The 70162-nt window shown below is 51.8% G+C and overlaps 3 protein-coding genes and 2 pseudogenes across 5 annotated transcripts; 4 read left to right on the top strand and 1 right to left on the bottom strand.

Annotated features, from left to right (window-relative positions):
* Positions 1–1831: 1831 nt before the first annotated feature.
* LOC308487262 (small ribosomal subunit protein eS19-like) lies at positions 1832–2204 on the top strand (annotated as a pseudogene). The gene has a single exon. The product of its transcript is annotated as a small ribosomal subunit protein eS19-like (transcript).
* Positions 2205–11839: 9635 nt separating this feature from the next.
* PROK1 (prokineticin 1) lies at positions 11840–15490 on the top strand (the record flags this gene model as incomplete). Its single annotated transcript, XM_081025753.1, has 3 exons — positions 11840–11911; positions 14524–14649; positions 15371–15490. 3 exons carry the CDS (start codon positions 11840–11842, stop codon positions 15488–15490), a joined length of 318 nt encoding a protein of 105 aa, XP_080881879.1.
* A 14312-nt stretch (positions 15491–29802) lies between these two features.
* LOC308487444 (chymosin-like) lies at positions 29803–41672 on the top strand (the record flags this gene model as incomplete). Its single annotated transcript, XM_081025683.1, has 9 exons — positions 29803–29864; positions 32644–32794; positions 33692–33809; positions 34845–34963; positions 37057–37256; positions 38505–38618; positions 39398–39542; positions 40673–40771; positions 41535–41672. 9 exons carry the CDS (start codon positions 29803–29805, stop codon positions 41670–41672), a joined length of 1146 nt encoding a protein of 381 aa, XP_080881809.1.
* Positions 41673–49820: 8148 nt separating this feature from the next.
* LOC308487261 (small ribosomal subunit protein eS27-like) lies at positions 49821–50803 on the top strand (annotated as a pseudogene). The gene is made up of 2 exons: positions 49821–50043; positions 50768–50803. The product of its transcript is annotated as a small ribosomal subunit protein eS27-like (transcript).
* A 4827-nt stretch (positions 50804–55630) lies between these two features.
* KCNA10 (potassium voltage-gated channel subfamily A member 10) lies at positions 55631–57166 on the bottom strand (the record flags this gene model as incomplete). Its single annotated transcript, XM_081025689.1, has 1 exon — positions 55631–57166. One exon carries the CDS (start codon positions 57164–57166, stop codon positions 55631–55633), a length of 1536 nt encoding a protein of 511 aa, XP_080881815.1.
* Between the last annotated feature and the right edge of the window lie 12996 nt (positions 57167–70162).

Raw genomic sequence — 70162 nt, 5'->3', positions numbered from 1 at the left:
ACGTGACAATATAATGTTAACATTTCCCCACCTCAACAAATGATCTTCAGTCCCATGCTTGTTAACCCTCTCATCCAAGGCAAGTTCCACCCAACTTTGTTTTCTTCTGTGTCCAGTCACATGCCTCCTTTCTGGGCTGCACCCCAGTGGACACAGAAGCCCGTTCTAGCAAATTGACCTGGTTTGTACCCAAGGGACTGCTTTGCAAGGGTCACATACCCCCTTTGTCTGTGAATTTGGCAAACTCTATTCAGGGTGGGCCTGTTATCTTGTTCAAAGAAAGGACGAGTGGCAGGGAGGACAGAGAGACCGTGCAGCCATGACAGCGTGCCCTTCCCAGGAGCACGCTCCCAAAGTCAGTGTGGCCCCCTTTACCTCCATAGTTGACTTAGACCCAGAAGGCTGTGTGGCGGGGATGAAGCACGTTCCAGTTAGGATGGTGACCCCTTGCAACCATTCCAGTCCCTGTTTCCTGAAAGGAATCAGTTACTGGCTGTTGGGCAACAATTCTCAAAGTGGTGTTGCAAGGGCATGATGGGAACCACTGACCTTGAGACCTTGCGGCCTGCAGGTGCTAAGTCTTATTTTGCTCAGAGCTGAGAAGAACCACTTTGAGAGGGTAAACATTAGCAGGAAAAATGAAGAGTATTTCATTGGGAGAAATCCTCTGAGTCTATAGGAATCATCTTGGCCCATGTGTATATGTCACTTACCTCTGCCCAGCACGGCCAGGGTGAGGTCACCTCCCTAGAAACGACTACATCCCTGGAGGTGGGGTCTCCAGGGCTCAGCCCTGACCTCTTTTCCAAAAGTTAAAAAAAAAAAAAAAAAGAAGCAGTTTATTCCAAGAACCACCAGAGAGGGGAAAAGCACTGATGAGTCATCACCCTATTCCCATCAGCAACAATCCATAGCTCGCAAAGGAAAGACTGTGGTTCCAACTCCGTGATGTGACCCAGGAGGTGGAAGGTATTGCTAAAATTCATTCCTGTGATAGAGGCAAAAACACAACCGGGGCCTCTCACTGGGAGCTGAAAACTCCCTTGATCCTGAGTCTGTACTTGTTATCTCTGATACTTTTCTGTATAAATGGATTATGTCTGAGTAGAGCTCCTAGTTGGAAAATACATGGCCTGAATTCTAACATGTTCCCATCCTGTACTTGGGACAGACATCAACAGTCAGCGTTGGTACCCTTTTCCATGGAGCCCAGAGGTGGCTTCAGACTCCGTCTCAACACATCTCTAGGCAGTCATTACGATCAGTCAGCATCGGCCTTTCACTTCCTGATTTAAGACTGGATGTGTCTCTACTCACGTTGCCACCAGCAGCCTCCTCGACTGCCTGTTTCCAATCTAGCCTGGGACTCTTCCCTTCGCTAGACAGGGCAGCTAGAAGTGGGGGCCTGGGGTTCCCGTCCTCCTGAGGACAGGCAAAGGGCAGAGCTCTGTCCGTGGTGTCACATAGCTGGCCCATGCCCTCAGGTCTTGGGACCCGTGGCCACCCCGCTTCCCAAGACACCCCTAGCTTAAAGAATCCAGCTGTGCTGCTCCGAACCCTCTTGATCTTGCTCGGCAAGAAAAGACATGTTTAGTCATTAAACCCTACGTGGGGAACAAAAGAGGGAAGTCGTAAATGTCCCTATGATGGAGAAGGTCCCTAATCTGCCATCAAGAGTATTATTTGTTTTTAATTTAATTACTTTTATTTTTTTAGTGAAATGTTTCAAATGTATAAAAGTGCATGGATTGACCCTCGCGAGACCCCGAATTGTGCTCCCGGGAAACCCCGTTGCTCCTTTTCTCCTGGCTGGCAGTGCGGAGGCCACTGGATGCCTGGAGTGACTGTAAAAGACGTGCACCACCAGGAGTTCGTCAGAGCTCTGGCAGCCTTCCTCAGAAAGTCCGGGAAGCCGAAAGTCCCTGAATGGGTGGACACTGTCAAGCTGGCCAAGCATGAAGCGCTCGCTCCCTACCATGAGAACTGGTTCTACACACAAGCTGCTTCCATAGCCCGCTCCTGCACCTCCCCGGGGGCTCTAGGGTGGGCTCCAAGACCAAGATCTCCACGCCCTGGAGGGACTGACTGCAAATGATGGAAAAAGACCAGGTTGGGGGCTGCAAACTAACACCTCTGGGACAGAGAGCGATCTGGACAGAATTTCCGGACAGGTGGCCGCTGCCAACAAGAAGCAGAACAAATGATGCTGGGTTAATAAACTGCCTCATTCGTTTAAAAAAAAAAAAAGTGCACGGATTAAAGAATCCTATTAAAACAATCACCCACCTACTCTCTGCAGCTTCAGAAATGGAAGGATTATTCTTTAATGAGAAGACAAGAGCGATGTAGCTCATGAAGTGGGCTGGGGCTCCCGGGGGCTCTCTAGGAGGATGTGGCTGACATATTTTAGTGGGAAATTGGTCAGTGCACATTTATCACACAATATGAAGCTTCAGCTGTCCGTATTCCCACAGCAGCTTCCGTTTATTGCCTTGTTCAATCAACACTGGGTGGAAAAAACTACCCCTTCCTGTTGGTGAGCTCCTGGCTCCACGTCCTGACCAGCCGTGTGGACGGGTGGCCCCCACATCTGTCTGCTCTGACTCTCTAGTCAACGCTATGTTCAGACCATCCTGAGTTTGTTTTTCCGCAAGTGTTTCCATGGCTCATCCTGTGTAAAGGATTGTGGAGCTCGGTGGCTCTGCTGTTCTTTTCCTGGCAGACAACCATTTTCTTCCTTGTGACAACTCAGACCACAATCCCCTGGTAATTCTTTTGCGTTTGTAATAGCAGAGCACACAGGGTAAAGGAAGACTGGGTCAGGTCTTGTGCTTCTATTAGCTTTTCCAGGTGGACAGGCTCCTAGTATGAGAAAATGGACTGGCTGTGTTTCCGAGAGACAAATAAGGCTGGGCGAGTTTTCTGAGGTTTCGCTCACGGAGTGATCTGCCGTCCCCAGGGACCTGAGCTTTGCTCCACAGCTTGGTGGGCTGGACCTTGCTCCTGTTTGCAAGTGCGAAGGCTGCACTTAAAGATAAAACCTTGTCACAGTAATTATTATTATAGCGACCATCCAGATGCTGCGTACTAGACGTTCCTGGCAGTAGTCTACTCCAAAGCACACTTGACTGTGCTCGTCTGCTCAAAACCCCTCGGGCATCCACGTCACCTTGAATTTGGTTAAAGGTCCAAGTTCAGGCCCTAAGATGCTTATTGACCCAGTTTGGTCTCTTACTCCTTGAATTACATTTTTGCTCTAAACGCTGAACTGGATTTATCCCCACATATCCACCCCTCTTCCTTCTCTCGCCCCAGTCAAAGTCTGCTCATGCCTAGGATGCTCTTTAACTTCCGCATCTCCCAACCTGCCTCACCTCCCACCCGCTAACAATGTTCTATGCTCGGAGAGGCCGTGAGCAGCTCTGTTATGGGAGAACTGTCACGCTTGTCCAAGTGGCCGTCTCTCAAGCCCAGAGACTGAGCGTCTGGGCTTGAGCACGGTGCCCATCACATGGTAACCCCTAGTAAGTGTCCCAAGTGGACACAAGGTCGTGCGGCCATCCCTCAGCCTGAGGTCCTGCCTCCACCCCTGGGCTGTCTTCCACGCTTGGTGGGAGCCGCTCACCGATCCCCCAGTTCTCAGGGGCAGGTTGCTCAGTGTTGTGGATTCAGTCACCCGACCAATAAGGACTGAGCAGAGTTAGCCTCGACTGCTGGGGACAAAGGCGCTCACACTTTGATGGAGGCACCTGGACACAATGACAAGCAGATGCTGTGAGAGGAGTTGAAGAACAAGTTCCAGAGGGGCCCAGAGGAGCCAGCCTCTCTGGTGGCTCCTTCCCAGACTCCTTCCTCAACCTTCTCCAGGTCCCCCAGTCCCGCTGTCTCTGCTTCAGTCTCTAGGAAACGGCAGCCACACCGAGGTGTCTACCTTTCCACCAATGACTCTTAACTACTCAGCCCCACCTCCCTCTGAGGCTCCGAGAGGTGAAGTAAATGGACCACGGCCACACGGTGAGGAGCACAGAGGAGCAATCTCTGGCACTGTCTGTACGTCTCCAAGCCTGCTCTTTGCTCTGAGCATCCATTTGTTCCTCAAGTCCACTCCCCACCTTCTTGTCCCTGCTCTGTGTCCTGGAGGCTGACCCCTGGGGTGGCATCAATGGGCTCCTCAGCTGGCTGGGCCCTAGTTGGGCTTGGCTAGTGGGGAGCTTTCAGAAGACTGGCGGAAAGAAGGAAAGTGAAACTAGGCATTTATTCCTCTGGCGTACTCTGGATGAGGTCTCCTGGATTGGCTGTCCTTTGCCCAAAGGGTCACAGATCCTCTCAAGAGACCTTCTCTACAAGACTCTCTTCTTTTGGTCCCGGTGACTGTACTCTCTCTTGTCTTCTGGCCTGGATGGTAGAAGCTCTTCCACTCTGCTGTTATCAGCCCCAGGTTCCTGCCGTTAGCCCCTGTGTTTAGCTTACGCCATGTCCCCAACTTTGTGGAAACACCCTCCATGCATTATCCTATTTGAGTGGGACTTCTGACCCTCCAATTCTGGGGCACCTTCCCACTTAGCTGGGAGTAATTAGACTGCAAGGAGGCTGAATGTCGGATTGTCTCTGAAAGCTCCCTGCCCAGACATTAGCAAAGCAGCACCAGCCTGTTTATGGCCTCTGCCACTTCAAAGACATTGCTGGGCTACCAAAGAGGGGATGGCTTTGACATTTACAGGGGAGTCAACAAGTTAATGAGCCAGAGAGATTTTTGTTGCCTGGGGGGATCCTCTTATGGGAAGGAGAAATCCATCTCAGACAGGAATGTCCAGAAATTTGTTGGCAATATCCAGCCAAGGGCACATACTAATCCCATGCTTCTTTTTGATGCTGCCTCATGACCAGAGAGACAGAGGGCTCTAAATGTGTCCTTGGAGAGGAGACCCCAGTCATACTGCCTCCAATGAGGGGCTCCACCTCAGCAGGAGAGCCTGGGGGGCTGGCTCTCCTTTCTGTAACTGCCTCCATGGCTTGGAGGGAACATTCATGACCTATTTCCCAGTGGTCTTCCAACAAGTCAAAGTACAAGTTCTATGAAAAAGTGAACTCAAGTGAAATGCCAACATATGACAGCTGAAGGAGGAGCTGCTCTATGAGACAAGGTGGGGAGCTCTTTGCCGGGCCTCACTAGCCCTGGGAGGGGCCCTTTCCTCCCAGGACAGGCCCCGAGGCACAGTATCAGAAAACCCCTTATTTGTAGAGGAGGAGAATGAAGTCCTAAGATGCTGAGTGACATCTTGACTTGGGTTCCCCAGGAAACAGAGTCTGAGGCCAAGGCTTGGTTGATGGTAGTTTATTTGGGAGGTGATTCCATGAACCAGGAAGGAGGAGTGGGGAGAGGGAGATAGGGAAGGAGGGAATGCGAATAAAGAACATCTTCTCTCTTTGTGGCTGGATTCTTCCAGGGCCTTCCAGGTTGAAGCATTTATCTACTGGCTCCCTTCCTCCTGGTTGAGGGGTCTGGGGGATGGGGGTGGGGATTAACTCCCAGTACTAGCAGACTGAGTTCCTGCAGTGCAGAGAAGGCCTTGGGTTCTCAAGTTGGAAGAAAAGTGGCCTTCTGCAGGTAGACCCTGTCAGCACAGGTAAATCTGAGCTCATGTGGAACTTTTTACCTCAGCGACCCTGAAATCAGAGATGGGCCCAGAGCCCAGGTGATGGCCCCAGTGTAGCCTGCTCCAAGAGACTTATCCAAGGTTCAGTAAGTCAATGAGCTGGGTCTACGAGCCCGGGACTCCATAAGCAAGAAAAATATAGGAGGTTTATAGATATGTACGTGGATATACAAGATCTGACACAGGCTTACAATCACAGCACATTTTTTTCTCTCTCTCTCTCTTTCTTTCTCTCTCTCTCTCTCTCTCTCTCACACACACACACACACACACACACACACACACACACACTCACTCATTCATTTGACTCTTGACATTTGAAAGGATTATGGAAATAAAGACCACATAGAAAAGCAAAGGCTATTTATTCCGAGTTTGCTGTAGCAAGGGAGTCAGCCACCGTCACTCGAGTGTTAGCTGAGACCCAGAGGAGGGCAGAGGAAAGGGAAAGCTCTACAGCAGGAAACAGGGAGGCCTCAGGGGGCCCTGACTGGAGGCTGTGGGCCTGGGGGAACTGTGGGGGGCTAACTGGAAGGGGGCATCCTGTGGGATTGCTTAGGGGGGCATATTTGGCTTCCTCTGGTTGGTCCCAAGATGGAAGCAGGGCAGAATGAGGGAAGCTGTTAGTTAGTCACCAAGTCCTGGCCATTTGGGGCTGATTGCTTACAGGGGTTATTGTTTGGTGTTCTGGACTGCTGCTGGAGACGGTGGTATGACTTCTAGCAGGCCGGCTTCCTGGGCCTGTAGATAAGGGGGTTACTGTAGATAAGGGGCTGGCTTCCTGGGCTGGTTATGGGCCAAAGTACTATTTTCACACATGGTCTGGCCATTGTTCATTTGCATATCCAGTCTCTTAGGATCTTATAAGCAAGACCCACCTCTACGGCCTCCCTGTCAGATGGGTAAGCCATAAGGCCTCTTTGAACACATCTAGCGACAAGAAGCTCACTGCCTCCATGGCAGCCCATTTCCTTCTCTGCTGGAACAGTCTTCCTTGCACTGGGCTAAAATCTTTTTCCCTGTCACTTCCATTCTTTAAGGCGACTTTTGTGTTCTGAAGCCACACAGAGCAAGCTTGCTCCACTTTCCTTCTGACAGCCTTTCCCGTATGTACGAGGCAGTGTGGCATGCCGGTTAGGCTCAGGTATTTAAAGTCAGATTTGAGGTCAGGTTCCAGCGTCTGTCACTTACCATCTATTTGACCTTCAGTAATTATAGAGCTTCCATTTCCTCAGCTGTAAAATGGGGTAATGATATTTCCTCAGGACTGCTATAAGAATTAAATCAGATAATGCAGGTAGACCGTCCAATAGTGGTTCATGACAACTGAAGATTGTTATCATGTCTGCTTTTTCAGGCTAAGTATCAGCAGCTCCTGCACCTTTTCCTCACGACCTGCCTAAAACAGCCCACACACTCCCCGGCCTGCAGTGGGGCAGGGAGATAATACGGGTCCCCAGATTCTACCGTCTAGAGCTTGAGGGTCTAGAAGCTGACGGGTGACAGTGATGGCAGGAGGACAAGTCATGGGCTATCTGGGGAGGAAGGTGGTCAGGAGATTAGCGTGCTGGACTTTTGGCTGGGACAGGGGCTAGTGGGGCAGGTGGCACAGTGGTAGTGAAGACAGAAAGGAAGGATGAATCTGTGTTCTAGGGGAAGTCCAAGTGACAGGATTAAATGACTAACGAAAGCAGAGAGACTCAGGAATTGAGGAAAATCCCAGATTGGGCTACCACGTGCGTTGTGATGTCACTAACTGAGCAGGAAACATAGCAAGAAGAATGGGGCAGTGGGTAACCATGCTTTGCAGCTGCCCGAGAGTTTTGGACAGTATGAGTCAGTTACTTCTCAGTGCCCTTGCAGATGGGTGTAATATGCTGGGTCTGCAATCAGACAGCTCCCGTGAGCCTGCCGTGGAATTCTGTGCTGGGGCTCTGGGCACTGTTCTTGGACCTCGGCTCCGTCCTGTTTCTCAAGATTCCAAAGAATTCAATGAGCTACTTAATAGTCATATTCAATTCCCTTTTGGCTTAGGCTGGCCAGACCGGGTTCTGTTATTCGAAACTAAGAACCCTGAGCAATGTAAGTGGGTTTAGGGGTGAGGGTGAAAAAGGGATGCTAGAAGAGGGGGGCATGAAACTGTGAGGTGCCAGTGGGGTATCAGTGTGTGACATCTAAAGGGCTGTTGGCTATACAGGCCAGGAGCCTGGGGTGCGTGGGGTGGAGACAGATCTGGGATCACACGCATTTAGGTGGCCCCAAAGTTCATTCGGGTGTGTGTGGAGGGATTGGAGACTATTGAGTGTGTAACCTTGGGGAACAGCCTCCTTGAAGGGATGGAAACTAGCAGAGGCACCCTTAGAGGAGATGGAGAAACGGGGAGGACCTAGAGAAAACGATGGCATGAAAAGTAAGAGAGAAGAATGTAAAGAAAGTATAGTCGCCTGTGCCAAAAGCTGCTGAAGAGCAAGTGGGGTGAGGACTGAAAAGGATACTTTGTAGTCGGCATTCAGAGGGACAAGGGCATCTTCCAGAAGGGGGATTCCCGGTGTGCTGGGCACAGAAACAGGCTGGCGTGGGGAGGAGGGAACAGGAGAAGGGGAATGACTTCTATCTTTCTAGACACTTACTGCACAGGAGGGAGAGGAACAATGAGCAAGATAAAGGAGAGAAGCAGGGCCACTTTCCAAGCTGAGTGAAAGGAGCTGCTGTGAGCACAGAGCTGGCAACAGGGATGCGTCGGGATAACCACGGTTTATCAGGTCCAGGCTGCTGGGGTGTTTATTCGTAGGTACTCGATAGTCTCTGATACTATTGCAAGGTGTCTTCTCTCTAATTACATCTCCGACTTGCCAAGTACAGAGGTCCTGCAATCATTGGAAAGACCCAGTTAGACAGCTGGGATCCAAGTAACTTGAGTTAGGGGCTCAAGTCTTGAGGACTGATGGGAACGTGGGCCTTGTTTTGTTTGTTTTAAACCCAAAGGGTTCTGAAGATGTGGCAGATGGGGTGTATGTTGTATGTGGGTTAGGGAGACAGGGGCACCTTGGATGGAGTCTACCTGGAGTGGGACGAGGAGCCAGCTCTTGCAGGGACCCTCAGTGTGGATATAGCCCCTCCTCTCTTAGTCCTGTTGTCCCATCTGACCCCAGACACTGCCCTCGCTCATCTCTTCTTGTTGGCTGCTGCTGCTTCTACTTCCCTTCTCCTCCTCTGCCTCTTCCTCTTTCTCCATCTTCTTTTTTTGACAATTTTTACCCCCCTCAAATGTGTCCAGTTTAAGGGTCTCTCTTTTGGCTAGCCCGACCTTACGACCCTACCTCTTGCCTAAAGGAGTCTTTTCTCTAATTTCCTCACTCTGCTTTAGGTGTTTTTAGCTCTGTTTGTACCAGGCACCCCTCTGAAGCCCACGACTCCTGCCCAGAACAATGTTTTTAAATGCACAAAACACATATGGAAGACTACAGAGGCAATCGCTTAGGCTGAAATACAGTCATCGAAATTTATATTAAAAACAAATTCATGACATGGTAACATACGTGCTTCTTGGTTAACACATCAGTTGCCCAGCTGAGCTGTGGGCCTAATCACGGCTGTGATTTCATTGCAATGTTGTGAGCTCTTTGCAACAACGGTAATATCATATGGAAACACCTGCAATTTGTCCCGGTGACAAGGACACAGGTACTGTTAATGCTTCTGTGTTTGTGGCCTACAGTTAGAGGAGAAGACAGTGTCACAATCCAGTTAAAAGTCAATGAGAATGAAGACACAATTCTTTTCTCTCCCCTGGTTCATGGATCTTCTGAATTCTGTTCATGACTCCTTGGGGGGCAGTGACCTCAGGTGAGGAACCCCTGGTCTGAATGCTTGGGTTTCCATTGTTTGATCATTCATTTCTTTCTTCACATCTTTCTTAAGGGAGTCAGAGTCAACTCTTGTTTCATCATTAGCAAGGGACCACTGAGAAAGTGGTCACACGTTGTCACATTCAGGTAGGACATTGAGGACTTCGGACAGGTACCCACTTTCTAGTTCCAGGACAATGACCTCATGGTGGACCTGGAAGGGGGCTCAGACCCCCTCAGAGTCTAACTTATTCTACAGATGAGAGTGAATAATCTCAGGGGACCATGCCAGGGCCGGGCTGACCTGGGCCTGGACCAATCCCAGGGTTTGCCTGTGCCTGTGAGAGTGGTTCTTGCTCAACACACACACACACACACACACACGCACACACACACACACAATCCTGGAAAATGGTGACACTGGCATAAACTAAAGCAGACAAGTAGGGGCCCTTTGCCCAGCATACCTCCTCACCAGCTTTCTTCTCCCTCCAGGGAAGCAAGTTCCTTGTCAGCATTTGCCATCATTTTTCCCCCACTTTTCACCACTCACTTTGCCTCTGGCCTCCTTCCTTTGTCTCCTCCGGTTCCTGCCTGCTCAGTCTAAGGCCTTCCTTTCCTTTCCACTCTCCTTTTCTGCACTGACACTTTTCTGACATCTGTCAGCCAAAAAGTAACCCTCCTGTGGCCCAAACGTGCCAAGAACACCGTTGAAACCACCTGTACACAGGAGAGGAAGGCTCTCACTTGAGAGAAATTAGACCCACTGGCCGTGAGCTCTGCGTCCTGACATGTGGAAGGCGCTCGGTGGACATACGCTTAATTGAGTTATTGGGTAAAGAAGCCCTGAAGTTCCCCAAAGTCTCTTCTGGGATTCCCACCAAGTCGCCCTCTATCCCTCGCCTTCCTTTAATTCAACTGGTGTGTCCTCAAGCACCACCGTTTAAAAGAAAGAAAATGTTTTCAATCAGTGTTACTGGTTCTGTTTGCAACAGTGTTTCTTGCTCCCATTCTTCACGCCATTGTGTGGGATAATTAGTTTTGTGCGCTGTGGGGAGATGCTGACAAGGGAGGGGTGAGAACGGGAGGTGGGGGAGGAGAGGGGCTGCCAGCCTGAGAATCAACCATCAGCTAACAGTGCCTCAGGGAAGGCCACCTGATTGACGTGGGCAGTCTGCAGGGCTCCCACGGGACTGCTTCTGTGAGTTCCTCCGGTGACCACCACGGCACTGCCTTCTCCCTCGGTCACTTAAGTTCCTGACAGGCAGAGGTGGCCTTTGGTTCTGCTGTTGTGGGCCTGGGTCTGTCATAGGGTTCAGGTGGGCTGGACAGACTCATTATTTTGACTGTCACTTTACAGGAGAATTTTATCTTAAGACAGACAGTGTACCCATCTTTTTTTTTTTTTTTTTTAAATAAAAACTGCCAACCGTTAGCAAACATTATTACTGACAGGCAGTGTGTTAGGCAGCATCTTACTTACTTTTCCATGTGCAGCCGCAGAGACCCTTTCAAAGTGTAAATCACATTCTGCCCCTCCCCTGCCCGAAACCCTCCAAGGCCTCCCATCACATTTGCAGTCAGAAGCATGGCCCCGAGCTCCTGTTCCCACCATTTCCCCTATCCCTCCCCTCTCCTGCTCACCATACTCCCTGCTGTTCCTGGAGTAGCTCCTGCCACTGGGCCTTTGCACATGTTCTTCCTCCAGGCTCTGCTCAGCTCACTCCTTCATTTGATCAGGCCTTAGCAAGTGTCTTCTCAGGGAGACCCTCACTCCCTCTAAAATAACACCTGTCACGCTCTGTTGTCCGGCTTCCCTGCCCAGATAACTCTTGTTGGCTCCAGTGTGAGGGAATGATGAACCTGCACGTTGTGTCGTTCGGTGTGGGGCAGGATCAAGGGAGATGTTATAAACCCCTTAATTCATTACCAAAGTCCTTCCCCTGCCCAAAGCAGACAGAGAATGCCCCAGAGGCAGGGAGCACGAGTTGTGATGTATGTAACTGCCGGGATCAGTGCATTCTTGGGAGAGTGAGAGCAACTGACTGTGAAAGCCCCCGATATATTCATTTTTATTGGTTTTGATGGTGATTTCATGCCATTAGGGATTCAGGTCTCATCCTCGTATCTGAGATCATCTGAAGAACGCTGGTGATGGGGAAGGGAAGAGAGGAGACAGGCATCCACAGGCAGCCTGGATCGGACCATATAAATCTGGGCGGAGGGAGGGGGCCGGAGAGCCAGGCCTTCCTAGCTGGAGGCACGAGGCTGAGCCAGCAGGAGGAAGCGAGAGGCAGCGGAGTGGACAGTGTTTTGCCTTCACTCCAAGTGACCATGAGAGGTGCCACGCAAGTCTCGGTCATCCTCCTCCTGGTGACGGTGTCTGACTGTGCCGTGATCACGGGGGTAAGTCGCTTAGCAGTTCCCTGTGCCCTGGGTTTCGGGAGTGAGCCAGAAACCACACGGGGGCAAACGAACGGGAAGGGGGAGTTTGCCATCAGACAGCAGTTCAGAAGCCTTTCACATGATTTTCACATTAGTTAGACCTCACTCTCCTAAACGGGGTCTGCTTTCGAGAAGCTGTTTGTAAATCAAATCCTGTTTTTAATGCATGAGGAGGGCATTGAAAAATTTGAAGCTTAGATCTCTGGTGAAATGACGATTTCTATTGCGTAACAAAGAATTCCTTTATAAAGTGGGTTAGCTTTTTCTAATTTATCTTTTGTGTAAATTTGGGTTTTCGTATACAGCCTGGTCCATGTGTCAAGTTTAATATACACAGCATGTTGATTTAATTAAAACCTTATTAATGTCTATTGTGTACGATTAACCTCTGCTTTCTCTACTCTTAAGCAAGTCTGTCTCGAAACTCTTTCTTTCCCTTACTGTTTATGTGTTGTCACTCTGTGCCCACTTCTGATAGGAATATGGGTGACACCAACATTTGGCTTGAGTGTACCCCAAAGCAAGCATCAGACAACAAGGAGAGGTCTTGTCTCACAGGAGAGGTTCTGACACACTGGCTCTGCACACTTGAGTATTCAAAACACTTCGGTTGTGGTTCTCTCTCAGAAGTTGGCTTTACTTGGAGATACCTTCAAATGGGGCACAGGTGTTAGGGTTGTGAGACCACTCTAACTACAACAGAAAGTAAAAGAGCTTTCCAGGTAAAAGCCACTAGAAAAAAAAACACACACAAAAAAGAAAAATGAAAGAGGGAAATTCACTTTTATGTCAACCTCCTCCAACTTTTCCCCTAGAGAATGAAAATGTAGAGAAATGCCAAACAATTCCTGGAATTGGATCAGTTTTCATGCTCACAGAAAAGGAAAACTCTTTTCTTCTCCTTTTTAAAGGACAAAGAGAGTTTCAAAGAACAAATATTAAAGGCAAGTGAATGCCTTTGAGCATAAATAATGCCAGAGCATAAATAAAATTGTTCAGACGGAATTATACTTAATGAATGTAACCCCTAAAGGCTGTCCTCCTATTGTGTAGCTTAAAGATCGGGGAGGGTAAGTCAAAGGAGAGAAGCCACGGTCACCTCACTAAGAGGGGTAGGGGCAGCGGTTGACCGTGATGCTCAGGTCACCTTACTGTGTGAGCTCACACATCTATCTGACTGAGTGGCAGCAGAGGGCACATCTGAAAGAGGTGGGAAAATGTCTTCCTAGTAAACCCTTCAAGTTGACCCTTTGAAAAGCACAGTGAGAGAAAGCTAAGGTAAGAGGGGATGCGTGACAGACGTGACAGGCTGATGAGTGGTTAGCACCTGGGGCCGAGGGAGGGCAAGTTGGGACCTCCACTCTCCATTTGCTGCTGCCCCTGTCTGACTCTGAGGAAGGAGCCTAGTTCTACCATCTCCACACTCCCCAGCTCCCTGGACTGTCACCGTCCCAAATTCAGGCCTAGATGGTCCCTCTTCCCAGAGTAGGACAGTGGGACCCAGCTTTGTGGGAGGAGAGTCAGGTGGCCCTAACCCTGGGCTTTCAGGGGCCGGTTGGTGTGTGAGACCTGCCCTCAGTGGGTTGGCGACCAGCATGACCTGGTGACTGTCACCTGCAGTTCCTCTGGGTGACAAGCAGCCCTGCACTCGCCACTTTCCTCCGGGGACTGAGCACCTTGGAAGCTTCTGGGTTTTCCCACACCCACACAAATGGCAGAGAGTGCTCCATGGCTTTCTGTTGGAGAAGAAGAGAGAACCAAAACCCAGCTCTGAACTTCAGCCCCCCAAGAGCTGCAAAGTTTCTCTAGAAGGGAGCGGTTGAATGCCTCTCCAACGGGGCCCCGGTTGAGTCTGGAGCAGTTCAGAGTTCTGTTTTCCCCAATTCAGGCTTCTGTTTAAAGTGGGCTTGTGTGGTTTTCTTTATAAATGGCACCTTCCAGAGACCAGGCAGGGCCACTCAGCCCCTGTTCTGGGGGCCCAGCTCAGAGGGGTCTACTCCTATTTGGGGATCAGGTAGTCTGGGGAGGCGGGGACGCACTTGGTCACTGATGCTGGCACCTCAGATGAGGTTGGGCTTCTGGTGAGTGTGTGTGGGGAGGGGTGGCACCAACCCCGGGTACTGATGGATCAAGGGGGAGAATCCTGGTCCAAGGAAACTCAGCACTGCCCACCTGGGACTTGGACCTTTGGGGCCCCTCCCCCTTCGAGGAATTTGAATTAATTCAATTCCACCCACATCCACTGAGCATCAATGGCACCAGAAAAGCTATGTCTCCTAACCTCTTTAGATTTGCGGGAAGAGGACTGCCTCCCAACCGAGTGACCTCAAGGGAACTTGGGTGTGTGTGTGTGTGGGGGGAGGGGGTTCCTCTGATGCCTTGATGATCCCTGAGCCTCTGGCCATGAGGGGACCAGGGCCAATAATGCACGGCCCCAGGTGTCCTATGGCACAGGAGGTGGAGGTTGCTGCTTTCAGCCTCCCACCCCTAAGGATTTTGTGATGTCCTTTTCAGTCTGGTTTCTCTTGGGTGGCACTAATGGGCACGAATGGCCCCTTTGTCTCCCCCTGCAGGCCTGTGAGTGGGATGTCCAGTGTGGGGCAGGCACCTGCTGTGCCATCAGCCTGTGGCTCCGTGGCCTTCGAATGTGCACCCCGCTGGGGCGGGAAGGAGAAGAGTGTCACCCTGGCAGCCACAAGGTACTGCACAGACTTGCTTGAGGCACACAGCCAGTGAGGCAGAGCAGGGACTGGAACCATTCTTTGTACTAAGTGCTTTTTTGCAATTTTGAACCTTTTTACAACCATGTATGGTAGGCACTATTATTAACCCATTTTACAGATAATAAAGTTGAGGCACAGAGAGGCTAAATAACTTGCCAATTGCCACACAGCTGGGACGTGGCAGGCCTGGGATTTGAACCCAGGCAGTCTGACACTACCTATTCTTCTAACCTCAGGGGTTCAGCACTTCTCTGGATGTGAGTCACAGGGCAGAGGGTGTCTGTCCTGTCCAGCTGCTTCCCTGGCACCCAACACAGTGTTGAACACATAATGGCTGAGTTATTAGTGACAGTCAATCAAGGAACATGTGTATGGGGGTGTGCGTACACGTGTGTGCTGGGTCAGCAAGGGGTAAGCAGGGTTGAGGTTTCTAGAATTTCAGGATTGGGGGTGGACAGCATTGTGCTGTGGCTGATCACATAGTTTCGAGAGCCAGATTGTCTGGGTTCAAATCCTGACTCCTCCGCAAATTAGCTATGTGATCTGGACGTGTTGCTTAGCCACTCTTTGCCTCAGTCTCCTCCGCTAGAATAGCTGTTCCTGTTGTGCTGGGGTGGGGATGAGGAGACACTGGCCAGTGCTGGGCTGACCGAGGCTGGTGCCAGAAGGTGTCATCCCTCTTCTCCTCTCTCCTCAGATCCCCTTCTTCAGGAAACGCCGGCATCACGCCTGTCCCTGCTTGCCTAACCTGCTGTGCTCCAGGTGCCCAGACGGCAGGTATTGCTGCTCCACAGACTTGAAGAATATCAACTTCTAGGGGCTTGTCTGCTCTCAGGATACCCTCTGGGCCTCTTCCTGAGCACAGCCTAGGGTGGTCTCTTACAGACTTATTTTGTTTCTGCCTGTAGCCCAGCTCTTCCTTCCACTCCCGGCTTTCCTCGTCCTTACTCCCTAGCCCCCACCTCTTACCTCGGTCACTCCTTCTAAGCACACACATGCGCACACATGCAGCCACACACCACCGGGTGACATGGTCCTCCAGGCTGGCCTGAGGGTGTCCCAGTTGTGGCTGTGGTTGGGGACGTAGTCTGGCCAGTTCTCCTCCTGCTTAAGCTGCGTGAGGTGTTATAAGTAATAGGAAGGGTATTCTTTTCCCCTGTTCCCACCTCACTGAGCTTGTTCTCCTCAGAGGGGACCTGTCCCCCTCACTGGGCCCGCCTCTGTCCCGCCCAGCACGGGCTCTTTTGCCGGAATCTGACATCTGGAGCACGGGCCCCTTGGGGCTCTCCTTGGAGTCTCAGGACCTGGCTTTGCCTGAGCTTCTGACCATCAGCCTGGGAATTGCCGATCTTCCTTTGCTCTACTTGCTCCTCATTTTTAGGCTACAGGCCCGAGGTCAGCCCTTCCCAGAGGGTGATGGACAATGACCTGGAGTCCTGTGTGAGGAGCCAGGGAGGTCCGTCGGCCTTCAGACAGTGACCTGCTCGCTAGACCAGAATTGCAGGGTTTCCAGGGCCCCTCCTCTTACATTTTACCAGTTAACCAGGGAAGCCCCCAGTTCCCACTGCTTCCCCATACAGGCAAATGGTGGGATTCAATTGAATGAGCTGCCGACATTTTAGAAGGCAATTAGGGAGTTACAGCTTCTTTCCAAGGATTGGCCCCCGAGAGCAGGTCTATGACCTTTAGGAGGACAGGCTTCTGCCCCACTGGGGGAAGGGGCTAGGAGGAAAGGGAGGTAGATGGCAGACACAGGGAGGCAACTGCCACCAGGGACCACAGCCAGGGGCCACACCGAATAAGGGGTCTTATGCAGAAAGCAAGGGTTTCTGAAGTTGACAGCGGTTTGTCTGGGAGCGGTGTCACCAGCCCCCATTCTCGTCTAAAACACCAGCCCCAGTAAGCACCTCACATCTGGATCCCGCCCAAGGCTCACCGGAACAGCCTGGAAGCTGTGCACACTGGCCTGCTGGCTGCAGAATAAAAGCATGAACAAGGGGCAATGGCTGTGCCGTTCCCGCTGTGCCGTGTGGGGACTTGGGGCAGGATGGGCTGCGTCCCGGTGGGCGAGGGCTGCGACTGGTGATTCTTCCCTCAGCGAGGGCAGTTTCTTGGAGAAAGTGGCTTCAGGGTCGCTTTGCATAAAGGGTGAGAGGCAGCTCAGAGGGCTGGGCCAGGAGGGTGAGGCTCAGACGGGCTGGTGGTTGGAGGCATGAATGGGGCCACGAGCTGGTATCTGGGTGGGAAGGCTCCAATGGTGGCATCTGGATGGGTTGCAACTCTGCAATTTAGCCCCTTTTGCTCAGTGTCAAGTATTTGACACCACCAGGCCACCACGTGTGGACGTGTAAGTGTATCTCAGAGATGGGCTGGTGAGGCCCCAAGTCTGTGTTTGTCCCCTACGTGCCAGGCTATTGACCCCATGGCTCTTTCTCACCTCAGTTCCTAGCTCAGAAAAATGCAAACGGTAGGATGGAAGTCCATTGTACCCTCCTATTTATCCTACGCCTCCAGGAAGACTGTGGTTTCTGAAGCGGGAAGTTCCTGCCCACCCTCATTTGCCCTTGATCCCTTCAGAACTTGGCTCAGGGGTTGACCTGGATAGGCTGTACTCCAGGACCCCTCAGGCCAGACCTGGGCCCCACACAGGCGCCCGTCTTCCTTTCCAGTTCCTTGGACAGACATTGTCACCTGCGCTGACGACTTGTGCCCTTTCTTACACTGCATCAGGCTCTTTCCCCCCACTTTCATACTCAGGTACTGGATATAGAGTCCTTTCCATGCCCAGGATTCCTATTTGACCATCCTTGTCCTTTGGCTATTCAGGTACCGCTGCCACGTCATGCTGTCAGGCGAGCCCTCTCTGTGAGCAGAGCCATCCTGGGGGAGGCACAGCAGAGGGGTCATGGCTGTGGGCACAAAGGTGCCCATGGCATGGGGCACACTGACACGCTGCCCGCAGCTGCCCCTCTCCATCTCCGTCCAGGAGCTGGACAGTCTGCTGAGCCGTCAATGGGCAGAAACATCCATTTAATCTAACTGGACCAATTCTCATTTTTTTACAGCAGAATTTTGAGGAATGTACATTTGGTTTCTGCCCCAGTCCCCACTGTTTTTTGCTGGAGACTGAAGAGCAGAGAAGGGAGACTGAGGGGATAAGAAAAATCTTTGTGAGAATTCTTTATATTCAGGAATATAGTCTTCATACGCCTAGATATAAAGAGTCTACTTATAAGAATAGTATATCCACAGTAAGAATGTATCCTAGAAGAATTAAATTAAACTAGGATTGGGTGAAATGGACACCCCTCAAGATGCAGGCCCTTCAGTGGCAACTACTCACCCGCCCCCCAATTCACCCTGTTCCTTCTTCCCCACCTGCTGGAGTCTGGTTCCATCTAGTGGCTGAAGCGCAGGTGGCACAGAAAAGCTGAGATGGAAAAGACGGCCGTGTCAGAAAGACTCAAGCTTCTCAAAGCAAATGAGGACCAGTCCCTAGATACGCCCAAGAGTTAGACTCACTCAGAGAATTAGAGAAATAAAGCTTCCACCTGTAGAACGAGGTCTGACATTTTACGGAGCACAGGAGAAATGCTTCATTGCCCCTTTGGGTCCTGTCCCACCCTAAATACTTCTTTCTTAGAAGCCACGTCATCTTCCCGAGACACATCTCTCACAGTTTCTCCAGGATTACGAGGTAGAAGTGGGTGGGGGTCAGAAGAAGATAATTAGATGCCCCCCCCCATCTGTGTGCCCAGGGCACACAGCATGGGAAGAGAGCCTCTCCCCAAATCTTCATTTTCCTCTGCTAGTCCTCTCTGTGCTTCCACCTTGCCCTAGTAGCTGAGTCTGAAGCTCAAGGTCAATCTAGATTTTTTTTCCCTCCTACTGTCCCTTCTCCCTGAACTCCATGTCAGCTGGTCACCAAGCTCTGTTTCTTTTGCCTCCTAAACGTCTCTCAGCCCTGCCCTCTTCCTCCAGCCAGGGCTGTGTCTGAGCAGCCATCCTACCTAGCACAGTCTATGGTAACTGCTTCCAACCTGTTCTCCCTGCCTCCAGTTTCCCCTTTAAAATCCACCCCACACGTCTACCAGCCAGCTTTCTAGGCAGCACATTAACCTACTTTGTTTCCCATTAAAAATTCTTCCATGGCGTCTCTGCCAAAGAAGACAACCCAGCTCTTGGCAGGGAGCAAAAGGGCCCCTTGTGGTGTGGCCCTGCCCACTTTCTCTGCCTCGCCCACCCTTCCCACCAGGCTTCCCGGTCTCAGGACTGTGTACAGTGTGTGGAAGATGCCATGTCTGCCTGCCTGGGCTGTTCCCCCTGTGAGGACTGCTCTGCAACTCCTCCGCTGTCTGGTGACTTCAACACATCATTCACGATCAGCTCGGATGCCATCCTATCCCACCTACATCCATCACCACAAAAGCACCTGGGACACACCTCAGGCCCAGAGCCGGCACTTCCTCTCAGAAACCATCCGTGTCGAGGTCAGGCTCTACTTGTGAGACAAGGAAAGGCAGTGTCTGAGTCCCGTGGGTGTCCCCAGGGTTGAATGGTGGGGGTCAGGGCTGGAGCAGCAGCACAGCCAAAGGTCAGAGGCCTCATCTGGGGGCAGACTCACCACTGAAGGCAGAGCAGAGAAAGGGGGCCGAACTGCCGGCGTGAGGGGGCGGAGATGTCACCAGTCCTAGGATGGAGCCAGGAGCTGAGCCTAGAAGGCCTGAGAGAAGCCGGGGTGGGCCAGCGCCTGGAGTCCTCCCCACAGAGGACACAGTGCCAGACACAGACTGAGTGAGAGGCAGGAGTCAGAGCCAAGACTCCACCCGGGAGGTCTCTGAAGGCCTAAAATGGAGCCAATTAAGTGGAAAACTGCTGCTAAACCCTTTTCCCCCTGAATATTTAACGGTGAACCCGAGATCAAATTCCAACTGGCTGATGACTAAGCAAACGCATTGGGAGTGCATATCGACTGCTGCCTCTGCCATCCACCTCTCCCGTCTGCGAGACTCTGACCACCGGGCTCTAAGGGTCGGTGAGCAGAGCTGAGACCCAAGAAGGAAGCTGAAGACTCCTTCAAGCAAAGAAAACGGTCAGCTCAGCGGAGGCTCCAGGGCTGGCTCTGGCTTCAGAGTTGGGTTTGCACAGCAAACACTCTCTTTCACTTGGACTGTGCATTTATCTAGGGTGGCTTTGGCTGGGAGGGGGTTGAGATAAGCCCAGGCCCTCAAGCCCTGGGCAACACCCGGCACTCCTACTCTTTCAGACCCTTGCAGTGACAATCCCTGCGTTCCAGAAATAGCTCCTTGAAAATTTGCACTGTATCAGCTCTCAGACCAGCCCAAGAATCAACCTGGAGGACTTACCTGGGGGTGTACCAAAAAAATCAGATCCTACCTGAGGGGGAGGGTGGCACAAGGTGGCCCTAGGGGCCCTCTGTCTATCAGGGTTTCTTTAGGGATGCCCTTTCTGACAGGGAATTAGAAATGAAACAAAGAACTATCTTTACACAAATAGCTTTTCCCCATCAACTGATAAATGGATGAATAAAATGTGCTGTATCCCTGCAGTGGAATATTATCACTCAGTCATAAAAAGAAGTGAAGTACTGCCACCTTGAAAACGCTATGCTAAGAAGCCAGACACAAAAGCACACATCTTGTCTGATTTTATTTATGAGAAATGGCCACAATCGGATCGGCACATCTATAGAAACAGGAAGTAGATTGGTCGTTGCCTCGGGCTGAGGGTAGGAAAACGGAGAGTGACAACTAATGGGGATGGGGTTTCTTTTTGGGGTGGCAAGAATGTTCTAAAACGAGATGGTGGTGATAGGTACACAACTCTGTGAATATCCTAAAGACAACTGAATGTTAAATGGGTGACTTGGTATGGGTTGTGAACTATAGCCCAATAAAGCCTTTAAAAGTAAATATTAAAACCCATAAATTGAGAAAAAAAGAAAAGCTGTCCAACGTCAGCGCGTAGGCTGTGGCCAACACCCCCAGGCTGGAGAGAATGAGGCCAGGACCCATCTCAGTGTCCCTCACAGCTGAACAAAATGGCCCATCTTTACCAGAACCAGGGCTCAGCTTTTGAGGTGTAGGGCTTCCAGGGACCCTAGAGGTCCTCAGGGTCTTGGGAACAACAGGACTGCTGCATTGCAGGCTGGCAAGTGACTTGGTGTCCTTTCATGTTCATTGAACGTTTATTTTGTGTGGGGAGAAGAAGGGTGTATGAAATAAGGCATTTGCAATATGTGGTTTCCTATAGCAGACAACTTGAATGGTATACCAAACGGTTTACAATGTAGATAAATAAAATAAATCCTTCACTGGCCATATAAAAGCATTGTACCGTGCACCATGCAGTTTGGGTTTTCTGTTTATTGTGACTGCATCTTAAAATGCGTGTCAGTTGGCTGCACTCAGAGGCCATGGAGCTCTGGAAATGACGCACTCCACAGCTGCACCTTAGACCTCACAGATGTGTGCATGAAAAAACGTTTCCTGGAGGCAAGATGTCTCCGGCAAGACGTTTTTATATTTTTTCCCACTGGGTGTGTGGGGGGCATTGCCCACATTGTGGAAGCAGAGAAGTTCCTGGGTAGGTAGCAGCTGAGAGATGTTTGGGCCTCTTTGAGAATTGCACACTGGACCGCTGACCCTGGGGAGGAATAAGGTTGAAATATGAACCATTCTTTCCTTGTGCCAACCCTGGTGGGGCCATTCCTCAGAAGCCCAAAGCCATAGAGTCATGTTGGAAAACAACTTTTAGATGGAGAAAGACTTGGCTTTCCTTCAGTCCTCCTGAGGCCCCTCTAGACCTCTGCAAGCTGCCATCGAGGCCTTCCACTCAGTAATTAAAGGGTCTGGAGGGAGACTGCAGTCAGTCACAAGCCTGAGAGAACTGCTGGGACCTCATGAAGACCACTTGGCCCAGGCCACGGAGGATGGCCCTCTGTCCAGAAGATTCTTTCTTATCTCAGCCTCTGCCTACTTGGAAGGGCTCTGCTGCCCACGGATCACAGGGACATCTGCTTCATTTAAATATTAGCACAACTTGGAGGAAAAACACGGGTGTGGATCAGGGCCCCCAGCACACCCCGCCTCCTGGCCTGGCGGTGCAGAGGGGACTTGATTTTGAGGGTGAGAATTAGTGAGGAGGATTCACTGGGTCTAAACAGAGAGAAACACTGATGAGTAAGCCGTGGGCACAGTTCTGACAGAGACAAGGCCTAGAGGAGCCTGTGAAATTCTGTCACAAAACAGCCCCAGAGACTCAGTAAACAAATACGTCAAGCTTGACATTTTCTTGTCATTTTGCATTTTTCTTGGTTGGCATTCTCATGGAATTAGCAGCAAAGCTACCTTGCTGATGTTTCCCCACAGAAGTTTAGTGCAGTGGTTAATAGCACAGACCGAGAGTTTGAACCCTGGTAAGGCTCCTTGCTACGTAGGGACTTTGGCCAAGTACCGAACCTCTCGACCTCAGTTTCCCCATCTGTAATACAATAGTACTTGCCTCTTAGGGTTGCTGTGAGTTAGCTAGTTCATGCAAAGTGCTTAGGATGGGCCCAGCATGCAGAAGTTCCATGGCAATGTCTTATACATTTTTATTTGTGAAGACATTGTGGGCAGTCACCTCTGGGATTCCTGTGCCTCTCGGGACTGGCTCACTAGGACAGCATTACCTAGGGGCATCTCCTCCGTGGGCTAAACTAATAAAACTGCCAGCAACGAGTGGAAACCTATCCTGGAAGTGCTTCAATTCCCTAGGATTCAAACATGATAGGAAGAAAATTATAGTTTGTCCAGATCACGTTCTATTATTATCATGGAGTTTAGAAGCACAGGTTTAGGTAGGCAAAGCTTAGTAACAACTCCGTTTGGGAACATAGATATGGCAATCTTATCTAAGCGCACCTTGAAATCTTGTTTAAACACATGAGTTGTTGTTCCATAGTAAAATGGAATGTTTGCTCAATAATGGGCTATGATCTTAATACTGCTATTCGGTGTTGTTTTTTCTTTTTCTAAAATAGCATAAGGAGAGTGGGCTCTGAATTCTCTCCTGGCTCTTCTCAGATTGTGTTCAAATTAAACCTGACATAGCATGTGTGTCCTCTGAGACAGGCGCCACTGTGGATGGCGGCTGTCCCCACCCCCAGGAGTGCCCAATATTAGGAAATGTCATTCCTAAGTGTGCACAGGAGCACAGGAAGAAGGTGTTAAAATGCTGATCTTTGGGTTACCTCCAGATATTCTGATTCTGCCTTGAACAAGCCCAACTCTCTGGTTATGGCTGATACAGGTGGTTGCTGCACCTCCACCCCCAGAGAAGCACTGTCCGACCCTGTCACCCCGACCGCTGGAGGAAATAAATTAAACATAAAGTGAAAATTCTAGTTTTCTTTCCAAGGGACAGAGGGGCTAGTTTCTATCAGAAAAAGCGTCAGTCAAGCTAGAGTGGGATCTTCATGTTAAAACAAGCACTAACAACACAGGAGAGAAGGGAGTGGGGAGAAATGGTGTGTGTGGCTGGGCCTGGGTCTGCATCCATCCAGAAGTAGGTTCCAAAGGGAGAATGATTGTCCCTGTGAAAACCTCAATCACAAAAGTGGCAAATTGGACAAAGAATACAAAGACGGGGGAGAGAGAGAGGAAGCCCCTCTAAGGGGCTGTTATTTCCACTCTTGAAGGCAGCAGCTGGGCCCACACCTGGATGCTAGAAAGCCATGTAGTCCGCAGTGGCCGCCTCAACGTGCCAGCCAGGAGGAGGACACATGTCCTAATGTGTCCCAGTCCCTATCTGGGGCCCAGCTGGGAGAGGGAGAGACAGGGACCTGAACCACCAAATGGGATACTTAGTGGCCAGATGGGGGATTCGGAAGTCAGGGCAACAACAAGTGGTACCCAGGCCCCTTGGCTAGGGGCAGCCCGACTCTCTAAGAGCCTTCTGGTGGCAGGTATCTTAGTAAGTAGCCTCGCGGGTGGAGGCAGCCCACAACTGGCTCCAGGGTGTGGGGAAGGGAATCAAACATTTGATAGCCCCCTCTGCCTGGCTTGTCATAGGTGGTCTTATTAGCCTCCCAGAAGGGACACTGAGAAGATACCCGGGTGCAGGCCCAGAGAGGGAGGTCAGAGGGAGGAACCTTGAGTTTCTGGGGGAGGGGGGTTGAGCACTCAGGAGGTTTGGTCCCAGCAGGGCAGCCAAGCCGCAGCTGGAGAAAGATGGTAGAGAAGGTTTGCCGGACTCCCTGTTGCAGTCTCGGGAGGACAGCCGGGCCCTGAGAGCCCTAACTGGCAAGGGGCAGCTGTGATATGACTAAGTGGGGCACTGTCAGTCATCTAGTGTCCAGATATTCGTTTTCTTCTTCTCCTTAGAGACTTTGGGTGCTTCCTATCAGGAGGAAGGCCGCCGGTGGCCACCACGCCTCCCCCCAACAGCCTGCACCCTCCTTGGAGCCCTGGACCTCGGGAGACCCGTGGAGACAGCCTATCACAAAGCATGTGGGCCGGGGTGGGGAGTGGGGGAGGGCTGCGCTGGGTTGCCCCAGAGATGCCCTGAGCTTTTGGGGAGCTGACTACATACAGAAATGGGCCTGTATGCTGCCCCCAGCATCTCCTGCCCCCTTCCCTAGACGCTGCCCTCCCTATCTCCTACCTCCCTTCTCCCCTCTCCCTGCCCTGCTGTGTGGTAGTCCAATCTCTTCTGGTGGCACTGGGACCAAAAGTTCAGATTCTCAGCTCAGCTCCCTGAGAGGTCAGGCAGCCCTTAGAGTCTGCTTCCACATCTGCGACGTGGGGACACTACTTCCTGCCACCTTGTGAGGTTGTCCTAAGCGATTCCCATGGCAGCGTGTCACTGGCCTTTCCTGCCGCTGGGCCCTGGGGTGCTTGTTAGGGTCCCAGAGTCCTGTCCCCCATCCCAGAGTCACTGAACCTGACTTGCTGGAGAGGTGGCCTGGGAAGCTGGAGTTTTAGCAGCGATTAAGCCAGGTGACCCTAGCGACTCAATTTTCTCCGCTTGAATCCTGAACTTAGGGTGGAATGAAACAGCTTACGCCCACTCCCGCCTCTGACCGACCATGAAACGGGCCCGGTGGGTGGAGGTGAGGCTGACCTCCCCAGCCCACGGAAAAGGTACACGTTAGAGCCCCTCTTTGCTCATGTTTCTCCATCACCCTCCCTCCCGCTCTGCGATTGCCGTCTTGTGTTTTTTTTTAATGTTTTAACTGTTACCCCAAAGAGACCCACCCAGGACTTGATTGCGTACTGCAGCCCTCCTCATTCTGTGAACCACCACATGGAGTCAGTCTGTTTAGTTCAAGGTGAAGATTTTAACATGGACTATTTATAATTCCCAAGATGGAGTGTTAATTTCAAAGCCGTCACACCAGATGTCAGCTTGGAAGTTGAGAGGGAGACAAGCGTCCTTCTAAATTAATGTTGCCAGGGATTAATGTTTGATATTTTTTTAACATACATTCATCTCAGAGGAAAAAAATCCTCTTTGATTAGTGGCTGGGTGTTGTGCGGCCCTCCCATTGGTGAGGGGTTGCTGGAAAACTTCGGGTATAGCTTCAGGGAGAGATCTGACAGAAGAAAATAAGTGAACCCGGAGCCAGATTCTCTTGAGGACCTGCCTTTAGGCTGAGACCGGCAGGCTTGGGAGTCCTGTACTTCTTGCCCTCGGCCCATCCCTTGTCCTCTATGTTTCCTGCTCCAGCCCCGGGCTGGCCCAGGCTGGAGGAGCCACTGGTTGGTTTCATCACGGCCTGGGAGTCAGAGACTTCTCTTTCACCTGGGCTCTGCCAATAAGTGAAGGGACTCGTAGTGGAGACCAACACTGGGGGGGCTTCGTCTGCACAGTATAACAATAAAAGGTTACCCTTATGTAACAGTTGGTCTATTTCCCTCCAAAGCTGCATTTCCGGTATCTCTTGGGAAATGAAAGCCCTGGCATTCCGGAGCTGGGTTGCCACAGTGGCACAAACTGGTGGTAGTTCCGACACACCGGAAGCCACCACTCGTCAGGGTCGCCACCACACCTGCTGCACATGACTATGGTGGCATGGGTTTGTAGCTGACCTGTGAATAATTTGTTTGATCTACACAGGTTTGGTGTGCATGGTGCTTAAAACCAATTTGGAAGTTCGGTCAACCACGGCGGAGATCACTTTGGCGGCAGGAAGGGCCAGGGTGGGGACTTTCACAAATGCTGAGGACAGTCTTCTGATGCATTTTCCAGGTCTCTGTCCTCCTGAGGTCTCTCCCAGTTGAGCCATTGATGTTCCTCTGTCTTACACTGAAGACCCTATGACTCCCTGATCTTCTTCAGCCTGAGGTTTGTCAAGTGTGGCCATAAGGCAGTTATCTTTGCGGAATTATCGAATTTTGGTGCTGGGAGGGCCGTGTTGTCAAACTGAGAGGATAGGTAGTCAAGAATCAAACAGACAAGTTTAAATGCCAGCTCCATTTGTTATTAACTGAGTGAAAATTAGTGAAGCTTTCTAAGCTCCAGTTTGCTCACTTGGGGAATGGAGATACTTTAAAGGAGTCACTACATAATGCCGGCCACCAAGTAAGCATACGATGCATGTTCTAGACTTTTAGCGTGGTTGAATAATATTTTTGAGATATTGATTTGATTTTTTAAAAAACCTCTCATGTTCTCCTTTTCTCTTTCCCTCAGGCAAGGAAAAGGCAGCTCTGGCTTTCTTCGCCTCAGGGAAGATGTGAGCAGGGCAGAAAACAGAAGTGACCTGCAGGATTTCCAGGTCAGGATGTTATTGCCTAAAGCCTAAACCCATAGGAGAACTTGGGGGTCTTCAGAGGATGTAGAAGGAAAAGGTGGGGGGAGACAGGCAGGTCCTGAGTGGTGGGGGCATGGATCCTGCTTCCTGGTGGTGGCACAAGGAACTGGAAAGACCAGAGCGGAGTAACATGTGGCTTGTCTGGGAAGTATGATCAAGGTAGCTTCCAGAAGGCTGGGTTGGCCCAGGTGCGGCATGGAGGAAACAGGGGCCCTGGGCAGGGACAAGGAAAGACCACCGGTCACACCCCCGAAATTTGGCAGGCTGGAGAGTCACGTGAGCCAAAGCACATCTGTGGAACATTGTGCGAAAATGACAAAGATTACTTTCTCTCTAGCCTGGAGGGATGAGGGCACAATGCAGAAATTCAATTGATTTATAGAGCAGGAAAAGAGTGTGGTATACACCTGAGATTCAGACCAGCTCCAGGAGCTTGTAACTCCCACATTTCCCAGATGAGGAATTGAGACTGGGGAATGACATGACACATTCAAGGTCACACAACTGCAGTCATTCACCGCTCGTATTCGCAGAAGACCCAGCACATGGAAGCATTTGACTTATCTTTGATCCTCACATGACCTTCTCTGTATCGTTGTCCCTCCAGAAGAGGAAATTGAGGCACCAAGAAGTAAAGGAACTCACTCAAGTTCACACCACCATGTGGCAGGCCCAGGGTGGCCACACCTGCACATCCCCAAAACCATACTCCCCTGCCGATTGGCCCCTTGCAGCAGGAGGTGTCTGTCCCTTTGGATCTCCTCTTATACTGCTTATCACAGCAAGGTCACATATTGAACACAATCTGTCCCCCTTGACTGTGGGCTCCCTAGGGGTGGAGATGACATCATTTTCATATGTCTGGGTCCGGGGTCAGCACACAGAAGATGCTCAAGAAACTGAGTTGAATTGGCTTTGTTGAAGCTTGTGTCTGAGTGGGAATCACGAGGTTGGGTACCCAGGTGAGGTTGTCCCCAGTCCTGATTTTGTTTTCGCCATGTTCGTGGATCAGCCCCCGACACAAGGAGTCTAGACCCATAGAGCCATTCCCACCTGGTGCTGGGTAAGCAGCAATGACATCTTATCGTGGCTTTTCTAAAAGCTTTTCGCAGGTCTTGGCCTGCTTCCGTTGCGTACACAGCCTTAACACTCTGTAATCGCAGGCAGCGTTCCTGATAGTGTGCCCCTGAATGCTGTGAGAATGATCCCAATCTCGTGAATAAACAGAGCAACCAGTGCTAAGGGATCTTTGTTTCTCGGCTTGGAGGTCACCTTCCAGTGGGAGAGGTGGCCCAGCCTCATTTCCAAGGCTCATGGTGCAGGAGCGTTTGCTGTGGGGTCAGCGTGGGACACTGTTGATGGAGCAGAGCAGTGTAGCTCCCACCTGGTAGTGGTGGCCCCAGCAGGTCCCAGCCCCAGAGGCTGCAGATGGGCCCACTGCCCACAGGTACAGCTGTCCCAACAGGTATCCAGAGGCGAGGAGGGGTGGGCTAGAAGCAGAGCTGCCCCCAAACTTGCATGTAAACTCATGAAATTCCCACCGCGTGCCTGGCCCAGGGGTGTAGTGTGTAGCGTGTCAGACCAGGAGTCTTGTGACTAATCTTCTTCGTTATGTGCAAACCCTTTAACGTCTCTGAGCCTCCATGTTCTCACCTGCAGGACATAATATAGATGCGGCCTGCTCGTCCATGAGAGTGGTGGGAAGACTATGTATTCATGCATTTGCTTAAGCAAACATTTATTGACCATCTACTATGTGTCATGTTAGGTGCTGGTGTGTGGGAAGAAACACTGCTCAGATATAGGACCACTGTGAAAGGACAGGTAGGCCCTGGGCTGGCAGGGCAGGAAACAGGAAACAAGAGGTGCCATTTAGTGTGTGTTTTCTCTCTGCTACCCCGGGTTTTGGAAAGGAGGGTGCCCTGAAGACAGCTGGATGTGCTGTGGCGGCTTCCTAGGGCCTGAAGAGCAGCAGTATCCCAGGCTTCCGAGAAGAGACGTGGGTGGGACGTTGCCATGGCAGGGATCAGATCCGGCTGTCTTCCTAACTCCTGTCATAGAACACCCAGTTCCTCTGTTGATGGGCCTTTTCAGGGTTTTTCTAAGGTTTTTTGCAAGTCAAATACAGCATACTCCTGGGTCGGGCTCTCTCCCTGGTGCCCACCACGTCCAGGGCCCACATGCCCACCTCTCCAGCTGCCCAGCCTGCCCTCTCTGTTCCAGTTCCATGCCTTTCTCTTCCAGAGCTAGCAGGCCGTCCTCGTTTTGCAGACGTCTGTTCCTGAGGGAGTCGGCAGACGGCCATGGGGTCCTCTGCATATCTGTGGTACCCAAGCCCCTTATCCTGACTTGATCCTGGTTTTCCATGTTATAGCCTCCCCGTGCCCCCCCAGGACGTGATCTTCTCCACCCCTTTCATGGCTAAGGCTCTGTTTTCCTTCACACCCTCATTCTCCCTCAGGTTGCAGGCCTGAAACACATCTGGCCTGGGTGGCCTGGTCTCTGGGACCCTCTTCTCATCACGATCCTTGCATGTGTACTTCGCGGAAGCTCTTCCTCGATCCCCTGCGTGGGACTCAGATGTCATGTCTTGGTCTCACCTGCTCCCTAATCCTGACCATCCTGTCAGAGCTTCTTCCTTCCCCTCTGTGTGTGGCACATGTCGGCCTCCCCTGTTCACCTCCCCAGGCCTCCCAATTCCTCCTGGGATCCAGCATCTACCCTTTACCTTCCCAACACCCTCCTAACATGAACCAAGGGCCACAGCAGAGTCTCTTAGGATCAGGTGACAGACTGAACACGCTGTCTCAGATGCCACTTGGGAAGTAGACTGAGTGCCCCTGGGGACCTGGGCTGGGAGAATTGGGCTGGGAGATTCCTGGACAGAGCAGCCTGCCGACCCCCGTGAAGTCAGGCCCAGGGAGGGGAGGCAGCGAGGGCAGGAGAGGGGTCCGTTGGAAATAGACCTCTTTGCAGACCATAAGGTGGAACATGAGATAGGTTTCTGCGGGTGGCCACCTGTGTTAGCTTAAGAAATGTTGTTTAGAAAGGGAAATCAGATCAGGGAGGCCTGTGTGACATTTCTCGGTATATGTACACTTCACCTTTGAAGTCCCTGGACTGGTGGAACGTGTGGCCCTTATCAGGGGGCTGTTGGGTACTCCGGGTGCTATCTTAATGTGTTTGAAAAGTGGTCTGAGGTCAGGGGCTATCTCTGCAGCCTGGGCTTCCAGCCAGAGGGAACCTCGCACCCTCTATAAAGGCTGTGGGAATCGGCACTGGCTCAAGCAGTGACCAGCTCGCCTTCCAGGATGAGGTCTCTCGTGGTGTTACTTGCAGTCTTCACTTTGGCCCAGGGCAGTGGGATCACCAGGTAGGTGTCAAGCTTCAGGGGGGGCATCTCATGCAGCCTTCTGGGCTGGTCTCTCCCTGGTCTTCCAGCCATCATTCCCCTGGGGAGTCTGCGGAGGAAATGCGGCAGGTTTCCGGGATAATCGCCCCCTGTCAGTCTTGCCATTGCATTTAGGGACCTTTTCCTCTCAGTCTGCCCCTACATTTCAGGGTGTGGGGGCAGCTTGGGAGATGAAGGATATGGCTTCTGGAGTCAAGCTGCCTGTGATTTGATCCCCAGCTCCATCACGAACTCAACTCTCTGTGCCCAGTTTCCTCATCTTGTTGTCAAATTAGGATGACAGAAGCACCCATCTCGTAGGGTTGTCAGGAGCAGCAGCTGAGTTAATGCAGGTAGTTGTAGAATGCTTCACCCAGCGCCTGGCCCCTTGTAAGAGCTGTGTATGCATTTGTCAAGCAAAATGAAGTTCTTTGTTCTACCAAGGCATTTGTGGATGAAGGTCCCAGTTTCTCCTCCCAAAATAACATCTGTCATTTACTGAGCTGCTTGCCATCAGATGGCAGAACCTTAACTGGGTCTTACCTATGCTGTCATTAATCCTCGTGGGCTAGGGAGATGTTATTTGCATTTTACCTATGAGGAAAGTGTTGTTTAGAGAGGGTCAACCAAAGCCACATGGTTAGTAATAGAGAAGCTAGAACTTGGTCCCAAATGGACTCGTATGTTGCCATGACATCACACTACTTCTGGTTCCAGCTTTGAGCTCCCTTTGAGGGAAGCTCTCTGGGGCTTTGTGCTGGGATAGGACAGCTCAGCAGAGCCACAGCTACTATGGTGGGAGTCGCCAAGCATTCAGCCAGGAGATCCAGAGTCAGTTGGGAACCAGAGTCGAGCAAGCGGAAGCACTGGGGGCCTGGATGTGAGGACACAGGAAAGGGCAGCTGTGGGCTTGGCCCCAGGAGCTCTGCCCAAGCTCCATCCTTTAGGGCTTAAGTCCTCTTCTATCATCAGAGACAAAGGCTGAGCAACCTTTCCTTTGTAAGTCAGTTCCTGGCTGAAGTCACACGCGAGGGCTGTGGGTGGGGGGCACCAGAGCACAGACCATAATGCACACACAGGCTGTTCCACATGGGACCCACTTGGGACATGAACGACACAAGAAAAAACGTCCTCTTTAGGTCTTAAAACCGCTGCCATTTTATTACTTTCAAAGTACTTTCACATATGTAGTTCCCTTAAAGGGGCCCCCCCAGGAGGACCACCTGACTCTGAGGGCTGGAAAGAACACTGGGAGTCATCCTCTCCATTCCTTCAACCCCCAGGAGAGGGGACTAAGGGCCAGAGAGGTCAAGCCACTTGGGGGTCAAAGGCGGGGCTGGGAGAGTGGCTGGAAAGGAAGGAGTTAACCCATTGTGCTCAGGAGGGAGCTGAAGCTCAGAGGGCTTTGGGAGCCACCGACGTGCCACAGACCAGCTTCTGCTTTTTGTTGATGAATTTAAAATTACTAGTATAACGTATTTATTCATGAAATGTACATGCATTCATAGGGTTTTTAGATTAAACTTCCATAAATGATGAACCCTTTTTACAAATTTAGTTAAATTCCCTGATACATTTTATGCTACATTTACAAATATTCTATCTTTCTTTTTTTCTTTTTTCTTTCTTTCTTTCTTTCTTTCTTTCTTTCTTTCTTTCTTTCTTTCTTTCTTTCTTTCTTTCTTTCTTTCTTTCTTTCTTTCTTTCTTTCATTAAAGTTTATTAGGGTGACAATTGTTAGTAAAGTTACATAGATCTCAGGTGTACAATTCTGTATTATATCATCTATAAATCCCATTGTGTGCTCACCACCCAGAGTCAGTTCTCCTTCCATCACCACATATTTGATCCCCTTACCCTCTTCTCCCACCCCCCACCCCCTTACCCTCTGGTAACCACTAAACTATTGTCTGTGTCTATGAGTTTTCTTTCTTTCTTTGTTTGTCTTGTTCCTTTGTTGTTTTCAGTTTTATATACCATATATCAGTGAAATCATATGGTTCTCGACTTTTTCTGACTTATTTCGCTCAGCATAATAATCTCAAGATCCGTCCACATTGTTGCAAATGGCACTATTTCATCTTTTCTTATGGTGGAGTAGTATTCCATTGTGTATATATACCACATCTTCTTTTTCCCCTCTTGAGTCTCTTCTTGTTGATCTGCCTTTGTCACCCAACACCTGAAATCTATCAAGATGTCCACGGGGACCCTGCTCTGTGCTGAAAGCCTTTGAAGAGTTTCCACCCACCTCAGGCTCTCCAGAGAGCTGAGAAAAGGCGTCACAAAGGGTGGGAGTGTTGTCACAGCATTTATTCATGTGGGGGACAAAGTAAGTTTTCCTCTCCGGACAGTGTGTTCTGGAGGGTAGAGACGGTACCCTGTTCACTCTTGGGTCCCCTGTGCTCTACAGAGTGTCTGGCACACAGTAGGTGCACAGCAAGACTTTGGAGACTGAATGATAATGTGCTGAATGTCTCTCAAACCTCAGAGTTGCAAAACTCATTCGTGGGTTATAAAATACATCTGTCGAGTCTCCACCGGCATTAAAAAAAGAGAAGTTAAAAATATCAGAGTGCATTGCATTTAGTAAGGGTAGGCATGGACTTACGAGCTGGTTTAAAATATGTTTTTACTTTGGGTTGTGATAAAAATGTAAATAGGTGGTTTACAAAGCCCAGGGCATCTGGACACATCTTAGAGGCTGGGCAGCCCTGGGGAGATGCCCACTCTCCTCATGAACTCTTCCCCATTTCCTCAGGATCCCTCTGCACAAAGGCAAGTCGATAAGAAAGGCCCTGAAGGAGCAAGGGCTCCTGGAGGACTTCCTGAAGTCACACCCGTATGCCAACAGCAGGAAATTCTCCAACTTCGGGGAGGTGGCCAGAGAGCCCCTGTTCAACTACCTGGATGTGAGTGGCTCTGTCAGCCTTCCAGTAATGACTCTCACACAGGGTGGGCCGCCCCCAAGCCGCCACCTCTTTCCCCTCTTTCAGGAATCACACAGCCCTGTGGGGTGTGGAGGCCAGCTCCCTGCCACTTCGTCAGCCCCACAGTACCTGTGTTCCTGCCTTCAAGGCTCTAAATGTCACCGCTGGAAGGGTCTGAGCTCAGACGACCTTCCTGTAGAAAAATCCCTTGGGGGTACACCGTCTGCTCCCACATGCAACCTCACATCTGCCTTTCCTGGTCCAGGGAACCCATGTCTCATTCTAGGCTGGACAGGGGTAGGGCTGTGTGTGGACACTGCAGCTGCCCAGGACATGGCAAGAAGGAAGGTCCCTTGTGGCCTCTTCCTTTCTGGAGCCCGTCTCTCTCATCTGTCACTCTTGGCAGTAAACAACAGCCAGGCTTTTTTCTCTTCTGTGCTCTTGTTTCCTTATCGAGGTCATCTTCACCCCTCCCCCGGGCCCCCAAGCCCTACTTCTGACGTGTGGGCAGAGCTGGCGAGGAGGTGTGGCAGGGCCAGCTTGGTTGGGATTTGAGGCCTGTACCTAGCCGGTGCCCACCTCTCTGTGCCTGCCCCTGGCAGGGTGGCCCAATCTCCCCACCAGGCAGGGCTTATGCTTTGGTCTAATGTCTGCTCCTAGGGCTGATTCTGGCAGGGGCTGCCCCTCGTGGGAGGGGCAGACCAGGCGTGGCCAGGGGCTGGCACCCAGCGTGGAGAATCCTTCCCAGTGGGCCTCCGACCTCCCAGGTCTCTGGGCAGACAGCAAGGGGCCCACAAAACTGACCAGGGTCCACGCCCAGCATCAACTCTCACCCACACACTGTCCTGCCTGCCCCTGACCTTGTGCCCCTGTCCTCAGTGTCAGTACTTCGGGAAGATCCACATTGGGACCCCGCCCCAGGAGTTCACTGTGGTGTTCGACACGGGCTCCTCGGACCTCTGGGTGCCTTCTGTCTACTGCAAGAGCGATGCCTGCCGTGAGTGACCCCTCCCTTCCCGCTCCTCCACAGCCAGGCCAGGCCCAGGGCCACTCTGCCGGCAGCAGTCAGGGTGGCCGGGATGAAACGTGAGGTTGCAGGAGAGCTCCCTTGGACGTTCCCACCCCCCAGTTGTGCTCACCTCCTTGCTCAACCCTTCCACATGGTCACAGACTGGGAAGGTGTGCCAGTCCTGGTCTAATGTATAGAACACCAGCTGGAAATGAGGGAGGTTTGGGTTTTTGTTGTGTCTCTATCAGGAGACAGGGCAAGCTTACGCTCCTGGGTCCTCAGTTGTCCTTTCTATAGAATGGGGCTATGACATGCCAGGAGGTGCTGGGGGAATAAAGGGAGAGGACCTATTACTAATGATGAGAAAACATTTAATATATGTTACAATGTATTTTCCAATAATCCTGGGAGGTTGGTGTTTTTTTCCATCCCCATTTACCAGATGAGGAAACCAAGTTCAGAGAAAAAAGAGATGGGCCTAAGATTACAAAGCTGATAAAAGTGAAATGTCCCAGGAAGCCACAGGGATGGCTTCTTTCTTCCTTTCTTTTCTTTCTCTCTCTCTCTCTCTCTCTCTTTCTCTCTCTCTCTCTCTCTCTCTCTCTCTCTCTCTTTCTTTCTTCCTTTCTTTCTTTCTTTTCTCTCTCTCTCTCTCTCTCTCTCTCTGTCCCCCTCTCCCTCTCCCTCTCTCTCTCTCTTCTTTCTTTCTTCCCTCCTTCCTTCCTTCCTTCCTTCCTTCCTTCCTTCCTTCCTTCCTTCCTTCCTTCCTTCCTTCCTTCCTTCCTTTTTTTTGGAAACTCACAGATAGCACAGGGGTCAGAGAGGTGGGTCAAGCAGCAAAGAATAATTTCTTTATTAAACTCTGTGGGCTCAAGAGAGAACTGGTTCTTATTTTCGGTAGAGAGAATGGTTAGTATTTAGGCCATATTCTTACAAGGCCTGGTGAGGGTTTCAGCTCTGGCTGCCACTGTTGAGTGGGGAGAAGATTTGACGGCCCCCACTCACCCTGGGTCTGTGTTCCAGAAAACCACCACCGCTTCAACCCGTCCAAGTCCTCCACCTTCCGGAACCTGAACGAGCCCCTGAGCATTCAGTATGGCACGGGCAGCATGGAGGGTATCCTGGGCACCGACACCGTTACTGTGAGTTGGGCTTTGGGCCAGCCAGCGCTCACCTTTCCCTCCCCACCAGCTGCTTTCCTGCTCAGACACCCTGGCTCTGGTAGGCTGCACATCCTGCTGGTGCAGAAGGGCGCTGGGGTCCCCCCTCTAGGTGGCCTGGTGGGTAAGGATCCTGGGAAGGATTTTAGCCATCAGCAGCTGTGGGTCATCTCTCCCTCCTCTGGGGCCATGTCAGTCTTCAGAGGCTTCTTCAAATTCAGTTTCCATCTTCCCAATCGTTTCTTTCATTTGTCCTTGCCATGGTTAGTTCAGAATCCTGAGACTGCCAGCATTGGACTCTTCAGTGTCATATGTGTGATCTCATTTTAAATCCAATTCAACCTACCTGTTGAGGAAGGTATTACAATATTATCCCCATTTTTCAGATGAGGGAACTGAGGCTCAGATGAAGTGTCAGACCCACGTCTGACACTCCCTGAGCACTGATTTTGGCTTGAGCTCCCTCTTTGTAAGTCCTAGAGCAGCATCTTCTTTCAAGTCAGAGAACATCTGTGCCCTCTGAACAAGGGGTCCCCTTTCTCTTGCCTCTGGTTGGCTCCTGAAGTCCCTAATAGAGCACAAAGTGAGCGCCCGATACATGCCAGCTTCTTCCTTTCCTTCCTTATCCACCATCCAAGATGAAAAAGGTAGCAACAGCCCTTGGTATTTATCTCCTTGATCTTCCTGGTGTTCTTTCTTGGGTCTGGCTAAAGTCTTTTTGGCTTGGAGCCTAGAAGGACACAGCCTTTCTCTGCTGACAGCCCTCCCCTCAGCCTCTTCCCTTGGCTGAGCAGGTGCCCGCCCAGCTCAGGCTGTCCAAGAGTCAGCAGCAGACAGCAGAGGCCGCAGAGCCACTGGCGGAGGTGGCCCAGCAGACAGGCCGCTGGAAGGCTAAGTCCCTTGCCCAGGTGTCTCACGTCCTGTGCTGCCTGGGGCCATTTGCTTTCTTTTCTGCTCCTTTGGGTTCCCAGGAAAAGCATCCGTCTTCACTAGGGAGCTGGCCCTTGCCTGTTGGCCTAGACTGGGGGACCTCTGGTTGTCTTCACTCACTCACCGTGGGTGGGGGGTGGGAGCGAGAGCCCAGGGGCCAGGCCCGCTTAGCCGTGGAAGTGAGGGCAAGTTGGGGCATCTGAAGGATAGAAAGAAGATCGGTGTGGGTGGAGAGGAATGAGTTAAGGCGCCAGAGTAGTGAGAGGAGGTGTAAGAAACAGGACCAGAGTACAGGGGACTCTAGGACAGAGGCTTGTTTCATCCTGAATGCCATCGGGAGCCTCTGGAGGGGGGACATGACAGGTTGTCCATTTTTAAAGATAGCTTTGGCTGCCTGTATGGAGGGTGGGTCAGTGGGGACAGAGTGGTAGCAGGAGGCCCAGTGAGACACTGGTGGTTCACACTAAGCTGGTGAACGTGTGGGCTTTCCTGAGACGTGAACAGATTAACGGGCTATTTTGGAGTTGGCACTCCCTTAGCAGAGTGCCAATAAATGTTCAGTGACCAATGACATTTAGTAAGTGCTGGATAAACGTTCAGCATTGGTGTTCTTTCGCCTAAGCACTGCCCTGAGGTGCAGGTGTTTTCCATTAAACAGATGAGAAGACTAAGGCTAAGAGAGACACTGTGCCTGGTTGCATGGTCAGTACAGGAGGTCTTCTAGAGGCAAAGGACACAAGGACACACCTCTGGGTCCTTTAGATGCAAAATTCATGTGTGCTCTTCCTGTCCATCCATAGCTATTCCATGGGAAATGCCCCAATGGCAGCCAATGGGAGGGCTGCAGGTTGGCAGAGGGCCCTGGAGCAGCCCTCATCCCACCGTCTCCTTCGACTCGACCCCCAGTTCCTGCGCCATGAGCCCTGCTGTCCATACCCTCCACGGTGTCCTCTTTCTCTCGCCTCCCCTACCCACAGAACCAATTCCCTCCAAACCATGGCACAGAGCTGGGAAAGGAGGGCTCTCCTCTTTAAGCTCACGTAACTGCTGCCTAGCCGAGGGAGGGCGGGCCCGCACAGGGTGACCCAGACCTTCCTCCTCTGGCCAAAAGGGCCCTGGTGGAGGTCACACGGCTTCTCTTGCAGATCTCCAACATTGTGGACTCCCACCAGACTGTGGGCCTGAGCACCAAGGAGCCTGGGACCGTCTTCACCTACTCCCAGTTCGATGGGATCCTGGGGCTGGCCTACCCGTCTCTTGCCTCCGAGTACTCCGTGCCCGTGTTTGACAACATGATGAAACATCACCTGGTGGCCCAAGACCTGTTCTCGGTTTACATGAGCAGGTAGGAGCTCCACCCAGCCAGGGCCAGACTTCCACGGCCTGGCAAGGACTGTCAGTTGAGGATAAGGTCGACCCCTTAGGGACACTGAAACTCCAGGGTATCCAGGCCAACCCTCTCCTTGTTTCCAGTCACATTCGACCTCGTGTCCAATGTTCCCCAACGTAGCCATCAATGTTGCCAGAGTCTACTGGGCTGAAATTTGACTTTCATTTCTGGCATTTAGAAATTGAAGCTTGATCCCATTTCTGCATAGGGGTTTTTAACCGTTTTTCCAAAGTAGCAGGCCTCAGGAATGATTTGCTGATGTCAATGAGATTCAGAAACTTTTAGAGCAGTCTCCAACTGAGTCCTACCTTCTCCTTTTACAATGTGGGAAACTGAGGCTGGGAGAGACGGTCACCCTGGGAGCTGGTGGCTGAGACACGCTCGGAGCCCAGGGCTTCTGACTGCAGTTCAGTGGTCCCTATTCTCCCCGCCTGTCCCTCTGATGGCGCAAATCAGTGGGACACAGGGGCAGGGACAGGACGGGAGAAGGGGACCACGTGTAGGAGATGGGGCCGGGTGGCTGAGGTCAGGGGAACCTAGGTAAGGGGTAAGTTGATCGATCGATCGATTGATTGATTGATTGATTGATTGATTCATTCATTCATTCATTCACTCACTCAGTAGCTGTTTGTGGGCCCTTACTATGTGCAGGGGCTGTGCCAGGAGATGGGGATAGATCCGCAAACAAGACAAACTGGGAGTTCACTCCTTAGCAGGGGAAACAGACAACGCACAAGGACACACATGATTGCGCTTATGCGTGGAAAGGGCACTGTCTGCAGGAGAGATCTGCGTGTGTTAAAGGCTTAATAATATCAGGGAAGCCCAACCTAACCGAGGTGTGTGTGTGTGGAGGTGGCAGGGGAAGCTTTGCTGAGGCATGAGTGGGAGCTATTGAGGTGAGACAGAGGGACAGGGCATGTTAGGCAACGGCGACAGCGTGTGCTAGAGCCCAGCGGTGGAGGGACCTTGAGAGGACACTCTCTCCTACTCGAGGCCAAAGGGCTGGAGGCAGAAAGCCTTGGGTGGCAGGAGGCAGGGACACAAGGCAACAGCTGGAATACCCAAGGATGTGACCTGCACGGCAGGTGGCCTCCTGACCCCCCTCACACAGCTCCCAGTGTTGCCTCAACCTGGGGGCCTACCGAGCTCAGAGCGGCAGCCAGGGTGTTGGTGCCACAGCAACCCTGCCCTTGCTTTCAGGAATGACCAGGGAAGCATGCTCACGCTGGGGGCCATCGACTCGTCCTACTACACAGGTTCCCTGCATTGGATCCCCGTGACCGTGCAGGAGTACTGGCAGTTCACTGTGGACAGGTAGGTCATCAGCAGCTGTGGGCCCCACCAGAGAGGCTGGTTCCAGCTGTGGGGTCATTGAGGACCCTGGTGTCAGCCCACGAGGCTCTGAGAAGGACTGCAGCCCGGTAGAGCTTCAGACTGTCACATCAGAGTCTGAATGGCCAGGGACTTTGACAGTGAGAATGTTGCACCTTCAACCTGTTGTTTACTAATAAGACGAGCTGAGTTTACGGAGAACTTGCTACCTAGTGGCTGTTACGCGGAGTGATGCTATGACTCTTGTTTAGTCCTCACTAAAGCCCTATGAGGTGGGTGCCATTATTCTCCTCATTTTATAATTTACTACCATCAAGATTGAACCACATGACCATCCCTTGAGGAAGTCAAGGAAGGGGTTGTTAATGTACCCATTTTGTGGATGAGAAGGCTGAGGGCATGAAGCTTGAGCAACTTGCCTAAGACGTGTAGCAAGTAAATGGCAGGGAGAAAACTTGAAACCAGATCTTCAGGCAATTAGTACAGTATTCATCCCACCCCTCATGCATGTGACTGCTGTTTTATTGCAGTTTCTGTCCCATAGAAGGTGGGGCAGGCTTCATTTAGCCACTGAACTGGGAGAAAATGGTGTTAGTCTTTGCTCTGAGCTTGGGAAGTTGTGGGGACTACGAGAAGGGGTCCAAAGGAAAGGGTCTGGGATTTGGGGCTTCCTTCTCTGCCTGTCAGGGAGGCTAGGAAGGGCCAGGGAGGAAGGGCCAGATACTGGATGTGCTGTAAGGCCGTCCTTTCTCCCTCTGCAGCGTCACCGTTGATGGTGTGGTTGTGGCCTGTGATGGTGGCTGTCAGGCCATCCTGGACACGGGCACCTCCATGCTGGTCGGGCCCAGCAGCGACATCCTCAACATCCAGAAGGCCATTGGAGCCACACAGGACCAGTTTGGCATGGTGAGGCCAGGCCCTTACCCTCTCCCTTCCCCCGCCCCAGACTCTCCTGAAGATGGGGCCCTTTGCACATGGAGGGAATGACAAAGGGAAATGGTGAGGGAGCCTGTTTCCCCACAGAGGCTGGGATTTCTCCAGAGGCCTTGACAATGGCTTCCAGCATGACCCCCCGTTGTTCCCAGGTCTCATGCAATGGCCACAGGCTGACCTCCTGTCCCCAGGAGGGTTGTGCATCCCTGACAGCTGAGCTTGGCTGTGTCCCCTTGTTCCTCTTCCACTCCTCCCCCTCCCTCCCTGACAGCTAAATGTGCCTGGTGGGGAAACACCAAGGCAACCCCTGTTTGTCCCAATTGGGATCTGTGCCTGGGTTGGCTGACAGCTGGTCCCTCTCAATGTGACTCTTTCGAGGACCAAGTCCCAGCCCGAGAGCCTCCCTAAGGTCCTCTGAGAAGGCAGGTGCCTCCCCATCGCTTGGTTTTCATTTGGTTTCCATTGTGGAGGAAGGGGCTCAGCTGGGACCTTCTTTGCCTCTTCCAGTCAAATCATACACAACACGCTTTTTTTTTTTTTAAACTTTTATTGATTTTAAGTGTGTTTTTCCTGCACCCATCAGCTCCAAGTCAAGTAGTTGTTTCAAGGTAATTGCGGAGGGTGCAGCTCACAGTGGCCATTGTGGGGATCGAACCAGCAACGCTGGTGTTACGAGCATCACGCTCTAACCAACTGAGCTAACTGGCCGCCCCACACCCATCACACTTTTAAGAGGACTTCTCTCTGGTCTTTTAAAAAATATATATTATTTATTAAAGTATAGTTGACATACAGCATTATGTTAGTTTCAGGTATACAGCATAGTGATTTGACAACTTGTATATACCTTCCGATGTGATCGCCACCATAAGTCTAGTTGCCATCTGTCACCATACAAAGTTATGGCGATGTTATCGACTATTTTCTCTATGCTGTACACGATGTCCCCGTGCGTCATTTATTTTATAACTGGAAGTTGGTACCTCTCAATTCCCTTCCTCTTTTCCATCCATCCCCCAACCGCTCTCCTGTCTGGCAGCCATCAGTGTATTCTCCGAGTCTGTGAGTCTGTTTCTGTTTTGTTTCATTTATTCGCTTGTTAGTTTGACATCAACTGCAGGAGCCTGAGCAGCATGCCCACGGTGGTCTTTGAGATCAACGGCAGAAAGTACCCACTGCCCGCCTCCGCCTACACTAGCCAGGTATGAGCCTCAAGCGAGGGAGCCTGGCTCACCCAGCCCCCTCCTTCTTCCTCCTGGCAAGTCACCGAAGTGGATGGTAAGCGGCAGGTCCTAGATGGAGCATGCAGGATATATGTTTAAACCAACTGTTCCCTCTGAGTGGGGCCCTGTTGGCCTTGGTCCTGGTTTGTGGCTGCCACAGGCTCATTCTAGGAGAGATGGGGCAGATGGGAGGGATAGAACCCAGTAGTTTGAGGGGGACAGGGTAGGCAGGACCACAGCCCCCCGTGGGAACCTCCACACACTGCTCTAGCTGCTCAACCCAGGGAGCTTGAGCTCTGCCTGGAATTTTCTTAGATAGCCTGAGCTTTGTGGGGACCCAACTCTCATCCCCACTGATCTGCTGGCCTCAGCTTTGACCTAAACCCAAGCACCCCAAACTAGCAAGGCCTTCGGCCTCCAAGCCTGTTCTGGCCGGTCGTCAGGGCGGCAGGTAATGAGACTGGGAAGGCAGGGGGCTGGAGAGGACAAGTGAGAAGTGGAGTGATGGGTCCTCACCAGGTGATGTTGGATTAAGTGACTATGTTTTTTGAACATCAATTTCTTCATCTGTTGAGTGAGAAGAATCTGATACTTGTTTCCCTACCTTGGAAGGTGATTTCAAGGATGAAAGGAAATGCTAGAGGAGAGAGTAATTGGGGGTGGGGAGGGTTAGAGAAAGGCCTACCTGTAGGCACAGCGCCTGGGGTTAGAACCGGCTCCATCTCAGTCTTGCCTTTCCCAGGACCAGGACTTCTGCACCAGTGGCTTCCAGGGCGACGACAGCTCCGAGCAGTGGATCCTGGGGGATGTTTTCATCCGGGAGTACTACAGCGTCTTTGACAGAGCCAACAACCGCGTGGGGCTGGCCAAGGCCATCTGACTGCACCGCTGACCACGGACCACGCTGCCCCAAACACACACGCATGCACGCACATGCATTAGGTTTCAGGCAGATGGTTCTCAATAAATACCACTTCTCTGCAAAGCCTGGTTTTTCTTGGGGCCGAAGCCCTGCGCTGTTATGGGGGTGAGGTAGGATTGTCTCATGGTGTGTCTGGCAGAGCTGGGGCTGCAGAGGTTGGGGAGGGTTGGGGACATTGCTGGTGGGTGGAGACTTTCGCAAGGGAATGGGTCATTTCAAGCTCAGGTCAGGTAAAATCAAGGTATGTCTTGCCTTCCTGTTCTCCCACGCTACATCTTTCTAAGGAAAGGGTACAGTTGGGGAGACCACGGCAGGATGAGTCTTGTACCTGGGGAGCAAGGGCTTGGGGTATGAGAACACTGAGCAGAGAACACTGACCCAGGGAGAGAAAGGCTCTGGGCGATCACTAGAAACAGGTTGGAGAATGGGCAGAAGGCATCTGGGAAAGTCTGAGGGTCCTGAGGTTGCCGTGACCTCGGGGAAGACCCACAGCCCAGAGTTCCACCCGCAGTTTTAGAGGCTCCAGACCTGATTTGCTAGTGCCTGGAGAGTGGCTCCATCACTTCATTGAAAAGGCTAGTCTTTTCCCCAACAGGGGACAGAACGATTGATTAGGCTTCGGGGTCACGTTACTCTTGACCCTGACCCACCTTACCCTGACCACACTTGCCCCGATACCAGCTGAGGAGCAGGTGAGTCCTGCAGCAATCTCAGAGAGCCTGAAGGTATGGCAGGTTTGCCCACGACACTTCACAAAGGAGACGGTCTTTCATAAAGAGGAGTGTGTGGGTGTGTGTGTGTGTGGGGGGGAGGGCTCCCAGCAGGAGCGGTGGATGTGGTCCTGTTGACAGGCCCTTCTCGTGGGGTCTTTCTTGGCTATACCCAAAGACAAACAAGAATGAAGGACCCAGGCAGTGGAGATGCTGTCCGCAGAGCTTGTTTACGTCCGTGGCTGAGCAGCCAGCTCTGGTCACAGAGGGACTGGTGGCCTCTGTGGGAAGGAGCAGGCCTGGCTGTGGAGGGTGTGACGTGGAAAGAGGGTTCAGGCTGCAATCTGTGGTGACTTGAGGAGCCGGGGGTGGGGGGAGGGTTGGGGCAGAGGTTACCATCGAACGTTCTAGGATTTCGAGCATAGTGGGCAGTGGGCCTTGATGTCTGAGGCTTACAGGGTCAGGGAGGTGAGCGTGGGAGGAGTAAGTGCTGGCATTGGGCGACTTCTCTAAGCCTCGCTTTTCTTATCTAGAACCAATACTGTCTGTTTGCCAAGGATGAGACAGAACTGGGCCATTTTCATTATTTTTAGGCTTCTTGTAAGTTAAAAAAAAAGTGCCAAACTAGCTCACAAAAATGGTGTTATATGTCAATGGTTTATGCTTAACAACTTGTACTGGAAGTACCCAGATCTCAACTGGAGATAACGTAGAAAGTCTAACTACGACACCTTCCCTAAATGGGAAGCTTGGACCAAATGGTCCCCCACTGCACCCCCGGCCCACACCGGGCCCACCGGGCCCAGGGGCCATCCCTCTCCTGAAAGTGACCATACAGTGAGGCAGCTTCCTCCTGGGGCTAACGGGATGTGGACAGCCCCACATTCTGCTCTGCCTGGAATGTTCTCTACACTCCAGCCCCTTTGATGACTTTAATTGTCTTTCATATTTCATCTCAGTCCAAATCTCTTCCGGATGCTCCTGACAGGCTGCGGTGGTGCTGTCCTCTGTGCCCCCACTCTCCTCGGTGTAATGCTTTGTATTCTAACATTTATTTCCTTGTCTGTCTCCATCAGGGACTGTGGGCTCCCTGAGGACACACACTGTGCTCCTCTCATTCTGATACCTTGGTGCCTAACTCATGGAACGCCCCCATCAAGTACTGTTGAAGGAAGGAATGAATGAATGAATGAATGAATGAATGAATGATTCCATCAGCGAGGTCCTCAAGAATCACACCGCTTGCTGCTCGTGTGCTTTTTCCTTTTTCCCCACCTCCACCTCATGCTGGCTCTTCATCTTCTCCCTCCCATTCCTGAGCCTGGAACACTCCCAATCCTTTGCTGTTTCTGGGGAATGGCTCAGTGCATGTGAAAGAGAAGGTGGCCAAGCCGCCTCCAGGGTTGTAAGATTCTACCAAGAGGCCCACTTTGGGCTCTGCACCAGGCCCAGATCTCTGTGGGGCCTGCGAGGGAGTGAAGGGGCCTTGGGAGAGGCCGTCAGCACATTTGCTATTTGCTTGTGAAGAGGGGCAACCTGGAGGCCAGTGGGAGCAGGGCCGGGCTGACCCACTACCTGGTCTCTCACCATCTCTGCCTGCTGATGAGAACCAGGGCAGGGAGAGGGCAGCTGAGGAAGCTTCGTGGCCACTCATATCCACCCACCATGTATTTGCTGCCATGCGCCTGCTGCCATGGCCAGCCGCATCCAACACACTGCGGGGCTGGCCTTTGGGCCTGGCTCATGCCCTTCTCTTTCCCTGCTATGCTCTTTCCACTCTCTGCAGCCTGGGACCTGCTCTTCATCTTTCCAGACCAGCTTATGTGGTGTCCTCTGGGGTGACACTCCCTCTCCACCCGACTCCATCTTCCCACTTCCGACTTGCTGAATTTATGCTGTCGTAGTGGTTGGTTTCTCTGCTGAGTCTCCGACAGACAGCACCTGAGTCTTTTCTCTGACTCCTTAGCACCCAGGGGAGTTCCTGGCACACCGTGGCGGCTGAGCAAGTGCCAGAGAGGGGCTTATGCCTGGTGCCATGAGCGGGCAAATCTCTGCCCGGCTGGCAGGAATCATGAATGCTGAGAAATGTGAGCTGACAAAGACATGAGTATACACACACAGACACACACATACACAGACACAGACACACATGCACACACAAACACACGCGTACACAGTACCTCTCCCTAGAGTACCTGCCCAGGCCAGTGCCCCTTCCTGCCCCTGCTGGCCTCAGGCAGGGTCCTCCGGCCTACAGCCCCATTTCTACTTCCTTTCCTTCCTTGTCACTCAATTTTCCTGCCAGTTCTTCTCAGGCTAATTAAAGGAAGCATTCGGCCAAAGGAAGCTTGGAAAAGAAGCCTTTGAAATGGAAATGTTGTGACAAAATGATGGATTGTTTTCTGAGCTGCGCAGTTTGTTTCTTGCTTGCAGCAGAAGGGAGACTATAGCTGAGACAGGAGTGGTAGAGGTTGCCCCCTGTCAGAAAGCCCTGGACAGCCAGAAAGGCAAGTAAAAAGAGCAGGAAGCAGGGAGTGGGAATGTGAGTGAGGGACGTGGCCTGGCTACTGCCCAGTAGCCCTAGTCATGGCTGGGGGCCCAGAGTGGCCATGGTATGCTCAGTTTCCTGCTGAGGGACATCTGGTCTGTCCTTCTGTCATGGTCACACCCAGCACCCTGCAGGGCTGGCCTCTGGGCCTTTGCTCATGCCAATCCCTTTGCCTGAGGCCCCTTTCCGCTTTTTCCTCACCTGTGAACTGCTTCCAGGCCTGCTTAAGGGTTACCTCTTCTCAGAAGAGCCCGACTGCCCATGACGACCACTTCACCCAAAGCCTCCAAACCACAGGAGTACTTGCTAGCTGACCCCTGGCCACTTGGTTTACTGGGGACTAATTGGAATTGTCACTGGTCTTATTTATTAAAAAGCATGTTTTGAGTCCCTACTGTATGAAGCACTGTGCTACGCATTGTGCGTCAGTGAACACAACAGATGGACCCCTCCAACCTCATGGAGTTCTGTGGGGGCCACAGATGATGGAGATAATGAATGTGTAAGCCGTATAGCATAGCAGATGGTTTCAAGTGTCTGGGAAAAAGCAGAGGGGGTGAAGATGACTGAGAATGATGTGGCATTTATGCTTTAAAATGAAGTGGGAAGGTAGTCTTCACGAGAAGGTGAATTTGAGCAAAGATGTGACAGAGGGTAAGGCATGCAGATATTAGGGAGGGATGCATTATGGGTAGAAAGAACAGTGTGTGAAGGTTAATCAGCACTTAATAAATAGAAGTTACCAGGAGGTAAATATGGATACGTTAATTTATGCCTCTTATCTTTCTAATGAGATGACCCCATCTTTGAGGGCAGATGTCACATTTCAATCATTTTTGTATCCTTCACAGCATTTAGTATTTCACAGAGTAAATTGTTCGGTGGATGTATGTTGAATGAATAAACAAACTCCGAACTGTCCTCTAAGCTCCTCAACAGGGCAAGGGCTGCGGGGACTCACTCAGCTTTTGTCCTGGAGCGCCCTCTAGTGTCCCAATCTCAAATGCCAGGTTTGTACACCTTGTTTTGTATCTGCGACTTTCTTCTCCCCATCCCAGGTCCCCAGGGCAGTGGCCAACCAAACAATAGAATGTACTAAGTGACTATTGTGCAGAAGGCACAGTACCAGCTTCTGCGGAAGGCACAGATACAGCAGACTTGGTCTCTTCCCTCAAACCCCTCACTCACCAGACCTCTCTCTTTTCCTTCTCAGTGTCCTTCTGGTGTCCGCCCTCGCTGATCTTTCTGGATCATAATACCAGAACTACAGTTTGGGCTATAGCTGACCAGGCGACGATGTGCCTGCAGTGTGTGCCCAAGGGGCTTGGGGACAGGCCATTAGCCCTTCTGGGATCAGTGGAACAGCCAGCCCTTCACCCCAAAGAGTTACAGTTCTGGGGAGCTCGGAGAGCAGCCAGAATCTGGTGCACTAGACACCCCGTGTAGTTTCAGAGCTGGGGCTGGAGCTGGTTAAGATGCACCGTTGTCTCCCCATTCTGGCTGGTGAAATTTTGCCTCCTTTTCAGAGACTGCTCGTGGCCCCGCCACCTCCTCTGAGCTGGCGGCCTTGGTTTCCTCAGCGCCAATGCTGAAGCTCCATCTGTAGGTTCTGAGCCTCCCCCACTTTTGTCCTTGCCTTCCCCTCTGGCTCCAGCCACGAAACTTGAGAGCCCCTTTCTTTCCCAGGGCTCCGTTTAGCACTGAGACCAGAATAACTGTGCCCTTGGAGCTTTATTTTTAGGGCCTGGGAGAGGGAACAAGGAACCTCTGGAGACAGACCTGTCGTGTGCTGAGGACTGTGCTGGGCGGGTGCCAGACACACCTCCCACAGCTCTGACTGTGGCCTGGGGAGTCCTGCAAACCCAGCCCCAAATCTCATCCACTGTCCCCATATCAGCTCCTTGGCGGGCTTTTCTCATCGAGAGAGTGTCATTCACAAGCAGAAAAGTGGACTGTGGGCAGACCGGCTGTCCAAATGCCTAAGCCTGTGTCCCTGGGACTCCCTGAGTCTCCCTGGTGGCCCATCTCTCAGCCTCCGCTCCTGAGACAGTGATACCCCAAGCTGAAGGGACGCTTCGGCCAGAGCTCCAGTACCTGGACCTGTGGCGCTGGTGGGTTTGGATAACATGCAATAAGCAGAGACTCTCCAAACACTTTCCTGAGTCCACACATTTCCAGAGATACCCAGGAGCAGTTAGGGAAAGAATGGAGTGGGATCTGGGAAGCTTCAGAAATCATTGTCTTTGGCCTGAGAGTCAGGCAAATGGACCCACTGACAGGCTGGTACAGGAGGGCATGCTGACGTTCTGGTTACTTGGCGGCTGGGCTGTGGGCGTGGACTGGATTCTGAGGATTTACTTAGACCCAGGAGGGAGAGGAAGGGCTTTCTACTGCCCAGGGCCTGCTCTCTGGCGAAGACCACTGGGCATTTGTATGTGCGTCTCTCAGGCCCCTTTCTCTCCTCTGACCACTCCAACTTCCCCATCTTCTTCCTCGTGTCCAGGGGAATGTTAGTTAGCTCGGGCTGCCATGAAAATTACCATTGAATGGGTGGTTTAAACAGCAGACATTTATTTCTCACCGTTTTGGAGGCTGGGAGCTCCAGATCGAGGCATCGGTAGGGTTGCTTTCTCCCGAGGCCTCTTTCCTTGGCGTACAGACGGCCACCTTCTTGCTGTGTCCTCATATGGCCTTTCCTCTGTGCCCGCATATCCCTGGTGTGTCTTCTTCTTAAGGACATATGGGATTAGGGCTTCACCTTTATGAGCTCATTTAACCTTAATTGCCTCTTTAAAGACCCTGGCTCCAAATCCAGTCACAGTGGGTGCTAGGGATTGACCATAGGGATTTTTGAGGGACATAATGTAGTCCTGCATCCTAGGAGGGATGTTCTCTTCTCCCCATGGTGTCCGTCAGCCCCACACCAACCTGCTGCTCTCCAGTCCTTTCCCTTCCAGCCCTCAGAAGTAGCCCCTCCCCCAGAGCTAAAGCTGCCCTGACCTTCTCGGCATCACCCCAGCTCATTCTGGGACTGTCAGACCCCAAAGGGTGCAGGTACCTGGTGGGGTCCAGCACGTCTTCCCAACAGTGACAGAGGATCACTGGAAAATCACCTACCCTGCTGGAGGTACCTGAACTAGAGAGGTGAAAAAGGGAGACACAGGGGACTATAGTCTTTCCGACACAGCTGGCCACCCTGGCCTGAGGGCTGGGCGACAAACATGCTGGGCATTTTCTTGGTATTTGTCAAAGTGAATGCTCTCTCTTTCTCTCCCATCAAATACTATTTACAGAGTACACCTAGCACTAGGTACTAAAGCCACCATGGTGAGCAAACCACGATCAGAGCTGTGTAGGGGCGAGCCTTATCAGGAGCTTTATTATAATGAGATCTATCAGGAAGGGCCACATGTCTAAAACATTCTGTCCCATTGTTCTCTCAGCTGACTGCCGTGTCCTAAGCAAGCTGGTCATTCTGACATCAAACGCCACTGCCAGACTGTTTCTTACACCAATGATTGTCCTAGTTTTTAGTCCAGAAGGTATGGTGCCCATTCAGCCTGTGTTTCTGAGCCCTTGACGTGGGGCAGGGATCTGAATGGAGGAAAGGGAAGCAGGTGCCGGGACCTGGAAACCTTACCCAGTCAGTTCGTCCCCAAGCATGTGCTCTGTTGGCTTGTGGAAGCCTGTTCTTCCCTGCGGCCAGCCTAGGACCAGCTCCGCCCCCCCGCCCCCCTGCTGCTCTAGATGGGCTCCTTGGACTTCCCAGTCTCTGGACAACCTACATAGCTCCTCCTCCCCCCATGAGATGTGACCCCTATAGTCCCAGCAGGGTTCCTTGGACAATCGGAGAGCTGAAGCCAGAGGGCAGCAGAGAGCTGGGGACGGCTAGGAAGGGGGCGTTGCTGTGGGCTGGCTGCAAGGCAGGCTCAGCAGGGCACCGGGGCCCAAACTGGATTGGCTGGGGGGGAGAGGGGCACCTTTCCGAGGATTGGCCCGTGAGGCTTTTGGCAGCTTTGACTATCTCCTTAGGTCCATTGGTAGTGTTAAAAACAAGACAACTGGCCCCAAATAAAGTTGCTTATGGGGAGCCCCACCTCAAATATACTGGGCATACACCTAGCACTAGGTACTAAAGCCACCATGGGGAGCAAGGTGACTTAATTACAGTTTTGGTTCTCCCAGAAATGGAATCTTAAACCCATCCATCTGGACTCACCTGATCAGACTAGAGAATCTGCCTGACCCCTGCCGTTCCCTGAAGGAAAGGAACTTTGCAATAACCAACCCCCTTTTCTTCTATTATAACTTCCTGATTCCCGCTCGCTTCTGCCTATAAGTCTTACATTTTGTACAGCTCCTTGGAGCTCCTTTCTAGAGATCGGATGCTGCTTGATTTGAATTGATTTTTGCTCACCAAACTCTTAAAATGTTGACTATGCCTCAGTTTATCTTTTAACAGTTTGCAGCCCCCTATGTCGAAGGCCCTGGAGCCAAGGACTCTCACACCGGGCCCCCTGGCCCCTGCAGGGGATGCCCGGGAGAGGGGGGACCCTAAAAGCAAGGACTTTTTTCCTTGGTAAAATAGGACCTGACCCTCCAGGGTGGGCTTTCAGAGGCTCTCTCATTGGACAGCAGAGGCTGCATCTCACAGGCAAGTCACCGCCTTTTCGGGGATCTCTGGTAATCGCTACTGCCCTCCCCACATGGTCCCGTGAAGGGTGCTGCTCCTGTTAACTCTGTGGCCCAAGACGCTAGTGCACGGGGCCCGGGATGACTCAAAGGGGAATATGCAAGAGTGACTCGTACGGAGAGATCTTTTTGGGCTGGGCTTGCGAAAAGAGGAACATGCCTCTGGTTAGACATTTACTACATTCGTCCTTTGAAGAGGAAAAGGAAAAACATAGAAAGTCCAAATTCTTATTTTATGGATGTAAAATATCCAGGTGGCTACAAGACGGCCACGGTGTTCCGCCACGCTCAGACAGTGGTTCTTTGTGCAGGTTGTTCAACAGTGTTGTGCCAGCTGATAAGAGGAAAGGCGAGACTCATGGAAGCGTGTTCATTTAGAGTAGGGGTGTCCAAACGTTTTTCAACGGTTTCCACCAAGGGCCATATGCGGTAAAATACACAAACAGCCGGGCCACTCACTCGCGGTGAAGCACGTATTGCCTCACCTGGTTTATTTAAGTAAACTAAATATATTTTTGGAATTTGCTGCGGGCCAATAAAAAATGGATCGCGGGCCGCAGTTGGCCCGCGGGCCGCAGTTTGGACACCCCTGGTTTAGAAGAAAGCAATGCTAATGAGCCCCACAACTTCCTGAATTTGTTATATCATGGAAAGCCTTATCGATTCAGTAATTCTAGTTCATCTACAAAGGTGATGTAATTGCATGTAATTTTGTAAGTACACAACAGTGTGATCTCTCCCTATTTTGGTGTCATTTTTCCAATAAAGTTTTAATCACAGGCAAAAAAAGAAAAGTGACATGTACCCAGGTGGTCAGGTTGAAGAGCTATCATGTTGACCCACTCAGTCTCCTGGCTGATTTCTTTATTACAGATACCAGCTGTATTCGTTTTCTATTGCTGTAGCAACAAATTACCACAAACGCAGTGGCCTGAAGCAACGCAAATTTATTATCTCAGCAGGCTGCATTCTTTCCGGGGGCCCTCGGGGAGAATCTGTTTCATTGCCGTTCCCTGTTTCTACAGGCTGCCCACGTTCCGAGGCTCCGACCTCTGTGTCCATTGGCACCATCTCCTGACTGACCTCCTGCCTCCCTCTTATAGGCCCCTTGCGAGATTACCTTGGGCCCACGCACATAATCCAGGATCATCTCCACTCAAGATCCTTAATGTAATCACATCTGCAAAGTCCCTTCGGCCAGGCTAAGGTAACACATTCAAAGGTTTCAGGGATTAGGATGTGGACATCTTTGGGGCGGGGGGATGGTGCTATTCTGCCTCTCACATCAACTTATTGCCCTTTGCTCTGAAGCTCACATCCAGACAATTTCCCTCCTTGAGGTTTAGATGGAAGAGAGAGGGGCCCTAGTAGGGGTGGGGGCTTCCCTCCACCTGCCCGAGACCCTCCTCTTTGGATAACGACACCAAGAATCGTCTTCCTTCAGAACACACCTTGCCCTCATCCTCAGTGGGTGACCTTTCTCTAGGTCTGCTGCAGGACAAGGTCATTAGAATCCCATCCGGTACCCCCAACATCGGTACCCCTCCCTCCAAACCATAGCAGGATGATCTTAAAATACTCAGAAAGCCGAGGACTGAGGCTAAGACATCACTGTCAGACATGTGTCCCCACCCCGCCCCCCAATCCCATGCCTTGCCCACCAAGCCTCACTGTCTTCTTTATTGAGAATTGTTTCTACAAATGGAAGGGAAGTATTTGGCTTACAGATGTGTAAGTTGGAGAGAGCGCACACTCGTTGGGAAGAGAAAAAAAGAACTACCTCCAAAACCTGCAACTACAGATGCCAGGAGGGTCCCTGCAAGGTCCTGGTTGAGCCTTAAGGTGACGGCAGTACTAGCTGACACCTTTTGCAGCCTCATGAGAAACCCTGAGTCAGGGCCCGGAGAAGCTGCCTGGATTCCTGACCCACAGAGACTGTGAGATAATAATTCCGTGTTGTTTTAAGCTGCTAAGTTTCAGGGTCATTTGTTATGTGGCAATAGATAGCTAATGCACGCTGGAAAGTCTCATTCAACACTAAAGAATCACAGTGTCATCACACTTTTAATTTACAACTGAACATCGACTGTGTGGGGCACATAGTATTGGGGTTCTGAGGCTTTGGTGATGAGCCAGGCCAGACCCCCCCCACTCCAGGAGCTCACAGTGGAGGGAACAGGCCGACGAGGCACACACAGGTAAGGCGAGATCAGAACAAGCTTCATGGAGGAAGGGCTGTGTGGAGGGAGGGGGAGGATTTCAAAAGGCAGAAATAAGGTGAGGGTATTCCATGGGGGAAGGATCAGAGGTGGTACAAGGTGTTTTCCAACATGTGACACTGAGCTGTCCACAGAGAAGAAAACTTTGGACAGCTTTGGCTCCTGTCTTCTGGATGGGATTAGCCCTAGGCAGAATTGGAGGGTGCGTGTTTCTCCACACAGCTGCCTAGCAACAGGGACAGAACAGGATCGTCAGGTGACCGTGGGATCTGTGGCATATGGGAGGTGGGGTTGGAGTAAGGACTCCACAACCTCTACCTGCCTCCCAGGCTCAGCCATGGTGGTTCTCCTGAGGCAGCCCCGTGAGGACAAGGTGGCTGGAGGCAGAGGAGAAACACTGAGATGTGCAGCCAAGCCTCTGAGTTCCAATCCTGCCTCAGCCACTCGCTAGCTGTAGCGTCTTAGGCAGTTACTAGGCTGCTCTGTGACTGCATTCCCTCGTCTATGAGCTCGGGCTCATGGTAGGTGCTACCTTACAGGACGTCACGAGCCTTAGCGTGTCATTTACATTGAGCATCTTGGAATAGTGCCTGGCGTGCAATAGACGTACGTTATTGTCTCTTTTCAACGATCTGATCTTTGCATCATCTCTCTCTCTCTGTCCGTTATTCTTTCCCTTCCTTCATTCCCTTCCTTCACCTATTATGCACCCGACTGGGCTGAGATTATAGCAACAAAAAGGCACAGCCACGGCTCTTGAACGGTTTACCTCCTGCCGGCGAGTTCTTACCCTAGGCGTCATCCACCACCAACCCATTTTGTACAGCACGTTTTGCCTTTGCTAAGGAATTCCACGTATTATCTTATTTAATTTCCACAATAATCTTGGCAGCTTGGAGTTGTTTATTATTATGTTATATTTTTACGTATTATTTCTCTTAGCAATAAGACAGGACAGTGGTGGTGGGAAGGAGGGGCCTCAGCCATGGCCCTTCTGGTTCCGAAGAGCAGAAGATCCACCCCAAATTCCTAATGAGGTTCGCTGTCACTCTCTCCACATGCATCTGACAGACACCTCAGCAGCGGGGAGTGAAATAGCATTCATTATCTGGTGACATTTCGCAGGCGGCATTTTACCTCCGCTTCTCCTGAGATGCAATAACAAAAGTTTGTCTGATCTTCCCTTTCCCCATCTCCCCAGCTCCCTACCACCCCCTGTTCTTTTTCATCTCTGCATTTGAGGGCAGACTTCTCCTGTCTGTCGGATGTGTGACACAGTGGTCTCTGGGGAGATCAGGGTGGCTTTCTTCCTCCAGCTTCAAAGGGCCTTTGGAGTACTCCACTCCAGGGGTGAATGCATTTTATTTTTTAGGAGGCTGGAATCAGCTGCGGAAGGGGGCAGGGGCACCTTGGGTGTCTCCTTCCTTTCCTTTTCCAAGACCTACTGAGGAGGGAATAGGGGGTAAAGGGTGGGCATGGAGAAAGGGCTGGAGTGGGCCTTGTCCCTGGGGGAGGGACCACACTCTTTCCTTGGCAGCTGCAGTGGAGGTGGCCTGAGCAGGACTCCCCTGGGAGCAGGGATCTGCTGAGGTGGAGCCAGGCTGGGTCAGGGCATGGTCTCGGCAGAGTCAGGGCACGAGGAAGAAGTCCAAACTGCCTCGGGAGATGGGACTTCCAGGGTGCTTGCTGAGAAGGGCTGCCTTTTGAAGGCTCGGGTGTTTCACCTGAAAGCTCATGAAGGGGTCTGAGACAAGGCCTTCGGGGTGGGGGTTTCAGAGGGGGGTTCCTACTCTCCTTGCCCTCCTCTAAGCCTCTACCAGGGAGAGCAGCCCCAGGGCAAGGGACTGGGAGCATGCAGGGTCTCTAGGCCAGGCCTCCCCCATGCCCCTCCACCAGCTGCAACCCAGATCTCAGAGCCTACCCCCATAATGCCTTCAAGGGTCCCCTGCACTCATACCTCCCCTTAAGGAGTGTCTGGCCTTAGCCTGTAGGTCTAGGGTTTAGGGGAGAGTGAGGGTGTGGAAGAATGAAATCTCACCAGGCCCGTAGAGTGGCTTATTTTGATCTCTTTAGGGTAATTGGGAGGGAGAGCTTGAAGGGACAATTCATTAAGTCAACAAATATTTATTGAGTACCTACTGTATGCAGTGATAGGCCCTGGGAATGTAGCAGTGGACGAGACGGAGAAAAGTCCCTATCTTTTGGATCTAACATTTTTGTGAGGAATTATAGATCAGCAATTAGGTACATAGGTGATTATATATGTGCGTGCATATATATATATACATATGCATATATACTGGGAGTGCCAAAAAACGTATACACATGACCTGTATTCATCTTTTGGTGTCAGTATATATCGGGTATTACAACTTTAATACAGTTTTTTTTTCCTTTCTTAAAGTGTGTATACATTGTTTTGGCACCTTCTGTATTTTGGTTTGGTTTGGTTAGATGAAGCTAGGCTGTGACCTGGGGCTGTCACGCTCCATGCCCTTTGGCTCAAGGGGCATAAAGTCCATCCAGCGGAGGCAAGCATAGAAGGGAGATGGACAGAGGTGACGAGAGCTTTGAAGGTGATGTTTGAGTCCCCACACTCAGGGGGCCTACCCTCTGCTCTCCTCCTGCATTTCTCAATCACGTGAGCCGATGCTACCTGCAACCCCAAAGCACCCTGCCTAACTTATTCCTGTACCAGCTTGTGTAGCCTCTGACAGCATCTGAGCAAGTCATGGGGAAGGGACTACGTCCAGAGCAGAGTGAGAGCTGGGCAGTGCCATCAGGAGATGAGCTGCTGACCACGCTGGGATAGCAGGGCAGGAGAGCCTGTGGGAGCAGTGTCTGGGACAGCAGCGGCTCCACACCGCGTGGGCAGCTCTGTGCCTGGGAGGTTCTCCCCAAGGTCCTGCAGAGCCTTCCCAGGCTGCGAGGAGATGAGGCGAGCCCCCAGGAAAGCATGCTCCTGCCCACAGGTTCGCTGCCTGGATCCTCTGAAAGACAAAGCCCTCAAGCCCCGCTCTCCCTCCCCACCCTATTCCATCACATCCACGAGTGGAAACGGCACTAGACTAGTACGTAGGAGATTTGGGTCCCAGCATTGACTGGGTCACCGTTTCTGGGTGACCTTAGGTAAGTGGCTGTCCCGTAGTTTGTTCAGCTGCATGATTATTATGGGAATAATTATCAAGTCTCTTCTGCTAGTTATTCTGAGAGGCAGTGAGATAATGTAGGGGGGAAAGCTTTGGAAAATTGATGCAATGCCACACAAGGGTAAGGTATTATTATTAAACAATCCTGAGCTCTTATTCATTGCTCATAGCAATCCCTGACCTTTGAATGTGCTTCTTCTAAGGGAGACCAAAGCCAGTGCTTCTTCATGTTTAATGTGAAAAATGAATCACCTGTGAAATTGTTAAAACGCAGATTCTGAGTCAGTACGTCTGGGCTGGGCCTGGATTGTGCAGCTCCTTGCTCGTAGGTGATGCCAATCCCGCTGGTCTTGGGGACCACAGGAGAGTCGCAAGGACCTGAACTACCCCCTCACAGGAAAGGACAGTGACGTCTTCCTATAGTCGGCTGAGAGGAAACAGCTTAGAAAATACAGCAGGAGTATGAGTGTATTAAAACAGCTTGCAGTCAACGATGGCCTGTTGGTCACAAGAGATACATTTTGGTCTTTAGAAACAGGGAGCAAGAGGCTGCAGGGGGAGGGGGAGAGACATAGGAAGCCAGGAAGCCCTGGACAGATCATTTCCGGGACTTCTCTGCACAGCAGCCACCATTGGTCTTATCAAGAGAGTCTACGCTGCTAGCTCTTGACTCCGTACTTTTGAGGACTCTGTTGATTTCCCGTGGGATGTTTTGCTTCTCCTCATTCTCGGTCTCCCGATGGTAGAAGTAGTTAAAGTTGGAGACAATGACAGGCACAGGGAGGGCAATGGTGAGGACCCCCGCAATGGCACACAGAATGCCCACAATCTTCCCCCCTGCGGTGGTCGGGCACATGTCGCCGTAGCCCACCGTTGTCATGGTGACCACTGCCCACCAGAAGCCATCAGGGATGCTAGAGAAATGGGACTCGGGCTCGTCCACCTCGGCAAAGTAGACGGCGCTGGAGAAGAGGATGACGCCGACGAACAGAAAGAAGATGAGCAGGCCCAGCTCCTGCATGGACGCCTTCAGCGTCTGCCCCAGGATCTGCAGCCCCTTGGAATGGCGGGAGAGCTTGAAGATGCGGAAGACCCGCACCAGCCGGATGATCCTCAGGGTGGCCAGGGACATGTTCTGCTGGGCGCTTGGCTCTGTCTCCTGGACCAGCTCTGTGATGACGGTTGCAAAGTAGGGGATGATGGAGATGATGTCGATGATGTTCATGATGTTTCTGAAGAAGCCGGCCTTGCTGGGGCAGACCACGAACCGCAGCACCAGCTCGAAGGTGAACCACACGATGCAGGTGGACTCCACCATGAAGAAAGGGTCCGTGAACATGGTGTGGGTGAGGACGGTCTTGCTCGCATTGTGGCTGGGGTCTCTCATCACCTTTAGGTCTCTATCGTCCCGGAACTCAGGGAGTGTCTCCAGGCAGAAGATGGTGATGGAGATGATCACCACCAACACGGAGACCGTGGCCACGCCACGGGCAGCACTGGAGCTCTCGGGGTACTCGAAGAGGAGCCAGAACTGCCGGTGGAAGTCATTGGTGGGGAGCGGTGTCTCCGGGTCCTTGAGGAAGCCTTCATCCTCCCGGAACTGGTCCATGGCCTCGGCCCCTAGCTCATAGAAGGTGATCTCATCGGCAAAGATGTCAATGGGGACATTGGCCGGGCGCCGGATTTTCCCACCAGATTGGTAATAATATAGAATTCCATCAAAACTGGGCCGGTGCCTGTCGAAGAAATACTCGTTTCTCATGGAGTCGAAGAACTGCATCCTTTTCTCCCGGTCTCCCAGCAGGGTCTCTGGGAACTGACTGAGGGTTCTGAGCTGGGTCTCGAACCTCAGCCCAGCAATGTTGATGATGACACGCTGGTTTCCTTCACTCATGACCCCTGGCTCAGGCCCTGGGGAATGGATGAAGTCTCCTGGGAGCTTGGAGAAGGCCGTCTCGTGGTTGGTGCTGTCGCTGATGAGGACACTCCAGTTGGAGAAGGGGCTGCTCCCAGGCTGGCCGTTTCGGCTGCTTGGTTCGAAATCTGTGGCATACTCTTGCTGTTCCTGGATTTCGTCTGAGTTATCAAAACTGACCAGAGCGACCTCCATTTCTTTCCAGCCACACACATCCATTCTAGGGGAGTCAGGGAAGAAGCATGAAGACCTTCAGCCTTCCCTGCTTGCTGTGAGCTGAGGAGAAGAAGTTTGTTTATACGCATAAGGTACACCATTGGATAAAGAACTGATTTATGTTTAAGTTGAGAAAGGAAACTCATGGTTGTTTTGGGCAACATTGAGATCAACTTGCATCTCCCTGGGTCTTCACACACTAACTGGAGAAATGGCAAAGAAGGAGCCTGGCTGAGAGGGGAAAACTTCCTCCAGCCAAAAAAGGTCTCTGTACACGATGGCAGGTAGAGGCCGCAATGAAAGAGGAAGCTAACGTTTCTTAATAATGAAATATATACTTTTGTATTTGCGTGAAGTCCTCCAGTGTACCCAACACTTTTCCATACCCCATCTCCTCCTTAACTCCTTTATTTTTCTCTCACACTTGACAGCCAGTCCTTCACATATCCTTTTGGTTATATCTTCAAAATATGTCTAGGTTTCAACCATTTCTCATCACCTCTACCACTGCCTCTTGGACCAGGTGGTGGGGTGGATATGGATACGTGAATGCAATTGATTCTGTTGGGAAGGAAAAACGAGGATGGAGGCTGGGTGGGCACAAGTGTCTCTTCCAGCAGTAAGCTGTCTGTGCCTTAGCCCCTCCTTTCTAGGAACTCCTAGGCTTGTTTTGAGGGTACATTAAATGAGATAGCATATGGAACGTGCCTGGCAGAAAGATTATTAAATTATACCTATTGTTTGCCAATCTTCCCACATAACAGGAACTTTAGAAGCCAACAGACACTGGTACTTTTTTTTTTTTTTTTTGGTCTACGTCCAAGATGTTTATGGGGAATGATTTCATTAAAACAAATCATTTTAGGCAGTGGGAAGTAATTGTGTGTGTGTGTATGTGTGTGTGTGTGTGTGTGTGTGTGTGTGTGTGTGTATTGGGGGTAGGGTTAAGAGGAATGGGTTTGGATCTCCACAAACAGACTAAGAATCTTTCCTCAGAGTCATTCAAGCTTCGATTTCAACTCAAGAACACTGAAGCCAGGCAGGCTGGGGATGAGAGTGGGAGGAGGTCAAATCTGCAGTGGTCACAGCCTTGGGGGCAGTTTCACAGACAGATGACAAGGGTAGCCTGCAGGGGACAGTGCTGTAGTCTTTTCAAAGCGATTTCACATTCACATTCGCTTATCTCACGCAATATTAAATAATAATAATTGTGTGAGCCAAGATTGGAGCAGGTTTTGCCCAGGCTGCCCTCCTCTGTCTCACGTTGGCCCCTAGGAGGCGAGGGACACTCTGGGTAGGGTGGGACATTCCAGTGGGGGTGGAGCTGCGGGCTAAGGTATTGAGCTTCGTCACCCACCGCGCTGGGCAGGGTCCTGGAGAAGCTTGCGGAGTGTGGGGTCCTTGATGGCTTTCCCTGAGTCCTACATCTTTTCCTCTGCCCAGTATGCTAAGGCTTCGGTAACATTACCAGTACTCAAGGATGAACTCTTCTCCATAGTTGATCATCATATTCAAGAATCTTCTACAGGGTCCGATTCCACCCATAAGCTCTGTGCTTGCCTGGCACAGTGCCAAGACAGCACATTGGGTTAAAACAACCTCTTTTCCCTTCCAAACATACTTGTGTTTTACTTCCTCTAGGTCACTATTTATGCAGGTCCTGTCACCTGCACACCTACTTCTAACCTCACCTGGAGATGAAGCTTTCCCTAGGACACCCGGTAAAGGTGTTCCTGCCTTCCTTTGAAGCCCCTAGACAAGGTTTTGGCACAATGACATTTGATCCGTGTCTCAGCTCCCCAGAGCTTTGTCGTTTTTGTACATGGGGGCAGGCTGTCCACTCCTGGTCCCAGGGCATCTTACACCTGCCTCTCTCTGACCTTTACTCGCTCTGCTTCCCCCAAAGTAAGACAGACTTGGGTTTGAATCTCCTCTCTGTGCTCACTGGGTATGTGGCCTTGGACCAATCACCACCTCTGTGAACTTTCTCCCTCTTTAAATGGGTCTAATAGTACCTTCCCTCGGGGTTCTTGGTGGAAGAAGGAAATAATGTGTGTTGTGACTAGTGTGCCTGGCACACAGCAAGCATTCCAGATGGAGCTGCTATCATTTCCGTCTGTCCTAGGAGGCCTCCTCTGGCCGCCTGGTGTAATCCACAGTGACCCAACTGCCTGCCACGCTCTGCAGCATTTCATGTTTGCCGCACGTGGCTTTGTGGTGCTGGGGGGCTCATCCCCGTCTAGACAAGGCACTTCCTGCACACAGGGCCTTGTGGAGGCTCAGCCCTCTGCCTCTCCCAGAGCAGATGTCACTCAGAAGTCCGTGGGAGCGCCAGGCTGTGGGTCTGGCCTCTCAAGGTCAGAGAACTGCACTGAGCGTCAGTGTCCTGAGCCCTGGAGCGCCTCCTATGGCCTCTCTCATGCTCACCTTTGGTTGCTTCCCAACCCTGACACCTTGCGTGAGCTCGTAGCTATCTCTGAGTCAGAGGATGGCTGAAAGAAGTCATCCTACGGACAACTGTGTGCACTGCGACCCAGGCCTGGAGAGCCCCAGGGACAGGGACACACAGCTGCACGGAGGGGGAGCTCAGATGTCACAGGGCTGGCAGCAGGTGGGAGAAAGAGAAGGTGGGCAGATGGGGCTGGCATAGGGTGGGTTCCCACTGCCCACTGTTGAGTGAAGAAGAGGACCATGGCTGAAAGGCCAAACTTGGCCGCATAGGGCTGGACAGAAGAGGGCTCTTTGGTTCTATTGGATCCAATGCCTGACCCACTCTGCATAGATGTCCCCACAGTGCCCCTTCCTTCCATCTGGGGGGCCACCTCTCATCCACACTGTTCTTCACTCAGCCAGGCCTCAAGTCTCACGGACTCACCCTCCATGGTAGCTCTCTCGCCCACCTCTTCCGGGTCTCAGCCGGGCCCTCGGTCCAAGCCCCATCTCTTCCCTCATCCTGAATTACTGGCCCAGCCTCAGGGGCCCAAAGGATATAGATTCTGTTCCTCTGTGTCTTCCCAGTGGTTGGGATGTTGTTACCCCACCCTTCAGGGGCCTCAGTTTCCCTGACTGGGGAATAGTAAGATGCAGTCTTAGGCAAGACTTGCTGGCTCAGCTGCCTGCCCTAGCTCCTTCATGGTGGGGAGGTGACCACAAGTACCCAGCTCTCTCAGCCTTCCTGGGCAGAAGACAAGCGTGGACATGGCAGCCTTGGAGGCATCAGACAGGAAGCGCTCAAAGCCCAGAGCAGCATTCTGCCAGGAGGCCTGAACTTGATGAGGAAGTGAAGGCAGCCAGCCCGCTGGGGTGGGGTCTGCAGAAATCAGCCCTCAGTGAATTTGCAGCAGACTCTCCATCCTAGTTAAGAGCTCCGGCTCTGGGGCCGATGGGAGTGCCTGGACACTTAGTGTCTGTGTGACCCAGAATAAATGGCCTTACTAGTCCCTGCCTCATACGTGTGTAGTGAGGAAGTGACACCACGAAGAAAGTACACAGCAGGTGTTAGGTGCTCAGGAAATGCTGGTAGCTTGTAGCAGCGGGGCCACGGGTCAGCAATTGGGGTGGGATGGCCATTTCTTCATTCCCTCCCCCGGCACTGGTAAATTGTGAGTGTCACATCCATGCTAGTACAGCAGGCTGGCCCTCTCAGAGGCTGCTCCTGCTTAGGCTAAGCCTGCTTGGATGCCTGGGGACAGATGTCCCTGGGGCCATTGGAGGCCAGGGACAACTTGTATTGCCTGTACTCTAAGCACCTCTGCCTGTGGCGAAGTTGCTTCCTCCTGTTCACTCCAGTCTCTTATACTCAGGTTGGCCAAGCATTTCCACACAGGATTTGAGCCTCACAATGGCCGCTAAGGTAGCTAGGGGTCATTACCTGCTAGGGGTCATTCCTCATTTAACACACGAGGAAACGCAGGTAGAAAGGTACATGCCTGTTCAAAGGTCCTTCAATCACTCAGTTATGAAGTTGTGAATCAAACCCAAGCTTTCTCGTTTCGAAACCAACATTCTTCCCGGCATGCTTTCGTCCCACAATCGAAGATTCACCACTGTGTGTGACCTATTCTCATTCATCCGGGGACTGTGCCCACGACACGTACACACATGGCCACACATACACAGTCACACACACACACACACACGACACTATACACAGACCCCCCCACACACACATTAACATGATGACGTGTGCCTTTTCATACAAATAGTCACAGACACAGACTTGCTGCACATAAATTACCGGAATACCCAACACATAGATGGACATGTACTCGTGTGCAAATATGTGGAGACACACAAGTGGGCTGCCGTGCATAAACTTGCAGCTCCAGCAACTGCCCACGTTCACAGATGATTCTGGTGTGCCCTGACTGCCTCCCCCCCACCCCCCATCTTGTCTGTCTGCCTCTTGGAACAGGAGAATGTTCTGTTACTTGGAGCAATTGAAAGAAGACAAGGAGGGTTGGCAGGGGCTCTGGAAGCCCGTCACATGGTTCTCTTCCTCGTTAGAGTGAGGTGGGCACCGCGGGGGCAGTCTGTCTCTCTCTTTGCATGGACTGCTCAAGGACAGAGCTGTTGTCCTGAAGAGACAGAATGATATGGGCAACAGCTTTCCTTTATAACCTGAGCAGCATCAGCAGCAGTGATGGTGAAAAAAATGATCACAGGATAATTCCTTCCAGCAGGAAGATCAGGGCTTACAATTTAACCATAATAATTAACCATGGAGGTGGGAACAGCTCCCTCCCAGCACTGGGGAAATGCTTTTGCCCTGGAAGTCAGCTGGGACACAGGACTTGTGGGCCTGTTCCTGGGCTTCTAGATTTTGAGCACCGTCAGGGTCTCATATTGCCACCTGTTTGCCTTGTTACAGTGGTTACAAGCATGGATTCTGGAGCCGGCAGGCCTAGGTTTCCGACTAGCTCTGTGCAAGCCATTTAATCTCTGTACCTCAGTTTCTTTACCTGTAAAATGGGGAGACTATTTATATCTTAGGGATGTCGAGATAGTTAAGGAGTGAATGTTTGTAAAACCCTTAGGACAGCACCAGACACCTGGGGAGTGCTACATAAAGGTGGGCTACAATCTGTTTAGGAGCCCAGGTCTGGCTGCCCCAGGAATAGCTGCCTTGCTGGCCTGAGTTTGAGAGCATAACTGGGACCTTCCTTTGGTGCCCCTGTGATTGTCTGAGCTCACATTGTCCTCTCTGTCCTGCTTCTCTGTCTGTGCCTCAGTCTGGTTCTCTGTTCAGGGAAAGGCATCCTTCTGCCCAACCTTCACAAGCCAAGAGTTTCCCAATCCCGTGGGACTTGGCTCCATGAGGTCCCATCTCCCTGCCCCTGCGCTCCCATCTTCTTCCAGTGCCAGCCGGTTCAGACCTCACCTCTTGCCTGGATTGCTGCCATGGCCTCCCCATGTGGTTACCAGGCACTCCTGCCCACAGCAAGGTGGTTTCGGGACCCCTGCATAAAGCTCCAGCGATTCCTCCACACCCAGATCAAAGCCTGGCACTGGGTGTGCCCTTTTCGTCCCATGCTGTGGTGGGACCCCAACCTCATCTAGTCTCTGTGGCCAATTCTGGGGTATCTGTCCAGAATTGCCCACATGTGATACCCTCCAGGGGACTGGGGGAGAAGAACCAGCACGGCCGTGCTCCACGTGGCCATCACCTACCACGTTCCCCTCATCGTCCTTTCCCGTACAGGCAGACCAGGGCTGGAGAAGCAGGTCCTGTGCCTCAGTGTCAACATTGAACAAAAGAGTGCCAAATGCCAGCCTCTCTTCTATTGGCACTTATGTGGGGACATCAAGCAGTGGGGCTCTGGGCCTCCTTTAATCCCAAGAAGACTCCAGAATTTCTGGACCAGAAATGGGCATAGTGGGTGGGGATTTGGGGACAGATATGCTTTCTTCTGGTGTAAAGACAAGGCCCAGGCTCAGGTGGGGCATTGAGACGAGTGTTTTAGAAGTCTGTGAGCTGCAGGAGCTACATGAGCAAGGAATGTGGCCATAAGAATAGCGTGTCTCCCTGACAGCATGCTGCCAACCGAGTTAATCTGGGCAGCTCATGCTTATTGCCATGCCCAGAAGGCGGGAGCAGAGCTTCAGCCAGGAGATTAGATGATGGCTTCTGTGGCATTTTGTCGGGTGCCTTAGGCAGCTTTCACTGCCCATCCCAACCCACACAGGCAGAAGCCTGCAACCTCACCATGGTGCTTCATTTCATTAGCTCGTGCCTTTGTGTACCCATCAATGAATTCTTTAACAAATATTTACAGAGGTTCTTCTAGGAGCAAGGCAACATATTAGGGACTGTGGTGATACAAAGATCTAAATCTCCTCAGAGTGATTTAGGAACTCGAGGAGAAAGATGGTTGGGGCCCTTCAATATGGTGGTTAAAATCCAGCTGCAGAGATTGAAGTGTGGGTCAAAGAGAAAATGTGGGCAAGAACTCACCAGCAGGAGCAGTGGAGGAGAAGGTGTTCTGGTTCGGCTTGTGTGGGCCTCGGTGTTCTGGCTGGGCCGGCTCCCCACAGCCCATGTGCTGGTCTCAGGGCAGACAGGAGGACTGGCAGGAAGGAGCATACCAGCTGATGCCTGGGATTCAGAAATCCTATCCTTCTGTGAAACAGGATCAGCCTTCTGAAGGAAGCCCGAGAGAGAGGATCCAGTGAGGGTGTGTGGGCAGGTATAGGTGCAGGTGCAGGGGAACACGAGCAGAGTGAAGTCAGCAGAGGACAACCCTCTTCCTTCATGGCTGAAAGTACACACATCAGATACTGACCCAGATGCTGAATTAGCTGCTGACCTAGGAGACAGTTCCTAAAAGCTGGCGATCGCATGTAGGCACTGAAGGTGGTGGTGGTGGGCTCGTGTCTCCCATCATTACCCCCAGTTTTTAGGAGACCTTTCCCATAAGTAGGTGATCAAGTCCGGCCTGGTTTTGTTGGGCTGCTCAGTGACTGACCCCTGGCATTGAGGTTCTTAGAACGTGGCCCTCGCCTCTGTCTGGGCCCTCCCCACCACCTGCCTGTGTGAAGGGCCAGGGTAGGGGTACAGCTGAGGGCTTGCTTCAGTCTCATTGGACCTGTGGGGACAGAAGCTTGGCGTGACCCGCTGGGGACAGGGCCCTTTCTCCAACTCTATCCAGACCCCCTTCAGGCTCCCTGGGAAGTCCATGGCTTTGGAGAGCAAGTGTCAGGGAGGACTCCCTCCAAAGAGAGAGGACCCCTCGTTCCCACAGGGGCCTCCCCGTACTCTCTGCACTCACCATCCTGAGGGGCTCTATTTGGAGAGGCAGAGAGTTGGAATAAAACTACATTGGTGTTAGACTTGGTGTTGTTTTACATCATTTACTAGCTGGTCACCTTGAGCATATCCCTTAATTTCTTTGAGGAAACACAGCACTGTGGTTCAGCACAAGCTCTGGAGCCAATTGCCTGGGTCCAAATCCAGGCTCAGCTCTATGCTGTGTGACCTTGGGCAAGTTACCTAACCTCTCTGAGTCTCTATTTCCTCATCTATAACCTGGGGATGAGAATAATAGTACACCCTTCACGGGGTTGCTGTGAGGTTTAGCGGAATTAGTACCTATGTATAAAACATTTAGAATAATGTCTGGCATGGGGAAATGGCTGCTGGAAATTAGGGCTTTTACTTTCTGGGGTCTATGGATGCACAATGCCTTTACTCCACAAAGGCCTCTACTGGTGGGTATTTTGGTCCATCCTGGAAAAATAATTTTTTTTGCTGTTTCTCATGGAGACCTGGCGAGGCAGCCTGGAGGCATGATGGGGCGATGAGGGTCACAGCTAAAGAACACTATGCCGGGGAGGCTGGTTGCTCGGTGGTTAGAGCGCAGTGCTCATAACACCAAGGTCTCTGGTTCGATTCCCACATGGGCCAGTGAGCTGCACCCTCCACAACTAGATTGAAAACAACGACTTGACATGGAGCTAATGGGTCCTGGAAAAACACACTGTTCCCCAATATTCCCCAATAAAAACTTAAAAAAAAAAAGAAAGAATACAATGCCGTGAGTGCTGGCTGAGAAGCAGGGTTTTCTATGGGTAGAAAAAAATGGCTCTCCTGATTGCTATAAAACTATTCAAAACATTCACCTTTCTCATTTCTTTTCTCTTTGTGACACTGCATCTCTTATCTACTCCCATCGGCACAGGAACCTGCCCTCCCTTTCTGGTCAAAAGAGTAAATTGAGACAAAAATGGAAATGTATTTGGTCTGTGCAAAAGTCACGGTGGGGAAAAAGTGCAGGAAACGGAGTTGGAGGCTGGTCACGCAAAATCACTGGATCACGAGAACTTTTACAGCAGCTGCCATTTCTAAGTGCTCACACGGTGCCAGGCCCAGGGCTCAGTGCTTTAGGAATGCATGCTATCTCCTTCGATCCTCTCAGCAATGGTAGCAGGGACTGGTATTATCTCAAGTTGGGGGAAATGGAGCCACAGGGAGGTTTGCTTGCTTAAGTTCACGTACCTCCTGACACGGCAGAGCCGAAATGTGAATCTAGACCTGAGACTTCACCTCTGTGCTTGAAGCGCTACAACGTGCAGGCAGCAGGTGGGCGAGAGGCGTGTGGGTGTGTGTGGGACTCACCCTGCCTGAGGAAGTCAGTGAGGGCTGGCGTAGAGTTTGCACTAAGGGAAAAGTGCTCCAGGTCGAGAAAAAAAAGACATGTGGGTGATGAAGGCATTCCATCAAATGAGGACCTTTCAGTGAGCCGGCGTGAAGGCCCAGAAGAGTGATTCTCTGAAGACTGGAGTGTGTGTGCTGAGGAAGAGAGGAGTCTGAGTTAGGTAGTGTCTACACAAGCCACGCAGGCTGTCAAGTGAGGATGTGGACTGTTCGCCAGCGGGGGAGCCTGCCGGTCATTTTCTCATGTCACTAGGTAACAGGAAAGGAGCTGAGGTCCACGACACAGGGCATCTAAGACAGGGCGAGCCCTCCCCCCTCCTCCCCTCCCCCTTCCTTTCTCCTCATCCTCCTCCCTTTAGCCCCCTCCTCCTCATTATCACCGCAACCCTTTCTTTCTTCAAAGGAAACTGCAGGAAAGTCTAATAGTAAAACAGACAAAGAAGCCGCTATGCTTGAGTTAGGAATGGGTGGGCGTCCTGAGCCTGTCTGCTGGGCCCCTGAATTCCCTGCTCCTTGGAACCTCTCCAGCTCCTTGGAGCACAGTCTGACACCCACTGGCTAAAGTCCTACTGTTTCCCGTGCTTCCCCTTGAAGTCTGACCTCCCAGACGCCCTGGACCCCACCTGCACATGTCCTCTGGCCCCCTTCTCCCCAGCGTGCAGGCCCAGTGATGCAGGCCCATTGGGTCCTTGCCCAAGAACCTGATCTCCTTGCTCTCCACTCTGACCTCTGGCTCTGTTACCACCACCAGCTGGAAGCAGGCCCAGCGGCCCAGGGCCTCGTCTGACCAACTGGACACCAAGCCATGAAAAACAAACTCCCCTATCAGATTCTGGGGCCTCTCAGGCTTCGGTCTGGGCTTGCCCTCTGACCTAAACGCCTGCGCTCCAGTTTCTGGGGCAAAAGGATGAGCATGGCTGGTTCATCTCTGGGGAGCCTTCATCACCCCAGCTGTATACACTGGGACTAGACTTGGGAGAGAGAGAGAGAGAGAGAGAGAGAGAGAGAGAGAGAGAGAGAGAGAGAGAGAGAGAGAGAGAAAGGCAGCTAGAGGCAGGAGGAGAGTGGAACAAAGTGTCGAAGTGAATAGGAAGCTGTTTCCGCAGGTCAGTGAACAAACTACCATCAGGTCTGAATGGCTCTGGCTCATTTCCACAGCGTGGACCTGCTCTATCTCTCAGCTGTGCAAGCAGGTTCTCTTCATACAAACCCCTCAGGTGTGCCTGGTGCTGTGGAGACAGAGCTGTAGTGAGGGGAGGGGGCAAAAAGGTGGGACTGTGACTGTAAAATGGAAATATCGGGAGCCACCTCACAGCATGCTGAGAGGATTGGATGACTCCTGCACATACAGCAAGCCCCTAGCTCTGAGCCTGCTGCCTGGGAAAACAATAGCAGTATTTGAAAGGGAGCACAGAGGAGGGAACACTTAGGTAGGGGTGGAGGAGGGAGATGAGAAAAGGGAGGAAGGGAAGATCTGATCTCTCAGGAGCAGCCTGAGCTGCTGACTTTTGTAGGATAAACGGGATGTCCCAAAGCAGAGAAGAGGTTTTGCTTGTGGAGTGGAAGAAAGGACACAGAGAAGGGCATTCTAGGCATATGCAAAAGAGAACGTGCAAAGGAAGGCTGAATACCTGTGATAGCCTACTTTACCTGGGAAACTCCAAGCTCAGGAATGTCCAGCCGACCTGAGGTCAGCGCCCGGCCAGGCAGCGCTGTATAGTGGAGAACTGCTCTGGCCTCAGACCTGGGTTCTAATTGTAGCGATACGGTCTGGGGGCCATTTCGGAACCTTTCTGCGTCTCAGTTCCTCAGCTGTAAAGGGGAGTTTATTGTTTACCTTGATTCATTGTTGTGATGCAAGGACGAAATAAAACAATGCAGTCCCAGGCCATGCACGGCCTGGGGGACCTTGCTCCTGCCTCTTCCGTGAGGCCCAGAACCTGAGATCAGAATTCTGGGATCAGGAGGTGTCAGAAGTGCTTTGCTGCAGCCCCTTAGGGCAGGGAGCCCTTCTCCAGCTGCACTGCCAGGTGGTATCCAGGTTCTGCCTGACACCTTTGGGCTTGGGCGGACGTCACTGTCTACTACATTGCTGACTGTAGCCATTTATGGCATCTCACTCTGACGGCGTCCTAGGGGACAGAAAAAGGGGAAGAGAGCGATTAGGAATCGTGACCACTGCTTCATAGATGCAGACACTTAGAAGGAAGCCTTGAAAGTCACTGATCCTCACTTCTTAGTTACACAGACGCACACCAAGGTCCCCCAGTGAGTTATGGCAGGTCCCCAGATTGCCCTGGGAAGGGCTGTTCTACAGCAGCCTTTGGCTGAGCTGGCTCCAGCCTAGTGGCATCACAGAGAGCTGACCACGCCCTGCAGGCTGTGCCCTGGGAGCTAAGGGCAGGCTGGGAAGGGTCTTGCACTGAGTGTCATTCACATCACCATAGCACAGTTACTGCCCTGCAACCCTGGATGGACCAGGCAGGGCTGAGTGCTGTGACTGGGCATTTGTCCCTGCTCGGTCAGGGACAGGACACTGGGGCCAAAGGGGCACACTGGGGCAGGCTGGTGGGACTAAACCCACCAACTGGGGTGGGACAGGTTGGCAGCAGTTTTAGGAAGGATGTCATGCTGAGAATTCCGAGGGTCATGCAACACTGTTAAGAAGTCAGTGTTGGAGGCTGGGCACAGGTGGTTAGGTGTCTCCACAATATACAGCTCAGAGTCACCATGGAATCCTGGCACAGATGGAGCCACTAGGCAGGAGTCAGCATTGCGGTATCTCTCATTCCTGATCCTGGGTGGGCAAGAACTGGCAAGAGCAAGGCAGACCCCTAAGCTGGAGGAAGTGGCCACTGGCTAAGTTCGTGGACATGGACTAAGGCCCTGGGAATCAGGCAAGTGTTAACTTGTGGCCTGGCTGGGGGCTGCTAGTAGGGTCAGGTGGCTTAGCTGTGGAGACCGAGGCTGTAGAAACTGGGAACTATGCAGACCACGGACAGGCTGGGTCAGGAAGGGCAACGCCTCCAGATAACGGCTCACGATGGTGTCAGATTAGAGGTATGACTGGACATCTGAAGGACACCCTGCAGCAGCTCTGCTGCTAAGGGTGACCTGGCGCAATTCCTTTAGCCTCACTGAGCCCTGGTTTTTCATCTGCAAACTGGGGATAACAGCCCTGCTCTGCCCGCCTCACAGGTTCTTTGCAGGTTAAAATAAAAGCTGCACTGCCTTGTACTAAAGAGACAAGCTGCCTCCCACCTCATCATGAGGGCCTTCCATCTGTGAGGCCCCCAGTGCGCTGACCTGGCCTCTGGCTTTCTCTGCGTCCCCCAGGGTCCAGGATAGGACTGTGGCCCTCGGTGCAGACTGAGTGAGAGGCCTGGCCACAGCTGAGGCCAGCCTGCGGGGCCCGGGCAGCTGGCAGGGTTGTGAGGAGGGAACGGCCTGGTGATGGATGGCGCTGCCAACCCTTGCCCATCTGGCAGTCCGAGCAATTTGCATAAAAACAAAGACAGCTCCAGTGGCATAAAATATTGATGCCCTGAGACTCTTCAGAATGGTGTTTTGGTCTTGTTCAGCGCGGGCCCGCATGGGGCTGTGGTGATAATGGCGCCTCCTGCCCACTGAGGTTTGTTCCAAGGGGCTGCAAGGAGAGAGAGTGCCCCTGCTGAGGGGCCACCCGGGAGGCCTTGTGGACGTGCATTATTAGTCTTGGGTTTCAGGTGATACTGATTTTAATCAAACTGATTTGGAAAAAGAACCGCATTGGATCAAGTTCTGAGTGGCTCGGTTTCTAGTCTGATGAAGGCAGATGGGAGCTCAGTCCTCTCAGGAGGCTCCACCTCCCTCTCCAACCCAGGAGGGAGACCGCATCCTGAGGAGGCGCTACTATGCGGAGGGTGTGATTGTGGGGGGTGCATTCCCCTCGGTGTCCTGGATGCATTCTCCTCAGTGTCCTGGAGGGGGCACCCTAATGAAAAATGCCCACACATCTGACTAGGATGGGGGTGGGGGTGGGGGTGGGGCTGGGGGTGGGGGTGGGGGTGGGGGTGGGGGTGGAAGTGGGGGTGGAATCCTAGGGTGGAAAGGGGAGGGTGCTTTAGACACAGACGCAGCACTTCTTGCGTCTGTCCTCAGGTCAGGGCCAGAACTCTGTTTATCTCTAATTCGGCTTCTCCCAGAAGGTGGGGGTGGTAACAAAATCTGAGCTCCCTTCTCAGCTGTGTTCTGCAAGGAGCTGCCTTCTGGCCCAGACCCCTCCATCTCCATCTGCCAAACGAGCGCGAACATTCAGCTCCAGCCAGATTCCTACCGCCAGAGCAGGCCAGTCCTAATAGGTCTCT

The sequence above is a fragment of the Rhinolophus hipposideros genome, assembly GCF_964194185.1.
Source record: "Rhinolophus hipposideros genome assembly, chromosome: 19".
Taxonomy (NCBI): domain Eukaryota; kingdom Metazoa; phylum Chordata; class Mammalia; order Chiroptera; family Rhinolophidae; genus Rhinolophus; species Rhinolophus hipposideros.
This window is presented reverse-complemented; position numbering and strand designations above follow the sequence as displayed.